We start from the raw sequence: 71,381 nt of genomic DNA, 5'->3' as shown, positions 1-71,381 counted from the left end.
ATTCACCAATTTAATGTTTGATTCACCGTTTAATTTATTAACGCCCATAAATGTTGTAATAATTTTGTTTTCATTTAAATCATTGGTGTTATAAATTTCAAAAGATAAGTAGCCAAACACTAATACTAATACATATTTACTTCAAGTAAAATTAAAAATAATTCTAATAATAATAAAATGATGCACAAGTGGATACAACAAAAGGCTAAAGTTTTGTAAGAGGTTATGAACACTGGTTCCCCATCGTCTCCATCAACACCAAATCCTATTTGCCATTTTCTTATTTGTTAACGGCGTTAATCATTAGCTTTTTGTAATATTAGTTTATACATTTTTTTTTTCATAAATTGTAAAGAAAAAGATAGGTAACTTTTTTGTAGCAAATCTTTTTTAGCAAGAAAATACTTGTTTTTATTATTAGAATTATCTCTAATTATGCTTGAAGTGAATATGTATTAGTATCAGTATTTGGCTACTTATCTTTTGAACTTTATAATGCGAACAATTTGAATGAAAACAAAATTATTACAACATTTATGGGCGTTAATAAATTAAACGGTGAATCAAACATTAAATTGGTGAATAAAACGTTAAAATTGTGAATTAAACAAAAACTGGATGCTAACATGTGGAAAAAACTTACAAAATGATGAATTAAATGGAATTTAACAAGAACTTAACGAAAATGCTACGACAATTAGTTTATGCATAAGCTGGATGCTACCATGTGGAATTTTATAAAAAAGTGCTGCCACTGACATTTCATGAAAATTGGATGCTACCACGTGGAATTTCCCATTATTATATCTAGTTTAGTTACAATTAAGGAAACATAGTAGAAAAAAAAGAGGAGGGGGATAGATCAAGAAGAGATAGGAGGAAAAAGGAAGAAATAACATTTTATTTAGAACTCGAAAAAATAATCATAATAATTAATATAAAATTTATGGACTAATTAGTAGTTACAAAATGACACATGATTACGTTATACAAGACTACTAAATCATTAGATTTTGTAGTTAACAAACTTCAAAATATTTTAATGAATTAAAAGATGTAAAGATAGTTAAATTTTTTGATGTTAAGATAATAATTTAATTAATAGTGTGAGTTGTAGATTTTTATGGTCTTATGAATTTTTTTCATAAATATTGTATGAGACTATTTTATCGAGAAATTGAACTTATATTTAAATTAAAAACCCATTTATTGTAAGCTCCTTATTTGAAGTCGTCTCATCAAAATATAATCTCTCACAAAAGTAACTCTTTTTTAACTTTAACTAATCCTATTTAATGGGCTAAGCTTTTATAAGTGGAAACTGTGCCGACAAGCAAACTTAATGGACTTTATCTAAGTATTATTTAATTAGAATTATTATCATCAAACCCTTGATTATTATGGTTAATATAAATGTCATTAAGAGCAAGTGTCTCAAAATTTAGAGTTATGGTGTTTGCATCAATGTATGTCATAGAATTGGTTTGGTTTACTTCATCAAACTTAACTACTACTCTTTAACTAGAGATCATTTTGAGGTAAACCTTGTGCCTATCAACAACAAGGATATCCCAACTTTCTATTGTTTTCTCTTTCTCATGTTTAGGCCTTATTGCTCTTTCATGCTCAACCAATTACTAGATAGCCTATTTTTGTGATTGTCACAAACTAGTTAATTCTTTCTGTCCCAACGAAATAGTTCCAAATATATAAATATTGTGAAAATTTAAAAAAATGAGTAAAAGTGGTTAAAAAAAAAACTCATACTTTCTAAAAAAGTGATAGAAATGTGTAGATGAAATATAAAAGTAAGTTAGATGTATAAATCATAATTAAAAAAAGAATGTGAATTATGCTAAAAAATAAAAATGAGACAAATTAAATAGGAAATGCTAAATAATAAAATGAGATTAATTTTTTAAGACGGAGAAGTTATTTTCCTTCTAAATAAAACTCGGGTGTTACTACATTAGTAATCTATAATTGTTTTTGTTCATACTTGAACTCTAAACAATAAATTTGACCAGAGCAAATTTCAATTTTATACTCCATCTGTCCATTTTGATTTTACCTCAAGTACTTCACTATTTTGAATAGTACTCCTATTACTTATTTTGCTTCTTCCTCCGTTCTAATTTACGTACAACGTTTATTTTTTCACGCAGTTTAATGCACTAATTCAATCTTTAATATCTTCAATTATGTATAATAAAAAATTATAAAAATTTGATTTAATAATCTTTGCAATGAAACGAATCAAACAAGATCTCATTTGACTATGTTTTAACTTATAGATTAAAAATTAGTCACAAATTAAAAGTGATGAATAAATAGTGCCAATTTACCTAATATTGCAACTAATATGAACGGAAGAAGTATTATTAAAGTTAATTTCAATCATTAAAATCTTTCCGATGAAAGTAAGCTTAAAAAATGCCGTTGTCTCCCTTAAACCCTAAACTTTTCATTTCCCGTAATTACTTCTCTTACTCATTCTAAAACCCTAGAAAATCTGGATTTTCCATGCTCTATTGTCTCCAAAAATGGAGAATCATTCGCCTTCCTCTCATCCTCTCTAAGCCCTTCACTTCCACTTCCGCCGCCTCTATCGCCGACGAATCCCCAACGATTATCGCAACCTCGAATAGTGCAGTTCAAGAGACGCTTTATGGAGTAAGAAACTTTGGTCTCCATCGATTTTTAGGTGGTAATTATTTTCGTGAAACATTAGCTCCGAGGTTGGATTACGATGATATTGTTCAAATTACTGACAAATTGAGGGTTGAAATCCCTGAATCTGCTGTTGGTTTCTATCGCTTATTGAAAAGCGATCATGGGTTTCAACATTCTGCGAAATGTGGGATTATTGTGGCTCATATTCTTGCTGAAATGCGGCGCATTACGCAGTTGCAGCAACTTATTAAGGAGACCATTGCTGAAGAAGGTAAGTGCTTCAAAATAGTGTGATTGGTGGGTGTGTCATTGGTTAATTTGATGATCAAGGAGTTAAATTTGATGAAGTTGATTAGAAATTTATAATGCTATGTTTGTATGTGGGTGCATTGGTTGAAAGCATTTTAAATTTTGCAGTTTTTAGAGCTTGAATTATGTGAACTTTAAAATTTGAGTTAATTCTTGTTCAATTATGCTTTCATTTCAAAGAAGTATTCTTTCCGGAAGATCCCTGCAATCCACAGGAACTTGAATTGTAATCTAATCTTGAGCAATCAAAGTAATCAGCTGATTGCCTTCTTGAATATCAGACTGTAATTTGAACTTCAATGTTTGTATGGAAGAGTTTCAGTTACTACTGTTTGTTTTATCATACCAAGTCTTATACTACATGCTGCAGTATCTAAGGAGCTATGGCCGAATTATGATTGCTTTCTTGAATATCAGACTGTGATTTGAATTTCAATATTTTTTCTTGATTTCCTTAAGATATGATAATATTGTAGTTTTGTTTTATTTTATTTTAGGCGATACTAATATTTTCTAATAGTCTTGTGGAAAGAGTTTCCATGCTTTATCGCACTGCATTGATCAAAGCTGCTGTCATTACAAATTCTTGGACCAACTATTAGCATTTTGACATTTTGTGAGGTCTATAATTGGCCATTATTGCTCTTAATAAATATTTATAAGCTTACATTGTTTTTGAATGCTATTATTTGCTTATTGAAGGGCCTTTGAGTGTTACACTATTTGTTTATGGGTCATTTTTGGTGTGATCAGGATCAGGTTCTGCACCCTTTTTCTGTAAAATTCTTGATGATAGCTTCCGGGACTGGAATTCAACAGGTCTTGTTTGGGATATGGTGGCCTTTTGTTATTTAAAATGTGAGATGGTATATGACGCTCTTGTTATTTTAGCAAAGATGAAAACTATAAATCTGCAACCATCAATATACACCTATAATAGCTTGTTACAAAACCTGAAGCACACTGATATTATATGGGATTTATATGATGAAATTAAAGCCAAAGATATGCCATACAGTAGCTATACAATTCCCATAATTATAGATGGACTTTGTAGGCAATCAATGCTCCATGAAGCAGTGAGGTTTTGGCTAGAGACTGAAGTGAAGGAGAGTGTAGTGTCTAGAATTTCATTCAACACCCTCATGTCAGGTTTTTGCAGAATGGGACATCTTCATGTTGCGAAGTCTTTGTTTTGCATGATGCTAAAGTACGGGATTCTCCCCGATATATACAGCTATAATATTCTTATTGGTGGGATATGCAAGGCTGGAGCTATAGAAGAAGCTTTGATGTTTATGGATATGATGGAGAAGAATGGTGTTGAACCTGATATTGTGACTTATAATTCTCTTCTGAAAGGGTTTCTTATGCTTGGTTTTGTAGGTGGGGTTGAGCAGATTGTTCATAAAATGATGATCAAGGGTTTGAAGCCTGATGTTTCGACCTATAAGGTGTTGCTGTCTGGGTATTGCCAGAGGAACTATTTGGATGAAGCACTTAAACTGCTGAATGATATGGTTCTTAACTGTATTCCACCAAGCATTATCCCCTACAGTATTGTGCTTGATAAGCTGTGCAAGATGGGGCTACTCGAGCAGGCAATAAAATTGCTTCATGAGATGGAAACCCTAGGTCTAAAACCAGATTTGGTTGTTTATTCTATTCTTATACGAGTTCTATGCAAGATAGGGGAAGTTGAGAGAGCTATACAGCTTTGTGATGAGATGCACTCAAATAGAATCTTTCCGAGTTTAGTCTCTCATGGGGCAATTGTCTCGGGCCTATGTGTTAAAGGGATGATACTAGAGGCAAGAATGTACTTTGATGCACTGGAACAGTGTGATTTATCGCTCAATGTTGTTCTGTATAATATAATGATTGATGGGTATGTGAAGTTTGGTAATCTTAGAGATGCTGTGCAGTTATACAAGCAATTGTTAGGAAAAGGGATAGAGCCAAGCATTATAACATTTAATTCTTTGATTTATGGCTTTTGTAGAAATGGGAAATTATCAGTAGCCAGAAGGTGGCTTGAGATAAGTAAAATGCATGGACTTGTGCCAAATGCTGTAACTTATACTACCCTTATGGATGGGTTCAGTAAACACAGAAATACGACTGCCATGCTTGATATACTTCACGAGATGATGGCCGAAAATGTGAATCCAACGCATGTCACATACACTGTCATAATCAAAGGTCTCTGCAATCAGAGGAGGTGGAAAGAATCTTTTCAAGTACTTGCAAATATGTACGTCAAGGGTCTAAAACCTGATCCAGTAACATACAACATCATTATTCAATGTCTTTGCAAAGATAAGAACTTTGAGAGAGCATTTTTGCTACATAATGAGATGTTAAGGGAAAATCTTCAACCTAGTCCGGCTACTTATAATATTCTCCTGAATGGCCTCTCCTTTTATGGTGATTTGATGGATGCTGACAGACTTGTATCCTATCTTCAACTTCAGCAGATTAAGTTGTCAAAAGTTGCATATACCACATTAATAAAAGCACATTGTGTCAAGGGGGATATATCTATGGCTATTTTACTTTTTCATTGCATGCTGCAGAAGGGTTATCTTGTCTCCATTAAAGATTTTTGTTCTGTCATTAATCGATTGTCCAAAAGGGGTTTTATAACGGAAGCAAAACTTTTCCTCTGCATTATGTTATCAAAAGGAATTTCACCTGATAAGGAACTCTATGAGCTAGTAGTTGAAACCTTTCTTTAATATGGTATATGAGAAGCAATATTTTGTTCATGCTGTTCTCTGTGAACTTCAACATTGAGGAGATTCTGAAAATGAGATTTCTGATCAGGTATGCGTAAAAAATTTGGACATTTGGAATCATGTTTCTATGTGTTTGTTGTGCACTGGCATGATCTGTCTGGTTGTTTTTCCAATAATACTGGACAGTGGCAGGTTCTGTGTGGTATCTTTTGCTCTTTGATTTTTGTAAGCTAAAGCATAAACACTATAGATTCTTCTTTTGTGCTGAAAATCCATAATTAAATAATGAGATTGAGTTCTCATATCTAAAAAAATAATGAGGTTGAGTCATAGCAGTAAGTACATGTGTCTCATTTTCCGTTGAGTAATTCTAGAGATGAGACATGCCATTTGCACTGTAGACGATGCAATTTTTACCCTGGAGAGGTCACTAGTGTGGTAAACCTAACCTAAGTATTGTGATGTTAATATTAGTTGTTTGATGTATAGTCATTTTATGAACTAATCTCTCTTTGGAGTCCCTATTATTAATTGTTTTAATGGGGGTGTTTGATGAGTTTATTAATAGATTGTTTGGATGAGCCATAACTTGGCAAAATTAATAGATTGTTTGATGAGTATATATATATCCCATTCTTATTGTTTTTGTTCCTTAAATATTATTGCTAAATTAACATGTGTGTTTCTTGATGTCGTTTGCTTTACTGCAATAACTAATTTTTGCATTATAAAACTGTTTCTGTTCTGTTTCTTTTCATTGTGCAGTGTACCTCTTTTTATCTGCCAGTCTCTGGAACATGGCAATGGCATCCTCATCTGCCTCATAGCGCTCCTTAAATGGCTGGATCTAATGAATTCAGGTATGAATCTGATATGTTTCTGTAGTTAGGCTTTTGGCTTCTATTCTTGCTTTAAGATCTCTGTATAGATTCGCCAAGACCTGAACCAAGACTGGATAGTAACCACACACTATTGGGTTATTCGAGTCTGCCACATAACTCCAAAGGACGATTCCTGTTTTGTTCCTGATATATCTGGGAGTTGGTGGTTGACACAACTTTTTTCCATGTAGAAAATTCTGAGCTAATTTACTGTGACTCAATGTGTAAAGTTGACTACCTAGTGTTAATTTATATATAATGGAATGATGTGGGTTACATTATGGAAGGAAAGAAGACTAAAAATGGCCAGTGTTTTGTCAATAGAAATAATTATTTGATGATGCTCTTAGCCTCTTACTATTGAGCTTGTTCATGCAACACAAGGTCCAATAAGAATCACTTGTACAGAAGCAATGATGATGCTTTTCTTGTACGTTCAACCTTAGTGTCCTCAAAATTATGTAGCATTTTTTCTTGATGTTTAAAGTATATGTTTAATGGTAAGAAATAAAAAGCTGAACAGTAGTTGAGAGTTGAGACTTGATTTCTCTTAATAGTGAGTTGAAAAAAGCTCATTGGATGAGACTTTTTTCGTAAAAATTGCACTCATCCGAGCATTTGGAGGAAATGCTCACCGGACACAAAGTTATATGTGGCAAGCCAAATGGTTGCTGGAATCAATTTTTTCCCTCTATACGGCATGTGACAACTTTCTATTGGGTTTGTAGTTTTCTTTCGCACTTATGGAGTTAAATTTTCAATAGCAATTGGTAAAAAACTACAATTTTTTTACATCCTTTAATTTTTCAAAAATTACCATGTTAACCATTGCCTGTGTTCAAAAGATTATATTGAGTTCAAAAGACTAAATAGGTCAAAAATCAAAAATCATTAAAGATTATATTGATGTCAATAATCCTTATTGTTTTAGCTACCTAAAATCTAAACGTAGGAGTAATGAAAATAGCTCTCAAACACCTGATTCAAAACAATAATAATTGGTTATTTTTTGTCAACTAATGATGATGATTTTTAACATCTAAATTTATTAGTCAGTATGTAATGTATGCTATTTTTCAGTTTTTTCAGTTTTTAAAGTTTGTGCAGAAGTACTTGAAACAACTGCTTTGAAACAGAGGGAGTGTTATCCATGTATGCTATTTTTCAGTTTTTGGTTTATTCATATTAATCATTTCAGCTTTGATAGGTGATCAAGCTCTGGACATCATCCTGTAGACGAACCTATACTTGCAACACTGATAGTGTTTGAGATATAAATGTCTTTGGCTGTTGTAAGGGCAATGATTGAAGTGAAGCTTCTTGCTGGAGTTATTTATCCAGTGGCTTCTAAATAGGTCATTTGGAGACTAAGATTCTTGGCGTAACTGTAGAATAGTTGCTGTTTATGGTAAGTTGCAGAATGTCTTTCATGGTTAACATGGTTAACAGGCTTCAGTTACAGCAAACATGATATTGTATTGCATGATGTTACGGCTTGCTGATCCCCTTGGGTGGTCGATATATACTTTTAATTGCAGAAGGGCTCTTTTGAACACAGGCATAAAGTTTCTATCATGTAACTGCCACATCTGAATTTATGACTATTCTGACTCGGAATATTTATCCTATTCAATGTCAAATTAGTATTTGAAATTTGAATCCAACTTCTAAATCTGTCTTTCTTGTTTTCTCAGGGATGAAGATACAAGTAGATCTTTAGGGCCCGATATAATATTTGCAGAACAAAACAGACGGCCACAAGACATTCCGAACCTCTTGTTACTTCCACAATTGAGCTCTTTTTGCTGCAGTCTGAATCATGATTTTCAGAATCAGTGCTTTGCACTTTGCAGGTTAGCGTGCTCTTTTAATATGTCTATGTTTTCATTGTTGTCTATGTCATGACTTAGGTTTAGTTTGGTACGTTGAAATGAATGTGTATGGAGAGAAAAAGGACAGATTTAATTGCTTGGCTCATGTGACTAGAAGATTAAATCAATTTGTTATATCAACATTTCATCGTCTTCAATTCTCATTCTCATGATGGAGACTCGACATTTCTATTATTCTATATGTATGAAGATATCAGGCTATGTGATCTTTCATGTTTTTTTAGAACATACTAGTCTTATGATTTTTGTTGTATCTCTACAATACCTGAATAATGAAGACACTATCTCGTCTAGAATATACATGAACATTAGCGAATATAGACTGTGGAAGGTATTATAAAGGCTAAATTGGTGACGATTACAATTTTTTAATGGCATACTTTATTTTGGGTCATATCCTTCACGAGCTCATAAAGCCAAACTGATGATCCTGCACAGGCTTTTGTTCCCTTTGATGCCTTCTGCCCCATTGCCATAGCCGATGATTCAAGCAGTTTATTGCATTCGGGCAGTGTGTGTTCTCCTTCACACTGCTTCACCAACTCTGCACTCGACTAAATGCTTATAATTGACAGACTGCAATGTACTCGACTGCCGCCTGATATAATGCCATCATGTTGATGTTGCAGGCAGTCTACTTTGCTTTCCAGGGCATGTGAAATTAGAAAGAGGAAAATGAAGATGTGATGAGAAGAAGCAAATCAAGAAGAGCAAAAATAAGTTAAAAGTTTTAATGTAGAAGATTGTATCAGAATGTAAATAGGATAGTTATTGTCGAAGCGTTAGAAAATAAAAATATCCACATGACAACATTTATCAACTCTGTAATACAATAAATTGTATTTCTAACAAATTACAATAAATTGTATTTCTAACAAATTACAATAAATTGTACTTCTATTTCGGTCAAATAAATGAATGCATTTATCAATTCTGTTGCAATATTCATCTAGAAATATTCATCAAGAAGATACTTGTTGTCATTCTCGTCTAACGCAAGCTAATAGCCACCCCCAGCAAATTTTAATTCACCAAAATATTAAAGTTTATAGGTTTAGGGCAAAATCTAAATTTCGAGCATTTTGGTAGTCGGAATTTGGTGATGAGAAGATGAAGAGGGTTAGATGAGAATCAAATTCAAAACCTTCTTAAAAAAAATTTCCAGCTAAGACAAGACATAATTTTCATTTCAACCATTATTATCTCTCTTTCTAGTTTTTATGATAAAAAAATTCTTTTGGATATGCTAATTAAGTGTTAGAGTACATATTATGTACCTTGACTATTAGCCTAAACTCTTAATTTAGTTAATTCTTTGACTCCGCTAAAAACTTAAACTAATAGTTAAGAACCAAAATTATATTATATACTCTAATACTAACACTTGTTTTCTCCTCATACATTACCTTTAAGGCTTTAAAGGATAAAAATATCATTTCCTATTAAATTTTCATTATAAACTCTATATACATAAACCCTTGGGTCTAAGAATACCATTTTAACTTCTTCCTATTAACCCTTCGGACTAAGAGCATCATATCCAAATAAACTTTTTTAATCTACACTCTTTTTTTAATTTAGCTTCCAAATTAGTTGTGTTTTAACAAACTATAGTTGACGTTTTTCATGTACAAAAGCGGATTCATATCAATATATTTAGTAGCCTATTTACCTAAATTAAGGACCGGTTTTTAGGCTACTTGAGGTAGTGGACTGCCTAGGGTTATTAAAAATAAGAAGCCTTATATTTAAAGTAATATAATGTTATAATATATTTTGTCTTTAATTATTTTTTTGAAGTGGAATTTTTTTATCTTTTAATATAATAAAGGGTCTTACTTTAAAAGACATCGTATAAATAATAGACCTTTAAAATCTTTGCTCCGCTCCTATACCCGACACATTAATATTATTAATTTTAATCTTTTAAAAAATGTAGAACTAAAAAAAATAACTCCCCTATTTTGGATACACAAATTTTTGTGAGAGACGCTTTTTTTGGGAGACTATCTCTAATTGGGCCGGCAAATTATATATTCTTTAGCATATAATAAGTAGACATTAAGAATGATGTAAGTATACATTTAATATATTGAAAATAGACATTAAAGATTTAATATATTGAAAATAGACATTAAAGATACGATAAGTAAACATTAAGAATAATATAAGTAAGTATTAAGAATACGGTAAATAGATTATTAATCTGGGTTAAGCTTGAGTTAGGTCACTCTCTAATGAAACCGGCTTTTTTGGGTATTCCTATGTTCATGTAGTATACTCCATTAATTGATAGGTGGATCGATATCATATGCCCATAAAGGAATCACGTGGTGATGTAATTAGTTTAAGATATATTGACCTAATTAATTAATATGATATTTGTAGAAATACATGTCAATAATGCATAGCAATAAATTAAAGAAGTGGACTTAATACGCTAATGCATGTGTTTTATAATTTTATAAATATAATTTGTGCTAAAATAAATGATCAATTAGCAAACCAAACATACATTAATTTGTAGCAACAAGCCAACGACCATTCCAATTTAATTTCATGTAGAGGAAAAATACACAATATAATTTAGGGGAAATAGTAATTAATAATATAACTTATTCACTATTCCATAAAAATGAATTTACTTATTATTTATCTTTGAATAAACACAAATATTAGGTATATTTGCTCTTAGATGACTTGAAACCTGCTATTCAGGTTACTCCACCTCAAACTCAACCCCACCCTCACCAACGACCCTATCTCGACCGTTCCTTACCCACCACCAAATAAACCTCTCCTTCTACCCTCGTCCTACCCACCTAAACCATATACATGTCCTTCACCACGATCACCCTTCCCCTGCTTTTTCCTTTGGTTCTGAGTTGAGCCAGGCTGGTGTTAGGGATGAAGTTAAGAAGGTTGGCTGGTGGTCAAATAAGGGAGTGGGAGTATAGGCTCAAGAGTGGTGGTTCGTAAGGGGTTGCACGATGGTGGTTCGTGACAACTGACGGCATGGTGATTAATTATGGATGGTTGGGGGGAGAGTAGACGGTGCTTGATAAGGGTAGTGGGTGGTGCTTGAAGGGGCAGTCGCTGGTGGGTTTGTGTACGGTGAAGGGCAGGTGGGTGGTTGTTACGAGCAAGGGACCCATTAGGTGGGTTTATTAAAAATAAACAATAAGTGGATGAATTTTCAACGAATTGTAATAAATTGTATTATTAATGAAAATTTATCTTATATTTCTTAGCCTACTTATGTTATACTCTTATTTCTTAAAATTTTGATCAGACTTGAAACAAGTAATTAGAATAAGACAAATAACAATATAAAAACTAATTAATATAAATAACATTTCTGACTTTTTATTTTAAGACTATATATAACCAGACACTTTATATTTTATATCCATAAAGACATAATTATTATTTTTCATAAAAATGCACTCTCACAAACATTTTCATGCCACATCTTTTACACCTAAACAATTTACTTCATTTAATTCATATTTATTTTGGATGCTAACATTTTCACCAATTCATTCAATTGTATGAATGAACTTCCACCCTCTTTCACAGCTTCTAAAGCCTTTTGTTTCATCACTTTGACATTCTCCTTTTGTGGTACATTCTCACTCATTGACTCTTTTATGATCCGACCCAATTCATACGGGTCGGGTACCGTATCTTCACCTTCACATACTCCTACTGCCAACTTTACATACTCTACCAACAGCTTTGCGTTTTGAAATTGATCAGCTTCCATAGGCCATGCTAAAATCATAACTCCTGCCCTAATACTTTCTAAAGTCGAGTTCCATCCACAGTGACTTAAAAACCCTCCGATTGCATTGTGGTTAAGTATATCCACTTGCGGGGTCCACCCTTTGATTATCAAACCACGATCTGAGATCCGGTCCTCAAACCCATTTGGGATCCATGGGCTATCCTGTTCTTTCACTACCCACACGAACCGGGTCATGCTTTGTTCTAACCCTAATGCTACTGCCTCAATCTGCTGTTTTGTCAGCACTTTTTGACTACCAAAACAGACGTACAGTACGCAGCCTGCATTTTAAAGTCAACCAATATAATAAATTTAGTATAAACAAATTTATATACTAAAATTTAAATTATTTTAAACGTTATTTGCTACTTTTAAATATTTTAATAAAATTTTAATTCTGAAAAGCTAGCTCACACATTAAATTTAGCTTATCATATGTAAAAACTCTCACTTTTATATGAAATCCGACTTTTACCTTTTCTTAAAAGATTTAAGTAGAATCTATAAGTTAAAACATAGTTAAGTAGAATCTTATTAAATTTGTTTTGATGGAATTTTATTAAAATTAAAATTTTATATTTTTTAATCATACACAACTTAAAATATTTATAATTAAATATACATTGATAAACATGCAAAAGTCAAATTCATTATAAGTCAAACTTCTATAATCCTTAAAATAAATTATTAAAGGTAATTTTTTAAAGACAAACAAAAGCTAAATTTTTAATAATAAATTGAATTTAAAATTAAATTCCTAATAATTAATTTGTATTTTATTTTATTTTCATTAATCAGGCTAATAATAAACGGCTCACATTCATATTAATGTATTATGACTGAGTATTAAATATTGTCTTGATTAATCGTTTCTCTAATATAAAAAATGAGAAATGTGAGAATTAAGGTGAGCACGTGTAGAAGTACCCACCTGCATCTTGCCATTTATCTAGCCACTGAAGCACACCGGACCCGGCACTGCTATCCAATGAGACCCGTTTTGATTCAGAAATGGAGCTTAACGGGCCGATACTGAATACCCGTTCATGGCCTAAATCTTTCTTCATATGATCCAAAAACTCCCCTTCTAACCCATCAAAAGAATTAAAAACATAAGCCCAACTTTTATTATTATCAGCAAAACTGTTCATAACAATTTTCCAGTCAGGATCATCTTTTTTATATTTCCTATACAAAGAAGGAAGTTGTTTTTCATGAAACAAAGGAGATCTAGGAATATTTTCAAAATGAACACAAGATGGGTTTTTAAATTTGTTAATGTTGATCAATAATTGATCAAAAAGACAAGTTACAAATGCACCAGAAGTGACAAAACAAATTCCGGGTATGTTTAGTTTTTGTGCCCAAATTTGTGTGTAACCAAGAAAAACATCAGAAATGATAGCTTGAGGAGGGTAAGGATGGGATTTGAACCATTGTATGACTTGATTTTCAAGCTTGCTAAGGGATGCAATAATGGGGGTGTTTCCTGAGTTTCCAATGTCTTTGACATTTTCAATGCCTGATGAGAGTTTGGGATGAGGGGGGAAGGGTAGGATTAGAGTTTGAATGGAAGATGGGTGGGTTAAGAGAAGTGGGTCTAAGATGGGGAGGTTTTTTGGGGTGATTAGGATGGTGATTTTGAGTCCTAAAAGGGCTAGTTTGTGAGTAAGGTTTAGGAGTGGAAGTATGTGGCCTTGTGCTGGGAATGGAAATGCAAGTATGTGAAGGGTGTTAGTGGGTGAGATCTTGGTTGAAGATGTTGAATGCATGGTTGTTGATTTGGGGAGGAATTATTCAATATGATGGAGAATGCTTAGCTCAATTTATTCATCACAACTCACAACTCACAACAAGGGTGTCTTATTCATACATGAATTATGTTTGTAAACTGATAGCATTTAACAAGTTATAATTCTAATGAAAAATTATCTATAATAATTTAACTTTTTATGATTTTTCTATATTAATCTCACCCATTAACTAATCATGATGAATTATCTTAATTTTAGGAGTATTTGCCTAGAGTAAATTTGGATAACCTTATGACCTACTATAGTAGATAATTCACCAAAAAAATAAAATAAATTGAAAATTAATGTAAAATTAAAGAAAATTTTTGAACATTTACATAAAAAAATTCTGAATAATAAAAAAATCAGAATTTTTTTCTACATTTAAAAAAAAATTTTAACATTTTATTTTAATTTATGTTTTTTAAAAAAAATAAAACTTGCTATAATAAGTCATTCGGTTATAGGGTATAGTCTAGGAAAATACCCTTCAAAGTTGAGATTATTCGTGGTTAATCAATACATGGGATTATTGTAAGAAAATTATGAAAAGGTTGGATTATATTAGATAATTTTTCCTGTTTCTAAATATTTTAATAGGTATATCTGTTAAAATATTGATGTGTGACAGCATTTATTCAGGTTCCAGTCTTATTATTAATATTTTAAAAATTAATACTTAATACATTGACATTATTTGATTTTATTTTGGATGTGTCTATTTGTTCAATAGTCTATCTTTAAAAACCTTCACATTAAAAAAAAAAAGTAAATATTAGTATAAAAATAGATGGTAGTATGAAACCATGAATGTATAATGCATGATTAATATTCCCAGTATTAAAATAGGATATCATATCATGATTTGTTTGGATGAAATCCAAAACGATTTTCTTTGCATTATTTAAGCTCTAACACTGTCTTCTAGCTAGTCGTTGAAAATCCTACAGATTTTATCGTCTAGCGCATCTCTTTTCTTATTAACATACCCTTAATAATTATAGTGATATGAATTTTATTACTTAAAATAATATATGAATTACACTCTTAAATTTAGGCATTTAACAATTATAACTTTAATTTTCTTTTATTACGAATTACGGTCATGAAAATATTACAGTCTATATCATTCAGACTAAATCATCGAATTCTGACTACTTAATTTCTTAATAACTATTAATTATCTCTAATTACCTTTAACTTTATTTCTAATTTTTTGATTTTATTTAAAAAAATCTCTGGCAACCCTTTACACCCTCCCACCACCCTGTACACCACTGACCCCTCCCCTTCCACCACCTCTCCTAAATCCCCATTTGACTTTCTAATGTCCGTTATCTCCGTCACTTATTTGACAAAGTATCACTAATATTTTAGGGAGTTACTAAATTTTGCCACCATTTTTCATTTTATTGCCACCCCCTCTCGAAATTATGAATTTGCCCTAAAGTTAAAAAATTACAAAATTACCACTGGACTTAAAACTTAAATAACAAATGTATATATATCGAATTCTCAGACGCGTTCTTGTATGAAGTACGAATTCAAACACGGTACTATCTCTCTAAAAACTATCTAAAAACGTTGTTCGATTTTAAACAAGTTGTTACTTGTAATCAATTAACTATGGCTAACGAAAGCGATTATGAATCGGATCCGGTACGTAAATTTTTCGATTTAAATCGTTGGAAATGTGTTTAAAAAAAATGAATCGCAAAAACTGGGCGACTGGACCATGGTTCAGTCGCCCAGTTTTGTGCGATTCTTTTTTTTAATTTTTTTTATTTAAATTATTATTTTTTATTTGTTATTATTATTATTAATTTTATTTGTCGTAATTTTTTTATTATTGTTATTATTATTATTATTATTATTATTATTATTATTATTATTATTATTATTATTATTAATTTTTTTTAGTATTAGTATTTTTATTAATTTTTGTTGTTATTATTATTTATATTTTCATTATTAATGTAATTAATTTATATTATTTGTATTTCAAATTTGCAGGAGTTTGAAAACTTCGGAGACAACGTAGATTACTCCGGTAGCTTTGTTACGGATAGGGAATTTATTTCTTTAGATGAGTTACATAGTTGGGCCGATGCGATAGCAATAACAATTGGTTTTTCAATTTACACGTACTTCTTATAAAAAAAAAAAGAAGGACGTTCTAGAGTTAGTGTATATTTAAAATGTCCCGCTATGGTAATATTAGGGGTGATGTACATATTTTAGATAATACTGCCCGACCTGGTTCTAAAAGTAGAAGTTGCGAGTGTAAATTTTTGATTGTAGCAAGTAGTCGTAAACCAAGAGAAAGACCTTGGATGGTAAGGGTGTGTCCTGGTGAAAAAGGAAAACTCTTAGTGTACAGAGATGGTCATGTAAGGGCGAATAGAATCAATGTAGATATTCGGGAGCACATACGACAGCTTAGTGCAACCGGAATGCAACCGGCTTTTATTATGACTTCTTTTAGAGAAAATTTTCCTAGTACTTTTACTAGCATGAATCACATATATAATATTAGGCAATCAATAAGGAGAGAAGAGATGGAGTGTAGGACTCCTCTTCAACATTGTCTTTATTTGGCCACAGAACTTAATTACGTGGTCTGGACAGACTTAGATAGCGAAGGAGAATTGAGCAAACTATTAGTTGCAAATCCTATCTCTATCCAAATGATACGTACGTGGCCGTATGTTGTGCTGATAGATACAACGTACAAAAAGAACAAACAAAAGTGGCCACTATGTGAAGTGATCGGAATGACGCCAACCAATCACAACTTCTTGGTTGCGTTCTGTTTGATGCGAGATGAGGCGGCTGTGTCGTATTCTTGGGTGTTGCAGGGTGTTGCAGGGATTGAGAGATATTTTCGGCACTGCTCAGACTCCTAGCGTCATTGTAACCGATCGAGACGAAGGTTTATCCGCAGCTATTCGTGACGTCTTCCCAGGTAAAAAGGTTTTGTTCATTAATTAATGTCGTTCTATCTATTGAATATGTCTTAATTACGTTCAATGTTGTGTTTAATGTAGATGTGTGACATTTGTTATGCATTTGGCATATTGCAAACGACGTTGAGAACATGGAGGACAAGTTGTGTGGCGGGAAAAAAATCAACAAGGGCAAATATTCAGGCATGGTAGATGGAACCCCTTGGTTGATAGTTCTACAATGGGAGAATTTGAACAGAGATGGCAAGCGATCGTGACTACGTGGTCGGTTAGGAACAAAAAGGTCATTCGGTATCTGGCTGGAACATGATCCACTTAGAGAGAAATTTGTGCGTGCGTGGACGAATGATTGTTTGAACATGGGTAACCAGACTGCCAGCAGAGTTGAAAGCCAACACTCGTCTTTTAAGTATTACCTTGGTAGCGGTAATAACTCATTCGATACCCTTTTTAAAAGGGCACACGCACAGATTACAAATCAGCAAGCTAGGATCCGACAAGCGTTACATGAATCCATGAATTCTGTAACAAGGTCGATGCGACAGCATTTCTTTAGACCTTTATATCGCCACGTATCTATCTATGCCTTGGAGCAGCCGCAGTTTTTTCTGCGACTGAACCGGGGTCTGGTCGCCCAGATCTGTACGACTCGTTTAATTTTTTTTTTATTTTCAAATAATAAGATTCGAAAGAAAAGTTACCTCGATTAATTGTTTGCGGATTGAACTTCTTAGTTTTTGCTCCAAAAATTTGCTTTTGTAAGTTAGTTTTTTAAGTGTGATAAGAAAATTTTTATTAAGATTGTGGTATATATAGGAAATTTTAGGTCCAGTGGCAAAATCGTAATTTTTTAAAAATGCAGGGGCAAATTCGTAATTTCATTTGGGATGGCGATAAAATGAAAAGGGTGGCGAAGTTTAAGGGTTGGGATATTTTATATAGCAATTAGTTGTGTAACAGATTAACAATTAAAAGTAACTTTTAAAAATTTTGAATTTTTTTCTCTATTTAATATAAAAATAAATCATTATTTTTACCTATCAGAATTACTTGACATAGCTACGTAGATGCCTAATAACTGAAATTTTACAGCTACAACTATCCATGGCTAACAACAATTCAGATACTAACCATATGTTTTTCGAATATTCATAATATTGTCCATACAATTCCATTTTTTTATCTTATTTTTTCAACAATTTAATCACCATACCCTTTATGGTCCGTTTGGTAGGTCGTAATAAACGATGGTAATAGAATTAAAAAACTAGTGTAATTTTGGTTGAAAAATCTCTTGACTACCTTGATGGCCATGCTTGTCCAACTTCAATCATCTCATTTTCCTCATAAAATTCATTCCAATGCATTATCATTGGGAGAGGTGTTATTAGATGATAATGGGAATTTGTAAACATAAAAACTTTTTTATGATCAAAGTTTCATAAGTTTCATTTTCATGGGAATTATATGAAACTTTTGATGAAATTTTATACTATAAATAATTCCTATTACCACCATTTAATACCACTTATCAAACGGGCCATTAATATTTATTAATGAAATATAATAATATGCCTTGGAAAGAAGATAATAAGATATTTCCTAAATATTAACACAAGATAACAATCTACTTAATTAAGACATATTTACACAATAAAATATGATTCTAAGAATATAATAATCTTTCACAATATTATTATATTCCATTATTTATGCTAAATTTTTTAATACTCTCTCCTATTCACTTTAAATGTATCATTTGATCTTATAAAAACTTTTCTTAATTCAATTTTTAACATCTCTAATTATGTATAATTAAATATTATAAAAAATTGATAAAATTTACTTGAGACAACTCAAACAGCATTTTATTCAATTGCGTTTTAAGTTTTAACATATAAATTATAGTATAAAATAAAAGTGATTAATGAATAATATAAATTTTTCAATGAGATAATAATACTTTCTCTTAGTCAACCTAGTAGTCTTATTAATTTTTTACATTTATCAAGACAACATTCTAATGTTTAATATCTCTAGTTATACTAAATTAAAAATATCCCGTGTAGCTTCGTCTCCTTATCTTTCTCGAGCCGGGAGACTCTTTTGGCCGCGCTCTCCTTTATGGGTATGAGTTGTCTCCGTCTTTTCCTCCCAAGACCCTGTCCATAATTTTTTCTATGAGCGAGATACATGGGTAGGATGATGATGATGATGATGATGATATTAAATTAAAAATTATGAAAAATTAATATTCATAATATTTACATTAAGACAAATTAAATAAAATTTTATTTTACTATATTTTAGTTTATAAATTAAGAATAAAATATAAATTAAAAATAATAAATAAATAGTAAAAAAAAAAAAAGTAAATGTAACTACAGAGAAAAATAGAAAGGAGTAATAAATAAGAGGGATTAGAATTCAACATCAAAGTTGACACTTTTATCTCATTGAAATTGTGCGACACGTATCATCCATCCCCTTCATCAAATTTGTGGTCGTTAAGAATACCTCCACAACATCCGACTCATCGATAAATAAAGAGCAGTGAACAGCATATAAACAGACAACTTTTATGTAAAAGTTGGGACCAACTTTTGGACGAGGAAGTGTCACGGACGGTCAATCAAATTTAAAGTGATTTTTTAGTGTTATTTTTGTAAGTTTATATCTTAATAATTTATATTATTAAGCTATTTAATCTATTTATAAAGAGTGTTTGTAATTTTTAATAATTAGTAAGTATTAAATGTTTAAAGTGTGAATTTAAATATTTAGCGTGATATTTTTACCTACAAGTTTATAACCTTAAATAGATTAATTATTGTAAAATTTTCAATATCGGTGTTAAAATGACCAGTTTAGATCGATCAATTATATATAAAGTGATCCATCAAATGATCAATTGTAATTTTTAAAAGAAATCAATAAAAATTTAATTTCAACCTAAAAGTGATCAATTTTGACATTAAAGTGAGCAGTTTGTACTTATAAATTTATAAACTTAAATGAATTAATTATTTTAAAATCTTCAATTTCGACGTTAAAGTAATTAATTATATATAAAGTGATCAATTATAATATAAAAGAAATCAATTTTAATCTTAAAGTATTAATTATAACCTAAATTGATCAATTTTTGATTGTGTATGGTAAAAAAATATAATTGAGTCAATTGGGCTATTAATCTCACTATTAGATAGTCACTTCCAAGACCTACCGTTAATCTTTGCAGGTGCTCTCTTGAGAGACCGTATTTTGTAAAGACGACTCTCAAAAGCTTAGCCCAAAATCTAATTTATGTTAATTTAAAAAAAAACTGGTGCACGCATGTGAAATGAAATGTGAGATGTCACATAATATATTTGGTGTAACACCCCGAGTTTTGAATGATGTAATTATGTAATATTTTAATAACTTTTAAAGATTTTACAATTATATTTAATTATTTTTGAATTAGTTTTGATAAATTTCTTTCATATACGAATTTAAACATTAACATACTTATATTAAAAATAAATTTGTGATTACTAAAAATAAAGAGGCTCGATTCAAAATGATTATTTTACTATAATGTGTGAGCCCACGAAGGTGAGTCTCTTAGTTGGGTCTCGCAAGAAAATGAATCTAGATAAAAATAAATAAATAAATAAATAAACATAATAATGATAATAATAATAATAATAATAATAATAATAATAATAATAATAATAATAATAATAACAACAATAATAATAGTAATAACAACAAGGATTAAAAGCCATGAAACCCTAAATGTTAAAAGCCTAGCCGTCAATCCTATCTCTTCTCTTCCCTCTCCCTCACGGCTCACAAACCACCAGCTGCCGCCTCCTCCGTGACCACCAGCACTAGCAGCAGGCCATGTTTCTCTTCCCTTGCAGCAGTCAGACACGCCTTTCCTTCTCCCTTATTCCTCACAGTAGCAACAACGCCACTTCCCCTTCCAACAGCTAGGCTGCGTCGTGCAGCCTGTGGTCAGCAGCTAGGTTGCGTTTCGACCCTTCAACCACCACAACCTTCATCCTCCTCTTCACCATTTTTTTTACTAGTTTGAACGTTGTAAGCCATTTCCTCTTCTCCCATTTGATTCTTCTTATTTTCAATTAAAAGTTTTATGAAGTTTATGAGTGTGATGTTGATTTTTGTGTTATTTTCATTGAATCTTTTTGTGCGTAAGAGTGTGATTGATAAATGGAACATATTTATGATTTAGGTTTTGAAGTAGGATTAGAAATTATGAGTTGTATGTTGGTTGTGTGTTAGTTTCTTTGAGTCTTACTATGAGTAATCATTAAAGGTGTTTTGAAATTAGAAATGGTGTGAGCTTTCATGTTACATTTTGGTGGTGTATTAGTTTTATTGATTCTCGCTATGAATAATGGTTAAAGTGTTATCTTTGAACATGAAAGGACTAGGGTTTGAATCTAGAGATGAAATCACTAATAATGTGTGTTTATGCTATATTTTGGTGGTGTGATGATTGATTAAATAACCTTAAAAGTTGTTTTAAGACTAAGTCGATTGGTTATTGTTGTGATAATTAGTAATAGTGATGATTTTAGTTGACTATGAAAGTGATTTTGGTTGTTAAATTGGGAATAATAATTGCTAATTGTGTGGCTTGATTGTTGTGAATTACAAGTGCTCATATTAGGTTGCTATTGAAGTTATAATGCATAATTTTAGTAAGGCCATGAGAATAATATCAACTTATTGTAGACTTGCGGTGATGCACGATTGTAGTCTTCCTAGCTTTGGAGAATGTAGCAAAAGATGTCGCGATCCGACCGCTTTAAGAACTGTCATCATGTCATATTAGTGTTATATTTAACATTGTGAGACTTAAGTGTAAATGGTTGTTTTATTTTAAGATAATGTGAGTAGTTATAACTCAAAGTTAATTGATGTAAGGAAACGGTTCACATAATCCTTTTATTCTGTTGTTGATAGAAAGACTTGTGTTATTGTTGAATTAACGATTATAATTGGTGTTGAATGAGTTGGGTACGTGCTAGAAATAATTGAAAACTTATCGTGAATAGATGATAGTGGTTACTTTGGTTTTTAGCTGGTATGACAAAGTAGATAAGTGGACTTATTAGTTCTACTCCTAACTTATATAGGCGCTCAATTCATTAGAGGAAGGTAGAACTTTAGTTGGGTGACTTTTGTGACTTTTGTGGCTTTTGGTCGTGCAGTGACGCTTACAGGTACATGCACGCAGTGACTAATTATCATATTCATTGTTTCAAAGTATTATCAATATTTCATGATTATATGCATCGTATTAGAATTATAGAGCGCCAGAAAGTAAACTATGCTAGCGAATAATCAAAATAGTGATATAGGCAAGTAGAATGAAAGCATTAGGAGACTATGAGAACAGATTTCTAAATAGTAGAGAACGTACCAAGGTTGCGTGTGGTATCGAAGTGATTTCCTACTTATTGAGCCTTTATTATGATTAGTTGGCGTGACTCAACTGGATTATGTCCGGTTGATTTAGTAGTCCCCTAGGTGATATCCGACGGGATCACCGTAAGGGGGGTATGAGCATAATTTTGTCATTGGGCGCCGGATGGCCGATACCGCCCCTTGACCGAGGTGTTACCATGCGGGCCTTACAAACCCCAATAGGGTGGCCTCTTCAGTGGTTTAGTACCCCAGTGTGTTAGTTTTTCTCGAAGGTAGGACCCGAGAGGGTCAGCTGGAGGGGGTATGAGCTCATACTTTGCCATGGACGTCGGTGGCCGATAACACCCTTGGTCGTGTCACTATGCCATGAAGTGGAAAAAAGATCCACAGATAGAATGTTTAATCCTCGATAGAAAGTTTATTCATTCATAGAAAGCTTACACATTGATAGAACGTTTACTCATTGATAAAAAATTTATTCAATGATAGAGTAGTTTATGCTAGTGAGAAGGGCGCCTAAGTTAAGTTACCTCAAGGGAGTTACCAGTCCTAAAGATGGATTATGATCACACTTACTCTAAGATAGACAAGTTGCAAGAGTTTATGTTTGGAGAAGAGGAGTGTGAAGACCTGTATTCCACCCCAAGAACACATGGTTCGTGTTGGAAAGAACGTAATGAGATTAAGAAGTATAAATGGACAATAAACGGTTACTATCTGTGCTTGTGTTTTATGAAATCATCTTATGTTGTTGTGTAATATAATGTTATCTAGTAATTGGCCTTATTATATTTGATGCTAGTTACTAATGTTTACATGTATGTGTTTATGTTTGATTGTAGATGACTTTCTATAATTGTCCTACTATGACACATTGGCCTTTGGTCTAATGTTGAGTAGCAAGAGGATCATAGACAGACGTAGCAGGTATTGGAGTTTCTTTTGTATTACCTTGTATTGGGAGAGAGTGATCAGGGCGAAGTATAACATGTATCATACCTTTTATCTTTTGGATTTTGTAGCTCTTGTTTATCTTTTGTAAACTTTGGTTGTATATGTTTTGTTATGAGGCCTTGTGTCCTCCCTTGTATATTTATATTTCCGCTGCGTAGTTTATATCTTTGTATGGTTTTAAGGAGTTAAGTCATTTTAAAACGCAAGGGTTGACACTGGAACCAAGATCCATGCTTGGCATGTTGATTTGAGAAGCCGGTGACGAATCATTCCGCCGTGATATAGTTTTGATATGTCATTGATGCCTTTTCTTTATTAGATTCTAAATAACTTTTGTTTTTCTACAAAGGCGCACAGTTTAGGGTAGATGTTGCCGAAATTTCCACTGACATTTTAAAAGTTTATTATTATTTTATTTATTTTATTTTAATGTAACACCCGAATTTTAATGTATATATATGTATATATATGTATACATATATATACATATATATACATATATATATATATATATATATATATATATATATATACATATATATATATATATATACATATATATATATATATATATATATATATATATATATATATATATATATATATATATATATATATATGTATATATATGTATATATATGTATATATAATATGTATATATATGTATATATATGTATTCATATATACATATATATGTATATATATGTATATATATGTATACATATATATACATATGTATACATATATATACATATATATATATATACATATATATATATATATATATATATATATATATATATATATATATATATATATACATATATATATATATATATATACATATATATATATATATATATATATATATATATATATATATATATATATATATATCACAGTTTTTATCCAAACACCAACCATTATCTATCCACTAGATAATGTTATAACCCTAAACACAAATCATTATATATCCAAATATATAATACTATAAGCCCAAACACATAATGTTATAACCACAAATATATTTTGTTATAAACTCATATATATTATATTATAATTTCAAATATATCGTTAAAACCTCTAATATATATTGTTATAACTTCAAATATATTATGTTATAATCCCAAATAAATCATGTTATAAACCCCTAAATATATGTTGGTAAACACCAAATATGTTATGTTATAACCCCAAATAAATGTTATAAACCCAAACATATTATGTGACTTTTCACATTCCACTTTATATGCGTCCGTCAGTGTTTTTTAAATTAACATAAATTATAATTTTGCTAGGCTTTTAAGAGCCGTCTTTACAAAATACGATCTCAAGTAAGAATTTGTGTAATCTTTGATGAGAGTAAGACGTGGGCTTTGGGCTTTGTTTTATTTAACTCTACATATTTAGGGGCCAACATAAATAAACGGCTTTGTTATCAATGGCCTGGCCTTTGTGGGTCTCAATAATAGTACGACATTGAATTATATTCTCTCCATTTTTATAAAAGATAGAATGTAAAGAATATATGGCGTATTTATAATCGGTATTAAATGATGAGAATAATAATTAAAATTAAGAAAAAATTATTCTAAATAATCTTACCTATTGTCGATCTATTGTGAATAATCTCTACTATTGATTATTTCTAAATAATCCTCTACTATTGATTATTTCTAAATAATCCAACTTTTGTGTATTTTTTGCTGACAACACCCCTTTTCACATTTTAACCGGCTACTATAGGTACCTGGCTACCTGCCACCAAAGAGGAGTAAGTACAATAGTCAGTTAAAATGTAGCAATGGATGATGTCAGTTAAAATGTGGTAAGTCATCAAAAGATGTACAAAGATTGAATTATTTAGAAATAATCAATAGTAGGGATTATTCACTGGCTAATGAGCGATAGGTTGGACTATGCAAAACAATTTTTCCTAAAATTTATTGTAATTTTAATAAAAATGTCTAAATGTAATACCCCAGAATTTCCGACCCCTTAACGAAACTAAAACCATAAAGGACGGAAGGAAATTCGGGTGTTACATAAAAGAAAAAGGAAGAGAATTTAGATAAACGTTAAATATTAACTTTAAAAAGGTGAGTGGAAATTTCGGCAGCATCTGCCTTAATACTGTGCGCCTTTGTAGAAAAACAAAAGTTATTTAGAAGCTAAAAGAGTAAAGGCACCAACGGCCTATCAAAACTATGTCACAGCGGAATGATTCGTCGCCGGCTTCTCAAATCAGCATGCCAAGCATGGATCGTGGTTACAGTGTCGACGTTTGCGTTTTAAAAAGACTTATTATTTATTTCAATCATCTCATTTTTCTTCAAAAAAATCATTCTAATGTATTATCATTTATAATTTGTAAATAAGGTATTATGGGTAATGAAAAATTATTAACAAAAAAATTATTTATGATGATCAAAATTTGAATACCATGAGAATGATATACTATATTTCTAAAAAATTTACGTCACAAATCATTCTGATCAACTAAATACACCCTCTGTTTTTATTGTTTTTCCCATTTTTTCAAATTTGAGGGTTCACACAACTCTTCTTATTATGAATATTTCCCTTTTTGAGACATCTTTTAATCCCATTTGAATAACATAAAGTATTTTACTAGAAGTGTATCACATAACCCTAATTCTTTCACGTTAATGATATGCTTATGACCTAGCTTTTCCCTTTCCTCTACCACGTAATTAATAAAAAATGTTCTCACTGCTCTCTTTTACTAAACTCTTTACTTATTTCTATTGTTTCAAGCAACAATACTCATTATCTATTCCAATTGATAAGTGATCTTAATAGAATTTTATCACTCATATCACTCTCCTGGGTTCCTCTCATATATATTATAATAAATAGAAAGAACCTTAACACTAAAGAATGTAAGGAGTAACTTGTAAGGTTTACTATTATTGATAGTAACTTTGGTAGAATAACATTGTTTATTAATTAAGTAGCTACTAATACAATTATTATTTTGTTGATAATAATTTTAGTTGCACTACAATTGTTTATATATTTATTATGTAGTAACGCAGTGTCGGAGTAAAAAAAATGTTAGATAATTTAAATGTTTACCCTTCACCAACGTTAAATTAGAACAATAGTCCATGTTGAGCTTATATATTATGAAAGTAATGTCTTAATTATTGTGAACGTTCTTACATTTGTTGTTGTGAATACCGAATAAATCAACACCAACTTTAAATGTTTATAAAACTTTAAGCATGACTTAAAAGCAAATCAAAATCCACTTTTGTGAATCATTAATCTCATAGAATTAACTATCAAACTTATCATATCGTATATACATCAAAAACCTTCAAACCTTTTTGGTATCTTATAAGGTTAAATTCCTTGAAATTGTAAAGTATTTTTTTATGTTTGATAGGGGTGTTATTCATAGAGTTGATAGTCACATTTAACAAAAAATTAAGAAGAATTCTTTCACACTATGGAAAGCATATTGTTTTTAGGTTAGAGGTCAATATTCGGTTTTGGTTTATTATTGATTTTTAAAAAATTCAAAACAAAAGGGTTGAGAGTGAAGCTAGGATCTTTTTTTGGGAGGACTTATACTTGTCATACTCATCTAACTTCAGTCTTTGTTATTTTATTTTATTCAAGTCATGTTATTTGTCATTTTTAATACAACATTAGACTGGCTATTGAGTTAGTAGAGTTATTATTGTGTTAAAAGATCTAGGGTTATTTTTATCTAAAAAGTTAAATGAGAAAAACTTATTGATATCTATTAATATCAATGTTTAATACTCTATCTATTCAGCTTCATAGTCTCGTTTGACTGGGCAATTTGCCAATGCAGTAATTCTATCATTACTATTTCTAATTTTGCATAATTAACAATTGTAAAAAGTTGATATTTATGGTCTTTGCATTGAAAGAACTCAAACAAAATTCCACTTGACTAAGTTATAACTTATAGATAAAAATAGGGGCGAATCAAAGATTTTAGATGCCCTATTTATTTTGCAATGTCTTAGGGCCCTTCATTATATTAAAAGATAAAAGTTTTTCCACATTAAGAAAAATACTTCAATACAAAATGCACTGTAACATTATTATTTCAAATATAAGAAATGTTTACAAACAAATCACTAAAAAAATTTTCTCAGAACCAGGCCTAAATAGTCTCATTTGATATTTGAGACCCTTTAACTTCTAGGAAGGCCCTAAACGATCGACTTCCCTGAATAGCCTAAAAACTGATCCTGATTTTAAAATAAAATTTAAGTTAGAAGTAATGATTAATGAATAATATGAGACAATTTGGGCGACTATAATGGAGTGTGTATGAAAACGCTCATGATCATGCTGGTGATTTGTCGAATAAACTTGGCAATTTGGGAAATCAAAGTAGGCTTTTTACCTCGTCGAGTGCATGGCGGCAGACAAGCGCAAAGCACCGCACCATTGCCCTTCGTTTTACGTTGTAGTTTGTACAATCTTCTTCACTCCAAACAATTAATATAATAATATCTATATTTTACTCCTAAATTCTAATACCATTGGCCTACTTTTCATGGATTGTCTTACTTCAAAGTCTCACTTCTAAGCCTCATTACAAGTCAAACATCTTTGACTACCTCATAAATTCTTAAAAATTTGTATCATTTATCTGTCCTATTAAATTTATTTTAAGTTGAAAAATTAAGAAAAAAGAGATAGAAATAATTATTGTTAGGTAGTAGAAGATATATTTGAATGAAAATGTAAATTAAATGTGTGGGTATGAAATAAAAAAAATTATGAGTCAATTGAAAATAAAAATGAAATAATTTTGATGAGACAAATTAAAAAGAATTAAAATAAATTTGGTGAAATTAAAATAGAAAGAATACTTGAGTGTAAATTAAATAGAGCCGCCACATACATAATTGTGTATTTTAACTCTGGCCCAGATTAAGATCAGGTGTTTAAAACAAATTTGATTCAATATTTATCCGACTTTGTACAATAGAACTCAAATTTAACCCGACTTTAAATATAAATTTACAATAATGTAAGAATCAATGAGCGCACAAAACTTGATATTAACTCCATTCAAAACTCAATATTTAAACACTCAGAGCATCAAAACCCAAATGAACACCTATAGATATGTTGGTAGCTTCCTCACCTTATCAATAATATATTAGTCATTAGACATACTTCTGTTGTTATGCTTAGATGCACATAGAATCCATCAAAAACTTTCTCGTTTGTTAACAAATTTGTTGCCTCGTGATTTTCTTCGATCTATAATTCTATATTGGTATTTGCAATTTAAACACATGCTCCTTCACAAAGCTTCATGCAATACGCTATTCACTATTTGTTAGCAATATTTGTGTGCACAATTTTTTAAGTGGTATGAATAGGAATGAATTTTGTCAAGACTTCTTTTAGCTGAATTACATTATATTTTGATTATGATTATTTCCATTATTTATTATCAATAACCAAACAAATTGTAAAAGCTTTAGCTTTAATATGTGTCGTGTAGCAAAATTAAGATAATATAAGAATATTAAATAGTGAATTGATTTTATTAATTCTTTGTTTTCTTTTGTAGTGTTTCTACTTTTTTATAGACCTTTAAATCATCTTTTACCTGTAAGTACGTCTCTTTATCTTTTTCGAGCCGGGGGACTCCTTTAGCCGCGCTCTCCTTTATGGGTATGAGTTGCCGCCGTCTTTCCCTCCCTAGACCATGTCCTTAGTTTTTTTATGAGCGGGATATACTGGGTAGGATGATGATGATGATGATGATGATGAACATATCTTAAGGTCTCAAATTTTTGGTTGAATTGGTTCCTTGACATGGTATCAGATTCCAGTGTGACATGAGAAACATGAGTTGCATCCACACTTCTAGCTCAAGGGGCTCTCGTAATGAGAAGACGTGTTAAAATAAATAATATATTTTGAGCTTCAACCAAAAAATAACGCTTTTAATTAAGTTGGTTTCTTGACTATAGGTATAATAATTTCAGTAAACATAGTTTTGAAGAGTTTGAGGCCCTCTATAAAAGCTGTTCTTAATATCTTTGAAAATCATTGTTCCTTTTATAAAATAGTTGATCAGAAAGAACAAACATACCCTTATTTTCCTCTGCAAACACAAATATGCATTTTCCCTCTCCCTCTTTCATTTCATTCCTTTTCATTTTCTTCGTCTTGGTGGCTTCTACCACAAAAATCTTCACAACTTCACTCTCTCACCATGGTACGTCCTCTTATTCCTCTCTCTTCTTTTCCTTTTATGACAATATTTTATTTCCAAAAAAAAAATTTACATGATTTTTAATACATGAGTTAAAATATATTCTTGTCGGATTTTAGTAGATTCTTAAGAATGTATAGAATTTAAAAGTTTTCTTTTTTTAATTTTTTATAGAACATTTTAAGTGATATTAGGGCTTAAAATATGCTTTAAAAATTGTAAAAATAGACAAACTTATTACACTTCTGTTTTTTACACTATCTAATGCACGATTTTCATCTTTAATATCTTTAATTTCATATGATAAAAAAATTCTAAAAAATTAATATTATAAAAATATGCATTAAGAAGAATCAAACAAGATTCCACTTGACTATGTTTTACATTATACATAGAAAAATACATACCAAATAAGATTAGTTAATAAATAATAATTGCTATAAGAATTGTAGCAACTATTAAAATTCACATGAAGTATATACTAAGAAAACCCGACGTGCTTAAAGCTATTAATAGACTACAATTTTTCTAATACATTTTCCCAGGGCATCTCCAATATAATTACACGTAATAAAATTAGCTTGTAAATTGTAAAAAAATTTCAAGCTATTAGTTGTAGACCACTTGTAGTTGATCATCGGAAATTTTATCTTAAGTAAAGCAGTTAGTAGCTTGAAATGACAAAAATAGAAACAATTACAAACATGTATATATAATTATATATAGGTGTTAGTTAATAAAAATATATATTAATTTTATTTTAAATAGTAAACTGAAATATATTTTTACGCTTATAAGAAGATTTATTCCTAATCAACTTTTCCCTCCAAAATCTATAACGCTATTAATAAGTAGATCTTTTTATTATACACATAATAATATTAATCCCAAATAGTTTATTTTGACTCACTTTTCTCTAATCTTTAAATGTAATTTTATCATCATAATATATTTAAATACAACCTTCAATCAAGTCATCAATAATATATTCTTCTTCCATTATATTTTGTTACATTTGACCTTTTAGCAAATTAATATGTTAATTTGATTATTTATATATTAAATTATGCATGACACATATTGTAAAAAGTTATTGTTAAAAGTATTTGAACCGTAATATATAAATTAAGTTTAAATGATGAACAATGTCAATAATCGTAATGCAATAGTATAACAGAACAGAGAAAAAATTTTTGATGTCCTTTTCATCATATTTGATTTTATATAAAGAATCGAACGATGTGATCAAATTAAAATAAAACATTCATTATTATAGAAGATATATATGAAAAATTACCGAGTATAGGACTATGGATAAAATTTTAATCCCTAACATTTTTTCATATTCAATTTTTTTTCACAAATTCTTGTGAGATACCGTTCTTTGAGAGACTATCTCTAATTGGGTTAGCCTATTATATATTTTTTAAAATATTGTAAGTAGGCATTAAGAATGATGTAAGTAGACATTTAAAACATTGAAAGTAGACATTAAAGATATGGTAAGTAAGCATTATAGATAATATAAATAAACATTAAGAATACGATAAGTACACATTAATTTTTAATGGATAAGGCTTGAGAACGGTCTCTCAAGAGACTAGCTAATTTGTTTTTATCTTGGGAAATCTTGGGTTCGGTAAGTACTCCTAGTTTGTCTAATTCCCTAACATTTTTTCCAATTTATATCGATGTCAAAAAATTTGTTCCCTTTTTTTAGTTTAACCAAATCCAATCAAATATACCCAATTTTTTTTTATTATAATTATATTTTTTTTAATTATATTTAGACATTTAACTTATATTTTTATTTCAATTCATTATCATACAATGAATATAGGTGCATCTATAAAAGAAAACAAAAGGGCTTCAAATAATGCATGGGTACGTTCTCCTTTTCTTTTATTTTATGATCACGATTCACACATAATTAAATAACTCACAAAGATAATTATGATTTATTTAAATTTATATCGAATTAATTGATAGTTGGATGTATTTTAAATGCTCAACTACAGGTATCTCTCGGGGGAGATAGTGGCTTATGGAAGATGAATGATTTGAAAATGGAAGATACTTCAAAGAACAAGGCAAATTACAAGTCATCATCAGTATCTTCATTAAGTGTAAAGAAAGTTCCAGAAACTTCTAGAAGAATCTCAGCAAGACAATCTAGTACTAGTACTGATATGGAAACCTTTGTAGCTTATGCTGATTACCGTGGGCCACAACGTCACCCTCCAAGGAACAACTAATTAATAGAATAACTACCCACATAAATTTGAATATGTAACCTTTTGCTTTGAGATAAATGTCTCAACCATCAATTTAACACGACAATTGGTTACCAATTCAAATTTAATTAATAGACGTTATATATTATTATAAAATTTTGTTTTCGTTGAACGATCTTATTATATATAGTATCCTTAAAATCAATCAATAGAATCGGTACACTTGATTCTGTAATCATCTTTTCTTTAATTTATTGTATCGTATTACTTTTTTATTTCTATTGTTTGTGTTTTGTACTCAAATTCTATATCTAATATTTTACATTAAAGTTGATTTGTTGATAAGTAATCATCTAAAAACATTTCATTGTTCTAATGTATTAACGGCCCGTTTGGTACATAGTATTAGAGGGTGGTAATGGTAATAAAATCAAGTAATAAAAAATTTGGTTGTTTGGATACCTTCAATGGTAATGGATGGTAATAAAATAAGGTAATGAAATTACCAAAAAGGGCCATTTTTATTACCATCAAACAACCTGGTATTAGGTTGTAATGGTAATGAAGTATTATTGTGGTAATAAAATAAGGTAATGTTGTTTCGAGTTGTAGAAAAATAATAATGAAGAAAAAAAAGGTAATGTATGTAATTATCCAAAAAAATATTATTATTAAAAAAAATCATTAGATAGAATGATTTAGATACAATAATGCTTTTAGATACAAATATACAATAATTAAACTAAGAGTCATTACCATTTTTTATTACTAACAACCAAATGTAATCAATGGAATATTATCTTCCATTACCATTCTTTAGTCATGCACACCAAACAAAAGAATCTTCATTACCAATTCTCATATCCATTCCTTCATTACTATTGCCATTACAACATTTCATTCCCATTACTTCATTACCATCAACCAAACGGGCCGTAAGCGGTTTGGTTTCCACTTAAGATGGAGTTGATTTGTGGAATATATGCATAATGTATCTATTGTAAAACCTTTTGGTTGATAAAGCATTGGAGTTATTCATAGTTTTTGAATTAGTGTGTCGCGAGAAAGGTTGGTTTTTTTTAAGAAAGTGATTTTAATGTGTTAATACAGAACGTTTGTTGATATTTTTTTAAGATTAATACATTCATCTTTAGACTAACGTGTACGAAGGTATGAACTTAATATTACATTTAACTTGGGTTTATAAAAGAAAATAAAATGCTCAAGATTACAAGTATATACTTTGTGCAGAATGGAGTATAATTTTATGAGTTTGAATAGCTCTTTTATAGGTCATTCCTAATAGCTTAAAAGACCATTCAAACTAAATCAAACACCTCTATTAATACCCCATAAAAGCTAAGATTAAAGTTGCCCCAAAACCTCAACTTGTGTAACCCGCAATAAGCTCACATAAGTTAGATTTATCTAAGAATAAATATTAATCAAAATTACTCAAAAAAAATATTAATTAAAACCTAATTATGAAGGTATTAGGACATAAGATAAAAATCATAATGTACACAAATACAACGGGTAACAAAGTCGCATCCGCAAAGTAAATTGCACCTTGCGACTTAGTCATATTCTACTCCCGATTTCCCATTTTCACGTTAATTTTATGATAAAATTACGTTGAAATTTATCATTAAATCGATCAACAATCGAGTATTGAGGTTTCGAGAGTTAGGACCTGCTTCGGTAGTCTTTTCTCGAGCACATGTCTTTTGGTTTTGGTTAAATTTTTTCTATATGAACTAAAATTATTTATGTTTAAGGAGGAAGAGTAGGTCAAATTATGTTGTTCTATCTATGTCTCTTGGGTAAGAACAACCAGAATAATCAATTAAGATGTAAGCCAATCTTTCTCAAATACGACACTAAACTTTATCTTATTTTATTTGTAATTGAACCAAAACACCTCTACTCAAAGACTCAAAGAGTATCTAATATCTTCTCTATTGCTTCATCAAGTCTTGAAATCTATACTTATTCCTCGGAAAAAGTTGCAGGCGGCAAACAGTACAGAATCGTCTCCATTCCAGTAAGGTAACCTCACTGTGAATCGTGATGGCTTTTTTATTTGTAATTCAACTGCCCAATTACTTCTTTTGTACCAATTTATACTATTGATTATCCTTTTTTATTTTTTTTTTTTTATTTTGCAGGTAGCTTTTACAGAAGTACTAATCTGATACATCTGCCATTGTTGATAAGGTTTCCCCTACTGTTCTTCCTTTTCATTCGCTTTCTTAATTACTTATTTTCGTATGGCCTGCATTTTCTTTACTCGTGAATTTCTTGTTTGAAACTTCAATTTCATTTTAATATTATTTGTTCCGAGTATGCTAGATGTTAGGAGTATATTCTAAGACCAATTTAGTATATACGGTATAATTTGAGATGCATTTATCTTAAATCTCTATTTTCTGCTCAAATTTTCTACTACAATAAATCTTTTTATTGATTTAATTAATAGGGTTCTTATTTTTCTTGGTTTTTGTTTCTTAATTTGGTGAATTGAATTTCCTGCTTTTAGTATGCTAAAATGTTTTTGTTTTACACCTCTACATGCGAGTGATATTGATTTGGTAATTTTGAAAATGTTTTTGTTTTTGCACTATGTTTTCAAGGAGTGTGCCCAAATGGGTTAGCAATTGTAATGGCTTAAGACAGTACTGACTTTAAAACTCCAAATGCTTTGCCCTTAATTGGTTACTCATTTGTTCTTCACTTTTTCTTTGTGTCTTGCTATTAGTGTATAATACTTCGCAAGCTAATTCGCTTTTTGAATTCGCAATTTTCTCAAATTTTGGCATGGCCCTCAACCGACCATAATTGGCTTTTCTCCTAATGATGTTTTGGTACTTGCTACAGCTTAGATTACATATCTACATATGAAGACTGTTTGGACATCAGTATATATCAAATAGGTATAATCGAGTACCCATTGTTGAAGGATCGGTGGTCATGATACGTAATTTGATTAAACCTTCTTGATTAGGTTTATGTTATAAGCCTTGCACAATTCCTTTTCTCCTATTCTACCACTATTAGAGAACTCTTAGGTATGACATTTAATATCATGAAACCATATCATGTAGCCCTTTTGAATGCATTTGTTCTGGTCCAACCCTTTGCTTGTTGACGATCTTTATACGTGTATGACGATTTTCTGTTTACAAATATTTGTTGAAGCAATCTGATAAAAATTTTGAGGTTCGTTGAAATATTTTCCGGTGCAAATTTTTTCTTCATGTGGCGCGCAGTATAAACTTGAGTGCGAGAGCAGAAAAGTACCGATGGTGGAAGTATGGTGGTCCATATTGGGAGCAGCGATTCCAGTTGTTATCACAGGACAAGGCTGGAGGATGAAGAGAAGGCGTGATGAGGAGCAGAGGATTAAGAGTGCAAGAGGCCGGGAAAAGAGCTCTGATGACATTTTTGTGTGTGAAAGGGTTTGCACTTCAAAACGCATGTTGAAAAAGTTGGGAGCATTCTCTAAGGATCCGATTCCAGATACTTGTGTCACTGTATGTGGAGTTTCAGAGCTCGATGCATGCACGGATGCTTGTGCACGAACTGTCTGTGTCAACCAGCATCACGTCCCGAACTGGAATGATGTTTGCCTTAGAAGGTGTCAGAGTGAGTGTCTTAAACTCTCTGCATCTCACTCTTCCTAGTTTTGAGTCCACGTTTTTGGGTTAGTAAGGGTCGCTGTTAATAGTCGGAAGATCCAGGCGACCACGCAGCAGGTTTACAAGCATTTAACATTGGTGTTTTGTGTACCCTTTGCTCAATGATTAGGGAAACAATTGCTTTGATTTACTGCTCAATGGCAATTACATTTTGTTGATAACTTCTCTACAGATTTGTGTTGGCATTTTCAATTGATCATGTTTTGTTGCACAGAAGTGCCTCCTATTCCCCTCCATCCTCGGCTCCTCGCAGCAGGTCCAGCGGGGGTTTACGGTGAAATGGTGTTGATAAAATAAGGAAAACTATGTTTGCGTATCTAGAATCTGAAAGGCTGGGATATGGCTGTTGATGATATGTTTAGTGCTTATATTTTAAGAATTTCCGTAGACCATACTCATCAGCCTCTTTGATTTTGCTACATTACAAAAATAAGTGAGAGCTTTTTGTGTATTGTGTAGCAAACTCAAAGGGCCGAAAGGAGTATGTCTCAAACGGAAGAAAGGGGTACATATGAAAGATGATACTTGGCAAATCTTTTTAGGAGGTGGACTTTATATTCATATTGATCTTAATTAGGAGAAACGTTTTGGATTAGTGTTTTGGTGGGGTGTAATTCCCTTTGCTTGCATTGTGCTTCTTTGATAGGTAATAAAATTTTAATTGCTATAGTCAATATGTTGGATGACATTAAACTTAGCACATTGAAATTAATGTCTTTCAAAACTGCTTAAAAACAAAACACAATACAAAGGGGAATAAGATTACTGTTTTAGAAGCAGGTCTTTGATCTTTATAAACTCGGTCTAGCTAAAAAAAGAAGGGATTATTCAAATTGAATCATTTATTAAAAACAACCTTGAATTTTAGGTGACTTTTTTATGAAATGTTTTCGATTGTGAGAAGTTAACGATTGGGGTTATGAGTTTGTGAGGGAGAGAATGAAGAGAAAAATTGATGGGTTTGAAGCCATTGTTAAAGCTTCAAGAAAGCCATTGTTTAAGCTTCAAGCTTGGAGATGGGTTAAATGAGAGAAATTGAGCAGATGGGTTAGATTAGCAATGTTGGGTTAAAGCCAAAGGTCATTTAATTTCCCGGTAATCGAAATCCAATGCGATGATTATAACTCGTAAATATCAAAATTTACGGTTCTAAAACTTCAATGTTGTTTTAAATAAATGATTCTATGATTAAAAAGTAAGCTTGTTGAGCTTACCTCTTATATCCATGAACCAATTATCAGTAATCATCATTCATTTATTTATTTTAGAGTTCATTACAAATTACAATAGTATTGATGCAGCAGGGAAGGCGTTATTTTTGTATGATATTTATGTTCCAATAGTCCAATTTTAAGAATTTGTTGCAAGATATACATACTACTACTACTATATGTCTACCCAATGAGAAAAAACTATGCAATTTGCAAAGTTTATAATACGGAGCAAAGTAAAACCCAACCAAAATAATTTTTCCTTGAAATTAATCTGTCAAAACTGCTTAACCCAAAATTTTGAATTTCATCATAAGTCCCAGCCTGCAGTAATTTTGATTTAGAAAGGAAAGAACCTACATTACAGTACAGTATCTCTAAAGTCGATCAATCCCCAAGAAACTTCCTCTTCTTTGTAGTATTCATGTACGGCCTCAATACCCATTCATTCTGCGCTTCTTTTTGTTCCACTGTTCCTAGCTTGATCTGCAATTATGGCCGAGAGAGAAAACGAAAACGATTAGCATTTGGACTTTAGAACAGAGCATCATCATACATAATCCCATGATCACGCTTTGCTATTCCAAACTAATAACTAGGGCAGGAAGGAGGAAGGAGCACTTAAAACATCCAAATAAGATAACAGTGTATTTTCTCCTAACTCGTTCCTTCAATTACCGATTCAAATAAATAAGATTCAAGCGTTTTTAGACTACATAGTAGATATGATGTAGGCACAAAGAATTCAAAGAATTTCACACCGAGTATGACAATTGACTATATATGCACAAAGAAGATAAATTATGGTTAGAGTTGACAAAATTGCCAAGCTCACCTGATATAGTCTTAGCTCAAAACGTGGACCAATCTCCTTGAGTTCAATTGATTTTGAACCTCCTTGCTTTTCATAAACATGATGTCTACAATATTTTTCAAAAATTGCAGAGTTAAGCAAGTAAAAGAAAAAAAAAAAAAAAAGCAATGCAGCAGACAAACATATTGGATAAGGAATCAGATGTTGCATAATACATTGTCATTGTGTTTCTAATAATAAATTCTGTCACTGTCCTGTTATCCAACTTCTCTAATCTGCATATAAAATATAAACAAGAATTGTGATCTAACCTGAATGAAATATAGTCAGACTGGTTAGCAAAAGTGATGATACGCTTAGAATCTGGCTTTGGCACAGGAAACAAATGCTTCAAAATGGTTGATGTCCGCTCACCTAACTAGTATGATTACACCACAACAACAAACAAACACAAGAAAATTTTAGCACTCATAAGAGAAAGTCAATCGAAGAGACAGTCCTGAAAAAATTCTTAATCATTCTTCCGACCTACAGGTAGTACCACAGGTCAAATCTAATATCTTATGCGCAAAATGGATCAAATGTCAGCACATAAAAGACCTCAATGAGAACTCAAATTGAATTTTCAAAAGCAACGTCAAATCTAATATCTTATGCACAAAATGGATCAAATGTCAGCACATAAAAGGCCTCAACCAGAACTTCAAATTGAATTTTCAAAAGCCATAATGTCTCCTGCATTTCTGTGCGAAAGACTTTGATGTAAGCACAAAACTTAGGGTCTATTCATCACATATGTACAAACTGGTGCCCGCTTTTCTTTCTTCCTCTAAGATCCACTTGCTCACCTCCAACTGGACTTCAAGCATTCAAATTGACAAGAGGGACATACAATTAATACTAGCTGATAAAAGCTGATGAATGAAGGAAACAAGCAACATTATAGAATGCTACTTATGTAGAGATCACATGAGTGCTAAACATAGGCAAAGACTGAAATGGGAGGCACATTCACAAGAGAAAAGCTGAAACAATTTTCATACTATACAAGACTCCCTATAATTGCAGCTATCAACCAACGACCATAAATAAATCAAAAACTTAGAAGTCAAAACGTCAAATGACATACCTTGGTTGTGAAATTGTTGAGAATGAGATGTGGATAAACCCCTGGCATTGTTCCGATTGAACTCTTGTCCTTAATGTCGTGTCTTGTGACCTGTAGGTAATTATAATAAGATTCTTCTTGCTTGGGCAAATAAGTTTATATGGGCCTTGAATTATTGAAGATATACTTACCACATTGTATAATCCAAAATATGCAGTTGGACCAAAAGGCAAATGACAAACAATAAGCCCATCAGGCACACCACGGTGCTCATGAACTAATACAATATCTGTAAACTCTCGAGCACGGCATGATTCAATTATCTCATTTATAATCTGCATTAAAAGGAAAGCAAAACGTTAATACACAAAAACTTTCTTTAAAAAGAAACACCGAGTATTAGTTTGGCCCATTAATATAACATGCTCACATTGGTCAAACAAGGTAAACAATTAAGGACAGGATTAACAATCAAAGACAGCATGTGCATTGTTGTTTATGATTTTTCCAACATTTTGTGTTAAGTGTGTTTTCATCTAACTTTCCATCAAACATAATGGAATGTCATACAAAAATAGTTAAAATCTAAAACTAGCTCAAGGATGGGAAAATACATAAGTGGGTCTAATGTGTAAAAAACATATGAATAACATCCTAAATTCACCAACATACTATTATTTTCATAATTTTTCCCTAACTAGGAGGAGAGGGGGTGAGGAAAAGAAATTTATCTTTTAGATTAACCATGGCACAACACCAACAATTCCACATATGCCAGGAATAATTATTAACATTCTTCCCTAAACAACTCGAGTTCAAAGTATTTCAGTCTTCTAATGACAAAATTCTCTCAATTTTGACTTGTGTCACGTACCGAACGATTTCTCTTATCGACAATTGTGTATGTGCTACGTGGGAGAGGCATAGACAACCAAAATATTTGAAGTTGACATAGTGAAAGATCACTTAAACGGTTGTGCAAACCAAAAAAAATCAAAGAGTCCAGATCACAATAGACACATGGAGTAGAAAAAATAAGAATTTAATTTGGAGAACCAACCTGACCACCTCTATTCATTCTTTCTGCATTAGGAAAGACAAACTTCAATTCCTACAAAACAGCTTTTTCGGAATTACAATAGGGATACAATAGATACTCCAAAACCAAGAACAAGGCTTACAAAAAGAAACCAAAGAAGATAAATGGTGCTTGAACCAACCTTTGCAAACTGTGTTAGGGGTTGACTAGGATCCCTAGATGTTGTTATAAGAATCTTTGGATCTCGTTCAGTTGCCTTGGCATACTCATCGTCAATAACAGATCTAGGAACTATGTAACAATAAGAACAAAATTACAGAATAGTCCAAATGCGAAATACATGAACAATATATTTGGAAACTAACATTAGATAGAAGAAAATATCACAAACCAGGTGAAAAAAACAACTCCAATAAAACAAAAATTTGCACCTTTATTTTTTTTGGAAAAAGAAATTATCATCAAACCAAACAAGAATTCAGTACAAGCACCAAAAGCAGCAGAACCTACAAACAGTAAAGCCTAAGACACTCAAGAGCCTGAACATAAAATAAAGGAAGAAAACTTGAGGGAAGCAGCCCAAAAGTTGAAGAACTTCTTCCTTAGAAAACATCTTATCCTACAGATTACATGAAACTTAATTTGAATAAACACAAAATCGAGAGAAGAAAACTTCAAGTTTCACAAGGAAGCATTCATGTTTTTCTAAAACCCAATAATTGAGGACCTAACAGTAGCAGCAAATATAATCTTTTTAGCAAAAAAATCAGTTAGATGCTCTTCTTGATAAGTCTGGAGAGGGGCATGCATGGAGGGAATATTCATAAATTTTCAGCTTTAGAATATCAATAATTCAACAACCAGATTCCCATGTTTTAACATTATACACTATTCTATCATGAATTGTATGACTCACTTATGTCCTTTGAACGTCTAAATTCTATATAAAACATATAACATAGACTCTTCATTTCATATTAATCATCGCATTCAATCTTGGATGTGGATTTTCAATTTAGACCAGAATCATGCGTAACTGTTTTTAACAAAAAGATCAGATATGACACTTCCACACATATATTATTGTGCTCGAGGTCAAGTCCATGTAACAATTGGACGATTGCATCAATCCAATGGAAAATTCAGAAAAAAACTTAGAAACTTCATTTTACAGAATAGGTACAGAGTCCTATTATTGCATTAAGAAAGTCTGTAAGTTTTCAGGATTAACCAATATTGCCTAGGGTTGAAAAGTTCTGGAGGTAAAATATAAGATGAAGAGCAGCACCCTAAATTTCTCAATAATCACCACCAAGGTTTCCTCTTAATCCAATGAAAAATATGACCTGACATTGAAAGCCGTCCTAATAAGACCTCAAATGAAAAACCCACATAGAACAAACCCTCCCCCATGTAACCCATTAAATTTAAACTCATAAAAGTATAATTGCAAAGAAAAGTGAAAAGCTAAAAATGACTGGATTTGGAACAGTCACAATAAATTAAAGTATGTTATTTGGAATAATATCAAAGGACGAAAAAGAAAAGGTACATACTGGCAGTGTAGTCATCTTCGAGGTCAATTTCTTGGCGAAGAGCTGCTGCTTCATTTCTCAATTCAGTTGGAATTGGCTTTCCTTCTGTTTAAAAACATGGACGAGAAGTTAATTTATGACTTTAGCACACAAAATAGATAAACCACAAAAGCAAAAACCTTCAAGAGCTTCTCTGATTTTGCGTTTCTTCTCATATAACAACCGCTCTTTGCCTTCCAAGCTTTTTCTGTAGAGATACTCTCTCCTCTGTCGAATGTTTCTTCTCAACATTATATAATCTTCTTCCCTAATTAAAAGTTAACTGCAATGACCAAGATTTTGATACGTTAACATTCACTCAAGTATTTCAAATATTGAATTGCAATGAAGCTCAAATTTTAAATTTATTTACTTAAACCTAAAACAACAAATAGAAAGAGAACATGTTAACGCGACAATGAAAAACCGGATGTCCAGCACCGTCTTGTTCGGGTGTCGGCACTCAGCGGCGGTGGTGGTGGGTGAGGGAGGGAAGAAGTTGGCTTTAGGGTTTCCTACTATGATGATGAAGTTTAATTTTTCCGGGTTATAGACTTATTATTATATGGATTTATTAGTTTTTTTTTTTTTTAAAATATGTATAAATTAGGGTAATAATTTTATAAAGAGTTAACAAGTTTTTATCTTATTTTAATTTTTTTAAGAATGAAAATTGAAAAACAATTAATATTTTATATAATTATTTTAATTTTTCAAGAAAAATAAATATTAAGCTAATAAAATATAATTAAATTATTAGAGTTAAAAAAATAATATTAACTTTTATAAATAAAATACACGATTTTTTTATCATTATTTTACTAATATCAATCAGCGCGTCTCATATGTGGTTGTCTCAATATTAGTACGTCCACTATAATCACATACCGCTTAAAACCGTGTAGCACTAGGAATCACTATGTTATTCGTATTAAGTTGTACGTGACTTGTTTTATTATGTATGTGATTATTTTTTAACTATTAGTTTCATACGTTCAGTTTTAAGCTGTATAAAAGTATATTTTGAAATCAATTACATAGAGCTTAGAATTCACTATATAGTGCGCTTACTAGTGACATATTTCATACTTCTATAATTAAATGAGAATAATGATCACTTACACTTTAATAATGTTCACATAAGCATTAAGAATATACACATATATGATAAAATAAAATATAATAGTGTAATCTAATCTTACATCTACAAAACCAATCGAATATAGCTTGAAATCATTGACATATATATATTAAAACTAATCATATACAATAGACGTGATCAAACACCGGGCCGGGCCAAAGTGCGGGCCTAAAAGTTCTTGCCCAAACCCGTAATATGCGGGCTTACGGGCTTTTTTGCGGGTTTGCGGGCCTATGTTATATATTATTTATACATAATTAAAAATACAAATTACAAATAATTGAAATAAATAAATACAATTGTTACATATTATACATATTTTAAAACACAAATTACAAATAATTCAAATAAACAAATACAAAATAATCAAATTATGTAACTAATTAGTGATTTGACAATCGTCATCTTCACGATCTACCTCTTCTTCCTCCTCTTCAACATTAAAAATGGGAGACTGACCTTGATGCAAAATGGAAAAAAAGTGTTAGCATATGAAATAATCAAAATATATAACTAATTGGACCAACTTAGCTTCTTTCAGGCCGGTCCGGGCCGGCCCGCGAGCCAAACACAATCCCAAACCCGTCCCAAAAAAAATCGGGCCACTTATTTTCTGCCCAAACCCGCCTATCGGGCCATATTTTGGTACCTAAACCCTCACTTTTTCGGACGGGGCCGGGCCGGGCCGTCCATGATCAGGTCTAAATATACAACAAGGACTCGTCCTATTACTAGGATGGTTTTGTGAATAAAAATAGGGCATTACTAAACATCGTCACCCTTTTCATTTTATTGTCACCCTTTTTTTAATGAAATGACGAAAATGCCCATGGACTTAAAATTTGTTTAACACACTTCAATCTCACTTAATAACACTTTTATCACTCTAAAAGCACTAAATCAAAAGGTAAAATTTGTGGAGCTAAAGCGTAGGAAATGAAATCCCGAACACTTTTATCGCCACCCTATATATATTGAATTTTTAGTATCGCCCCTGCATAATATACGAACTCAAACACAGTAACATCTTTCTAAAAACACTCTCTGAGTTAAAACAAGCTAAAAGTTGGAATCGATTTACAATGGCTAACCAAAGCGACTATAAATCCGATTCAATACGTAGTTTAATCGATTCGAATGATTCTTTGTAATAAAAAAATAGAGTCGCACAAAAACGTGCGACCCAACCGTGGCTCAATGACGTTTTGTGCGACTCTAATTATTTTTTTTTCTTCCTCTTATTTATTTAAATTAATTTATATTTTATTTATATTTTGTATATGTTGTAGTATATTATTTTATTGGATAATTTATATTATTGTTAATTATACTATTTAAATTATTTTTAATTTTTTTTTAAAATTTTTTTAGTAATTTACAATTTATGTTGTAGTAATTTATTTAATTTATAATTTATGTTGTAGTAATTTATTTTAATTATTTTATATTTTAGTATTATTTTAATTATTTTATTTTATATGTATTTTATTTACCTAATTGTTTACCTAAATATTTATTTTATAGTTTAAATACTATTTAATTATTGATTGTAAATCTATGTTACATTTGCAGGACTATGAAATTTTATGAGACAATGTAGATTACTCTGGTAGATTTGTTACTGATAGGGAATTTGATTCTTTAGATGAATTACATACTTAGGCCGATGAAATTGCAATAGGAATTGGCTTTCAATTTACACGTGCTTTATAAACAAAAAGAAGGACGTTCTAGAGTTAGTTTGTATTTAAGATGTCACCACTATAGTAATATTAGGGATGATTTGTATAACTTAGATAACGCTACCCGACCGGAAGTTCTAAAAGTATAACATATGGTGTAAATTTATGATTGTATGTGGTAGTCGTAAACCAGGGGGAGAACCTTGGACGGTGAAAGTGTGCCCTGGTGAAAAAAGAACACATAACCACCCGTTCTTAGTGTACAGAGATGGTCATGTAAGGGCAAATAGGTTGACTGTAGATGTTCGATAGCACATACGAGACCTTAGTGCAACCAGCATGCAACCTGCCTTTATCATGACCTCAATTAGACAAAATTTTCCTGGTATTTTTGCTAGTATGAATCAGATATTTAATGTTAGAGAATCAATAAGGAGAGAAGAGATGGAAGGTAGGACTCCGCTCCAACACTGTCTTTATATGGCCACAGAGCATAACTACATGGTTTGGGCAGACTTAGACATTGAAGGGCAATTGAGTAGATTGTTAATTGTAAATACCACGTCCATGCAGATGATGCGTACGTGGCCCTACGTTGTGTTGATAGATACGACGTACAAAACAAACAAACAAAAGGGGCCGCTTTGTGAAATAATCGGATAGACGCCAACCAATCACAACTTCTTGGTTGCGTTTTGTTTGATGCGAGATGAGGCGGCTGTGTCATATTCATAGGTGTTGGAGAGATTGAGAGATATTTTCAGCAGTGCTCAGACACCAAACGTAATCGTAACTAATAAAGACGAGTGTTTATCTGCAGCTATACGTGATGTCTTCCCAGGTAAAAAGGTTATATTGATTAATTATTGTCATTTTATTTGTTAAATATATGTCACTTATATTCAATCTTCTAATTAATGTAGATGTGCGACATTTATTATGTATATGGCATATTGCCAGTGACGTAGAGAACATGGTGGACAAATTGTGTGGCAGGAAAAGAAATCAACAGGGGTAGATATTCAGGTAAAGTAGATGGAACCCCTTGGTCAACAGTTCTACCGTCACAGCAATGGGTCTGCACCGTTTAGTCATTGGTTGGAGGCCCCATTGAGATTGTACTCTGCACCACATCTCCTCCCTAGTCTTGTAAGGCACATCAGCTCGACGAGGATGGGGGCAAAACGCTGGAAAGTACTCGTATATCCAAGTCTGGAGCAATGTAAGACAACCAGCAATGGTTCTGCAACCAGCCGTAGACGCCATACCCAATTGGCGATACAAATACGCCAGTGTCACTGCACCCCAAGCGATCTCATCCTAATCGGCGTTCACAGTTAGTATAGGGTGAGGTCGCATCTCAGTCTTGGTCTTATCCACAAGCAGTGTCGAACCAACGATAGCCATGTAGTAGGCCATACACTGTGTCTCTAAAGCCTGTGACCGGTGGCACATGTGCATAACTTCCCCAACGTTGATGCTCCCGTTGGTGAAGTACCCCTTCCTCCGCAGCTCGGACATGGGCTCTCCAAACAGACCGGCCAGCGCGAGCATCCAGTCACCATCAGTGGGTTCAGCCGGCAGTGAACCATTAATACCAATGCCTAAAATTCGTTGCACATCGTGCAACATAATAGTCATCTCCTCCCATGGCATGTGGAAGGTGTTAGTATACGGCTGCCACCTCTCCACGAAGGCAGAAACTAAAGCCCTATCGATGTGTTGGTGCATAACGTATGGCACACGACCGAGGGGAGTGGCAGGTAGAACTCCATACAGCTCATCAGACATATCTTGCAGTCTGATGATATCCTCTAGTGGCTTCTTCTTGGTACGACACTCCAAAATCGGAGGCGTATGCTCAGAGCCCTCAAAAATGACCTTAGCTATGTGCCCTCCATAACTGGGTATCAATCGTGCGTCAGTAGGGCCCCCGGGTTGGGGCGATGTGATCAGCCAGTCCATTCCACCGGACTGTGGGCGCCTCCCCCCTGGAGCCGCATTGTCCACCTGGTTGTCTTCTACATGATCAGAAGCGCCTGCATTACTAGAGCCTGCCTGTGCGAACTTACTGGCATGCCTGCGCACGACAGTCCAATCGACGGGTGACCAACAGATCCTTCGTAATCACTATCATCGAAACTGGAGCCCCTCAAATTACTCAGGAGGCTAGTCTGGTCATCAAAGTGAGTACGGACTTGGTGCAACGTACTCAAACGTTAGGCCTGACTATGTCTGGCCGCCTGTTCCAGCCTAGCTCGCCTAGCAGAACTCGTAACCCCCCTCTCATGAGGGTCCCCTCTTAGTAAGGTACGCATAGAATTACTTCTGCTCAACAAGTTTCTGAAAAAACCCTTTCCTTTTCCTTGGTTTCTAGCCATTTACTACAATTTTTAATAATTTGATTAACTATAAATAATAAATTAAAATAATCAAATATTACGTTAAGTTAACTACATAAATACCAAATAAAAATAATTTCACATATTAATTCATGATTAATTTAATAAACATTTAATAATAACTAATAAACATTTAAAAACAATATTAAATTAGTTATTATTACAAATAATAACAAATAAAAATTATTACAAATAATAACAAATAAAAACTATTACAAATAATAACCATTTAACAATAACTAATAATATTTATTAAATTAATAAGTTAAATCAACAATCATTTAATTAATATATTATATTATTTAATAATAATTATTATTATAATTAATTTTTAAAAAAATTATAATAAAAATAATTTTAACTAATCATTATTACAAATATAAATATAATATAAATATTAATTATTACTAATTAATAATATAAATCGAAAATATTAAAATTTTTTTTTTAAAAAATAAATTGCAAGTCGCACAAAACATGCGACTGGAACGTGGTTCTTAGTATTTTTTTTTTTTAAAATTTACATAATAAATTTGATTAAAAATCACTTCGTTTTGTTGTTCACGTTTTGTTTTTCTTAGCTTAAGCTCTACAAATTTTAAGTTTTGATTTTATGTTTTTAGAGTGATAAAAGTGTTAATGAGTGTGATTGGAATATTTTACAGAAATTATAAGTACAGGGGTATTATCGTCAATTTATTATATAGAGGTAGTTGTATATTTAAAATGTTTCCACAGATCAGCTTTTTTCTAGGTTTAAGCAGGGTTTTTGATTAACGCCGGTGTTGTCTTGTTCTTGCTTCATTTTCCTCCCGTCAACTTCTTCATTTTTCTCTCTTTATTCATCTTCTGTAACACCAAACACTCATTATTCCCCTTGGATAATTTCTGGGTATATAAATCTACAACTCCATTTTGATCTTTGGATCATCACAAAAAGATGTGGAGAAAACTCTCAAACTTTGATATTATGAGGAAGATTAAAATAACTAGAGTGTTTCAATCCTCTTCAAACATCACAAAATTGAAAGAATCATCGCAAAGTTCAACTGAAATCAGGCAATTTATAGGGCATAATGTAAATCCCAGGTTTCCATCGGTGGGTTTAGGGCAAACTGGCGAGTTCTTATCAAGATTTAATGAGATGGGTAGTCCTAATTTCATATTTTCTGCAAATCCTATAGGAATTTACGGGATTTGTGATCAACCCAAATGTTATTACGCAAGTGCTGCTGAAGCTATAACAGTATCTTCTTCTGAAGATGATGAAACTCGTGAATTAGTGGAGAAAATTAACAAAGTAGAGAGTGCAAAAGATGTAAAACGGCCCAATTTACGACGTAAGGAAGGGGATAAATTGATTGCCGGAATGCCTCCAGGGAGGTATAATGCCCTTAGAAAGAGGCAAGTGAAAATTGAGACAGAAGCTTGGAATGAAGCAGCAAAAGAATATCAGGAGTTGTTAGCTGATATGTGTGAACAAAAGCTTGCTCCTAATTTGCCTTATATGAAGTCCTTGTTTCTGGGTTGGTTTGAGCCTTTAACGGATGCAATTAAAGCTGACCAAGAGTTGGTCAGGTTAGGGAAGTATAAGGCAGTGTTTGGACCATATATGGATCAGTTACCCGCGGATATGATGGCAGTTATTACTATGCATAAGTTGATGGCTTTGTTGATGGCTGGTAGTGGGGATGGCAGCGTGACTGTGGTCCAAGCCGCGTCTCATATTGGTGAAGCTATTGAGCAGGAGGTATTGTTTAGCTTATAGTCCTCAAGTGTATGCTGTTTTTGTTACTATCTTAGTGTGTGACTTTCTTGGGATAATTGCTATAAATTCGAGTGGCCCCGAAAAATTGGGGTTCTCTATATTAAATTACGTAGTATACCGTTAATCATTTAAAGGTACAAAGTTGTTAGTGCACTGGGCCTAACACCCCCTCCCCCACCTATTGATGTTTGAGAGCAATGTTGTCTAATAATAGGTGCCATTGTTTCTACAAATTTTGAATGTTTGAGACAAATTTTGTTTTCCGCATCCCAAGTTAAAGTATTAGGATATTTTCTTGATATACAGATAAGAGCAATGCTACCTAATGATTGCGGGCAAAGTTTATTTTCAACAGGTTGCTATGTATGATGTAAACCTAAGCCACGATTGTTAGCCTAGATGTCTCTCTGGTGTGTTTGGTTCTAAAATTATGATAAAATTGGGGGGAATTAGATTGGAGTCATTCATACCGGAGGAGAGGACAGGAAAGTGAGGATTATGTAGGAAAATGAGGGGTTCCTTCTTTGCTATAGGGAACCCTTGGGATAAGTATTTTCCCTTTAACATCATTTATCATTTAGTTTGATGTTTTCACGAGTACACCAACCAAACACACCTTCGATATGATGTTTTGTCAAAGCTTATTGATCTGAAGGGTGGTTGCATCCTGATCCCTTTACCTACATAGGATGTTGCTACTTCTACAAGTAGGGTCTATTATGGTGAAGGCCTTTCATGTTATTTATATTTGAGTTGCATGCTGCCTCTTAGAGTCATCCTTGCAGAGGCCGCATAGTGACTATGAGAAGTTGCCTTCTACCATTTGACATCATTTGTTTCTACTAGTTTGCTAATATCAATCTCATGGACGCACTCACAGTAAGCTTAGTCTTAATGGCTATCATTAAAGCACTTGATGCCTTTTTCAGGCTAAACTTCAAAGGTTTTTGGAAAAATCAAAACGGAAATCTGGAAATAAAATTCCCATTGAGGATGATGCAGAAAAAGCACAGCAGAGGCTTGTGAAGAAGGTGACAGCTTTAATGAAGGAGCAAAAAGTTCAATTGCTTCGTAAAATTGTGAAGGGACAAGATGATTCAAATCCTTGGGGTCTGGATATGCAAGTAAAGGTTTGTAATCTTACTTCAGATTCTTGACAGAGGTTCAACATTGACGTTCCATGATACTTTGTAAGTGAGCTTGCTGCATGTTTGTGCATTATTATTTCAGGTTGGCTGCAGATTAATTGAAATGTTGAAGGAAACAGCTTATATACAACCTCCGGTAGATCAATCAGCTGATGGTCCACCTGACATTCGTCCTGCATTCATTCACACCCAAAAAACCTATTCCAAAGAATCACAGTAAGATTTAGATATTAATCTTTTTAACAGGCTACTATCTTCCGCAAACATGGAAAAAAGATAAATCTCTTGAGATATTTTACTGGTTTTCTGTTGAATAGAAAAGGAGTGTACAGAAGGTATGGAATTATACAATGTGATCCCTTGGTGCGCAAGGGTTTAGAAAAAACTGTGAGTACATTGTTGTTCACAAGTTGTGGCTTCACCGTTCTTCTCTTGTTGGCATATGATATACCTTATTGGTTCTATTTTGCATGTCTTATATTAATGAATAATAATATTTTTGTGACTATCAGGCAAGACACATGGTGATACCATACATGCCAATGTTGGTTCCTCCATTAAATTGGACCGGGTATAAATTCCTATTATTGTTGTCTACTCTATTTGATAGTAACAATCACTATTACTTCCTTCATTCGATCTCATAATTTGTTTTGACATTTTCTTTGATGAAATCATGCTTGATAAGCCAAATACACTTTCACTTATTGTAATATATATTTTTCATATGAAGTGTGCATGGTTCTTGTTTTCAATCCTTCCTAGTACCTAGATTACAAAATTGTTGTCCCTTTTAAGTACTAAGCTAGCTCTTATCTAGGTGGGTAAGGGGGTTTGAATGTGCACAATCATACCTTTGTAGTTTGTAATAATTGAGAGGCTCACATTTGAGTGCAAAAATCATCTTATGCTAAGCATAAATAGGCACATGATGTAGTGAGCCATTTCCGTACATCATTTTAATCCAAAATCGAGGAATGATGAATTGGGGCTCATATTGAAGTGGAATACATTTTTTTATAGTTCAATGAGTTGGCATGGAAAAATTTGACAGAAAGTTATAATATCATGGTTCAAACCAAAAAGTGAATGGCTGAACATAAACGGTTACTTAGAGAAAATTGAAAGCAGCAAAAATATACTTATGTGTGTATTTTCTATAGGATGACATGCTGTGAAAATTCCATTTAGGTCAATCCACTATGCAAAATATCACCTGTATTAACGACCCTATTTTAATGGTCTTTGAGCTTGCTGCGAGTGAAACATAGCCAAGAAAACCGCAAACCTATTCACATTGACTTTGAAAGACCTACGTGAGTGTAACCGAAATCTTAAATTTTGTTTAATTTGGTCAATCGACCTTAAGCGAATTTCTTTTTAATCTTCTTGGAATTTTTTTTGAACTCTAGTGAAATTCTTAATCTACATTTTTTCCCCGTACTTGTTAGTGCTATCTTATGGTTGAAAAGTAGACGAGGATGGGATTGGCTAATGTGGGTTATATAGGATATTGAGATAGTTTGAGCTAATGAAGAGAGAAGGGGACATGGAGGAGATAGGGCGATGAGTAAGGTAACATGAAATCATTGGGAGACATCATGGTAAAATTTAGATTCCTTTAATATCCTTATTGTTCACTTTGTTCTCTTTTCTTCGTAGTTTTCTATAATATGCTACAAGATAATACTGTCAAAATCGGGATTTTACTTTGAATTGGAAACTGTAAGATCCTCCAAATTCTTATAATTAATGTAATGAATTTTGTTTTATATTTGGGATTTTCTAAGAAATGAAACATTTGAAAATTTAAGTATTTATCTTCAAATATACATTTTAAATATGTTGTTACTTATTGGAAACATTATCCATTTGATTGAATATGAGCTATTTATTGCTGGTTACAAATGCAACATACGTATGAAAAAGTTTATTATTTCAATTTGCGTGTACCATTCCCTTACTCAAAAGACCTTGAACTTGTGACATTATCAGCTTTAGCATTGTTTTTGTTGTACTTAAGTATTTTATTTGATTAGATATGTTCATTATGGATGGAATCAATGAATCATAGTTCTCTGGTTTGAATTGTAATGGATTTTACTACAATGGCTCAAGAAATCATGTGCATTTCTTATTTATATGACGTTGCATCTTGAAAGCTATGGGGCTGTTACAGGAAACCTGTTTTAAAATCCTGAAGTATTTTAAACATGAAATTATCGAATCAGAGTCTGATACTCTGAAATCTGACCCAACTGACTTGACGAGTGACGGATCTGCTTTTGTCCCATCCCAACTTCACATTCTTCCTTTTTGTTGGCTTAGTAGTGCATTAGTGCTAAAAATAAATATCATGGAGGATGTTAATTAATTTCTTTAGATTATCAATTCTGCATCTTTTATTTGTTTTCTTGGGTCATGCATCGTAGTCTAATTTTTGGTCCTTGTGTGCTTTGTAGGTATAACAAAGGAGCACATTTGTATCTTCCATCTTATATTATGAGAACCCATGGAGCAAAACAGCAAAGAGATGCCTTTAAAAGGATTTCAAATGATAATTTAACTATGGTTTACGAGGTTTGAATATTTTGAGTTTTTTTTTTTTATCATACTATCCTCCGTATCTTTATACTTGCAATCCTGAGTTAAGGAAATCTAGGAAAAGATTATTCATGGTAAATGGATAATTCAATTAAAAAAAATCAAACCATAATAACCTATATTTTTCTCTAATTAGTGATTAAATTTATTTAGCTATTATGTCATTTTACATTCTCTGTTCTCTTCCTCAAATTGTGTGTCATAAAGGTGGGTTGCAAGTAAAAAGAAACAAAGGATAACATTTAGGAATGTTTTTCCCCATTGTTTTTCCTAGTGCTCAAATTGTAATTATAGTTTCTATAACTGTTGTTCAGGCTCTTGATACACTTGGCAACACCAAATGGAGGATCAATAAAAAGGTACTTAGTGTCATAGACAGGATATGGGCTAGTGGTGGTCGTCTTGCTGATTTAGTTGACCGTGAAGATGTAAGTTAATCTGGTAAAATTGTTTGTTTTATGGAAGGTAGTTTGCTGTTATCAGCACTAATCTATGCAACATTTTAGGTTCCGTTGCCAGAGGAACCAGATACAGATGATGCGGCAGAACTTAAGAAATGGAAGTGGAAAATTAAAGGTGTTAAGAAACAAAATGCTGAAAGGCATTCTCAACGATGTGATACAGAACTCAAACTAGCTGTGAGTCGCTTTGTTTGTAGAGTTCACACAATGACTTGATATTAACAATGGTTTGCTAGTAGGTGTTAATGCTCATTTTTTGGTGGAATTAGGTTGCGAGAAAGATGAAGGATGAGGAAGGATTCTACTATCCGCACAACGTGGATTTCCGAGGTCGTGCATACCCCATGCATCCTCATTTGAACCATCTTGGTTCAGATTTATGTCGGGGAATCTTAGAGTTTGCTGAGGGCCGTCCTCTTGGAAAGTCAGGACTTTGCTGGCTTAAAATACATCTTGCGAATTTATTTGCTGGTGGTGTTGATAAATTGTCATATGAAGGTCGGATAGCATTTATCGAGAACCATCTAGATGATATTTATGATTCTGCGGACAGGCCTTTGGAAGGAAAACGCTGGTGGTTGAATGCGGAAGATCCTTTCCAGTGCCTGGCAGCATGTGTAAATCTTACTGAAGCTTTAAGAAGCTCATCTCCAGATGACTACATTTCACATATACCAGTCCACCAGGTAAATTATTTTATATAGGATTTTTCTTTAAGGAGTTTTTACAGTTCAATACGCTATTTTTCTCTTACTGGTATTTTTAAGGTTATGAACACTTTATTGAGGACTGTTATGGTGATAGTCATAGGGAATGAAGTGAATTGTATTTTTTTATAATGAATGAAATAGCTACTTAAGAAAATTTCATCATGTCTTTCTAATTGTAGAGTGTCAAAAATTGTTAGTGCTTAACTTTGCCCATATTTTCCTTGTTTTAAGTGCTGCAACACTATGTTTGCTAATGTAAATACATGGAAGTATGGTAACGAAATTAGTGGGAGTTTGTTTGGAATGTCTCAAGTCAGCTTTAATCTTAACTTTGATCTCAACTTATGATATTTTTCGTTGAGGCACTTATTTACCAACTTTTGGCCACTAGTCTTCTAAGTGCACAATTCTCATCAATCTGTACTACGGTTCTACCATTTGTGTAGTATATGACCCGTTTGCAAAGTAACTTGTTGCACCATTGACACAATAATGTTTCATTGCACACATCTTTTGTGGGTTGTTTTTTATTTCTATTTTTTCTTTTCAGCTTGTACTGAATATTTTTTGACATTGGTTATTTGTTTTGTGATTGATTTTGCAAGGATGGTTCGTGTAACGGTTTGCAACATTATGCTGCCCTAGGAAGAGACAAGGTAATGCACCTTTTGTTAAGGTGTCTGCGTATGTGCAGTTTACATTTTAAAAATTGAATATCTAAGAACTGCATTACCGGCTGTGTTTTATGATGTTGCTGCATATTGATAATCTGTATTAATTCAGTTGGGAGCAGAGGCCGTGAATCTTGTTGCTGGGGATAAACCAGCTGATGTTTACTCAGGAATTGCTGCTCGGTAAGCCAACAACTCTTGAGAACCATCTTCATTTCATTAAATCTTGAGACAGTGCAACCTGCAGGTGCTGTGAATCGTCCGACAGACTCCCAATTCCAAAAATGAAAAATAAAGTTATTCCAAATAAAATAATACACATTACATGATGTCTAGATATCACAAATACACATCACAATGTCATTTTTGCCAAAAGGCAATGCTGAGTTGCTGCATGTACAAGAGTAAGGAGTTATTTTGGGCTGCAACACCTATCTTACTCTGAACTCCAATTTCAATCATTCTTTTATAATGATGGGTTTGCCGATCGTTTTTGCAAATTGTTTGCCTTTGGGTTTGTTTGCCATAAGATGTCAAAGGGATAATCAAGACATTTGGTCTCACCTTATAGTAATATTGATCATGCCCTTCGACATAATTCATGTGTGCGTTTTCGTATGAGATTCCTTAAAGATGCTTTTTCCCTTAACTGTCACTCTATTCTTTACATACAGAGTTCTTGAAATAATGCGTAAAGATGCTGAGAAAGATCCTTTAACCGATCCTAATGCACCCGTCGCGAAGCTTCTGTTAGATCAGGTATTCTCTTTCTCTGACCCTGAGAAGGGACAATCACTTTCTTTTAAGTGTTACCTCAGATATTTCATGTAGCTTAGGCTTAATCATGATATTTATATGCAATTTTTCCAACCACTTCGATGCATTCTGCATTTGAGCTTTTTTTCCTACTCTAGTTGATAGCCTGGAATAACCCTTTCCTGAATTTGATGCAAAAACCTAGGTGGACAGGAAGCTGGTCAAGCAGACTGTAATGACTTCAGTGTATGGTGTCACCTATATTGGTGCTCGTGAACAAATTAAGAGGAGACTGAAAGAACGTAATGCAATCGCTGATGATAACAAGCTGTTTGCGGCATCGTGTTATGCTGCTAAAGTAAGATGTGGATTTTTTTTTCATGTTGCTTGTGTATAAAGTTTAACTTTTACATCAAAGGAAGGCAAATGGTCATCTGATTGGTATTTAGGAAATAATGCATGTCTGGTTTTCTGACCACTTGGACCTCTATAGGGATGTGCTTTTGTGGGTACTAATGTGTCCCTTTAGCAATTTCTAGTAGTTTATCTACATATCTGCGTTGTTAATCATTTTGCCTTGGAACTTAGGAAAGGAAGAGGTGGAGGTGTCATTTTTTTCTGTTCAATTATTTACTTTTTGTAAGATAGCTCGAGAATCATGAATTTGAGGAAACACACTAGATCAAAACCGGGTTTAAGGAAGCAAGAAGTTCCTTGTTCAGAATTCATGAAAAACCAGAAGTTAGTATATAATTTGGTTCTAGTACTTTGGGTCCCAAAGGAAAACTTTTGTGAAAGGGAAGCTCGAAATTGAACTGAATAGTGTGTGTAAATTAGACATCAGTGACTAAAGTAGAGAAGTAGATAGACATGAAGATTGATCTTACTATGAGCACCTTTATGGTTTAACACTTATTCTGTTCTTTACTGTGTTGAATGTTTTCTGCTACCAGTTTTCATGGTTGTCAAAGTTAAAAGTTTTCCCAGCTGAAATATGTTTTCTTGGTGTTGCTTTGTGTTTTTTGCATGAGCAGACCACTATGACTGCACTGGAAGAAATGTTTGAAGCAGCACGAGGCATAATGGACTGGCTTGGTGATTGTGCCAAGGTTTGTGTTCTTTGACCTACTTATTTGTTACCAACTTCCAATACGATATGCAAACTAAGATGTTTTTGAAAAGCAAGTTTTGATTCCTTAAAGTGGAAATTTATTGTTATTTTCCTGCCTATTAAGGAATTTTTCTTCTCAATATTATGGGTGTATACTGTCAAATGATATATTTTAGAAACCTTTTTTTTAATGTTGTTTGATGTGTGCATCTGGTAGTTTTAAATACCCTGACATAATGTTTTATTCAATTTATCCTGTAAATAGATTATAGCATCTGAAAACAAACCTGTGCAATGGACGACACCACTTGGACTCCCTGTTGTTCAACCTTATAGAATTCTTGGAAGACGCCTGGTAAAATCCCAAGTTCGAAGTATTTTGTCTTGTACTTGTCTATGAGGTTTCCCTTCTTATCCCTTAAACACGTATTTACAATGGTTGCAGATCAAGACTTCTATCCAAGTTTTAACACTTTGCCACGATTCCGATAAGGTAAACCTCACCTGTTTAATAGTGTACCCAACTCATAGTCCATGCAGGCCTTATGTCATATCAGTTTGTCTTTTTTTTGACCTTGTAGCTGTTTTAGTGAGTACTTATTCTTGGCAAAAGGTTTTTATATGTTGTAATTGTTTAAGGTCATGGTTAAGCGCCAGAGAACAGCATTCCCTCCGAATTTTGTTCACTCTCTTGATGGATCCCATATGATGATGACTGCAATTGCCTGCCAACAGGCTGGCTTGTATTTTGCAGGTCTGTCTATTATGCTCAACATCTCAACATTTTAGCATAAGGAAATTTTTGCTTACTAAATTTTATTTTTTGGTTTACTCGTCTATTAGGAGTTCATGATTCGTATTGGACACATGCATGTGATGTTGAAAAGATGAACCAGATATTAAGGGAGAAGTTTGTTGAGCTCTATGAACAACCTATACTTGAGAATGTGAGTATTTTAATCTGGATGAGAATTTGTACGGATATATATTTTAATCATCGTATGATGATGAGTGCCGTGGTTTCCAGTGTTTGGTATCTATTGAATGTTTGGTTCTATTTACTTATTTGACAAACTGATTTCGTTAAAAGTTACTAAATTGGCTTCTTTTGGTTTTGGAGAACGGAACCAAAATAGACCTGCTTTAATCCTCTATTTAACAAATACTCAAGAATGGTTGACTGTCAAATTCTCCAAATGCTCTAATAAGCTACTTTTGCCTATTTACCCTATAGGGATTGTTGGTGAGAACTCGGGAGGAATCTTTTTTTTCTATTGAGTTTTTCTTTTTTGACCTAATACTAAAATAAACCTTGGGGTAGACGGTAGTAAACCATTTTGGATGTGGGTCTTCCATGTCTTCACTACTTAAAAATTATTTTAGAAGCTATATTAAATTGACATCTAATTATTTAAGCATGTGTACATGACCCCTAATTAAGTTGTTTTATTTTTCTTTTATTTTTTTATTATGTTCTTTGGTTTCATATGATAACGTACTATATTAAAATGACTCATTTAGTATGTGCACTTTTTATTTGTGTGAAGTTGCCGATGTGTTTGCTACCAAGGGTCAATCGGAAATAACCTCTTTGTTATTGCAAACATGGGAAAAGTTGGGTACATCCGAACTCCTGAACCCCGCTTAGGCGGGAGCCTTTTATGAATGATTACACACGGCAAAATTAGAGCAAAGGGAAACATTATATTATGCAATAAACTTCAAGAAGAGAATAATTTATACTTCTGTTATTTTTCAATTAACTAGTTTGTTATTCTCATAGTTTGTTTAGGGGGAATCTTTTTGTTCATGCCTTAGTAGTATATAAGCAAGGAAAAGGGGACGGTTAATCATGATGAGGTTTGTAAAGTGAGTTTACAATGGGAGCTGGAGTATGCTTGAATTACTCGTATCATTTCACGTAATACAATCTTTCCCTGCGTTCTGCTATACATTTGTGTTTCTCTATTACAAATTCAATTTTCTGTGCATTGTTCTTTCGACAAACCCATCCCCAACCTCCTCAAACACCTAGACATGACCCTTCCTCCACCATGGAATCCAAAACCCAATCCTAATACTTGAAACATCAATATTGATCTTGTAGTAGAGGCAGTTGTTCGTACTTATTCCTCTGACTCAAATGTCAAGTTATTGGCTTCGTTAGCATATCTTTTAAGAATTACATAATGTTTTGTGTGCAGTTGTTGAATAGCTTTCAAGACTCCTTCCCGGGATTAGAATTTCCTCCTCTCCCTGAACGAGGAGATTTTGACTTACGAGAGGTTCTGCAGTCTCCTTATTTCTTCAATTAGATCTTCACAAAGAATTCCATGGTTGATCTATCAGTATAGCCTTCATGAGTTCATATAAATATATACACAGTGATGGGCTTTTAAGATTCATTGATTACTAATGGCTCATTTAGGGGAGGCAACGATTTGCCTCACGCCACATCATTGATGCAAAACAGCGAACAACTCATTTAAGACAAAAATGGAGATGGCATAGAGGGAACTACTCACTGTGGACCATCTGCCTGCTCATTGTTGCTGAAAAAATAAGTCTTTTGGATCAGAGTTGTTCCCTTAAAAACTAATGGCTGGGAGATCTTATTTTGATTGATTATAGAAATAAACGACAAAAAATCGTCAATAGAGCTTCTTTATGGTTATGGGAAAGAATCTTTGATGGCAGCTATTCAATTTTTGATGACGAAAAACTGCGAAAATCCGTTGATAACGAGAAGCAGCAGATTTATATACGCCTTAACTTGCGTAGTGTGTGACTGTGAGTATATCAATGTATGTTCTTTTCCTGTTTTGATTAATTATAGGAGTTTTTTGTGTTGTATTTTTGCAATGTTGGACATCTATGTTCTTGCTTGTATACTTGTATAGTGTTAAGTGTATCATTTAAGAATCAATTCGAATAAAAGACGTGAATGAATTGATGATCATCTTCTTCTTAAGTTCCCGAATGGGTTTGGCATATCTCACACTTAATCATTAATGTTGAGGCAACATTTTTATCTTTGTACCCACTTTTTCTTCAGCTACTCCGTTAAAATATTGTGAGATGACTTCAAAATATAAGGTTTATATTCTTATAATTTATGTTAATTCGACTATGTTATCTACTTCCTCTGGTTTTTATTAGTTGCTACAGATAGTGACATTTTGTGAAGAGAAATGTCACTATCTAGCAATTATTAAAAACCAGAGGAAGTATATGTATGAAGCGTATCTTATGGTGAGATCGTCTTATATAATAATTTTGTAATTTTTCTATATAATTGAACTATGAATATCACTAGAAGTGTTCATTAGGCCGGGTCACTATAATCTCTTTAATAAGTTGGGCTGAGCTAGTACAAAACAGAAACCTTTTAAGGGTAGATGGCATTAGGACATTGGTTACATAAAAGAGAAATAAAAAAATACTTTATACTTCTATCTAATTTTAAAATTTAATGGATTTAACTATTTAAAAATAGGCTGTGTCATAGAGCTTTTAACAAGGCCTTGCCCCATTTCACACTTTTAGGTGTCACTAAGCTTTTTGAGTTTAATTTCTTTGGCTATTAGTTGAAGATGTCCCTTTTACACTTTTGATAAATGTTTAATTCTTATAGCTATCCGGAAGATTGGTTATAGGAGATTATTCTTACCCCATGATAAAAAAAGCCCTTTTGTTTGAGTTGTAAGAGCAATTACAAAACCTCAATCATGTAAAGTATTTCAATGTTTAATTTGGATTATTACGTTTGGATCTTCAATGTTAGTTAAATATAGCAAATCCAAAAAAGCCAAAAAAAAATACACATAATACGAGTAATGCTCTAAGAGCAAGCATGAAATTCAATCAATTGAGTTCAAGTATCCCAGTTCAAAGTTTAGGAAACATGGAAATGAAGCAGCATAACACAGAGCCAATACCATTAGATACAGATTTCTACTGCAACAGCATCAGCATCAGCATCAGCATCAGTATGGACGTTTCCACGGCTATAGGAATCCCTTAGAACTTTAAGTACATGGGTTAAGAGTTATCAATAACAATGAGAATCGGCTCTTATCTTAGTTGAAGTAAATACTGCCTTTTCCATACAAGATCCTAAGATCGAATCTCATCTAACCCTCTTCTTTTCCAGCCAACCCTATTGTCCCTATAATTAAATAAAAAAAAAGTTATCAGTAACAAGATCAATAGTACTACCATAATGGTTTAAAATCAGAATATAAGACAAAGTATAGAATAAAAACAATACACCAAGGTTTCAAGCACCTTCAATCTCACACACTTGCACTTTGTTTGACTTGATGGGATGAAGAAATTTGAATGTGTTATATTTTATATTCCGAGTACTATTTTCAGTTTAACAAGAGTGTTACAGAAAAAAGCACACATGAAGTTCCAAACAAGGTTGAAGGCTCACCAGCCAATCCCCTTCCTAAGCGCCTTTTTAGGATTGTGTGTTGTATCAGAATTCAAGTAAGCATTATGAGCAACACCGTCACTCAGAGCAAAAATCTCATAGTCGAAGAATCGAATCACCATGAGTGATACAGATTCAGCTGGGACCAAGCATTCCTCTTTTGTCTTGTCATGAGAAAAATGTTAAGTGCTTACTTAACTTATCCCTCTTCTCAATATGGCCCCATAGATGCAAAAATTTTGCAATCATGATGTAATCATAGTGCAAAAACAAGGTCGATCCTAACGAATTGACACTACCCATTTTGTAGAGGTGTGCGAAACCGAGTTTTGGACCATTTAAGGGATATCGCATGATTTCGGCCGGCAATACAACCACCAAATCACCTATTACCCGTCACCGTGACCATTACTACAATCACGAACAAAACCACATTTTTTCACTATGGGTGTAAGGAACAAAGAGGAGTACTTAACTCAAAGTCCACACTGTCATGAAGTACTGATAACTCAAAACAGCATTCCCCAAAAGAACAAATCACCAAAAATCTCCGCATGAGCAAGTTCCATTTTTGAATAAATGAAACCGAACAGAATCTCTAACAAGTATTTCTCTCTGAGTAATTTTAGATATGAATTTAGTTGCAGTATGGCAATCACCACAGACCCTAAGATTCTTAACCACTCGTATGGGACGACCAGGTGGCACAAATATCAAACCGAAAAATATTGCAAGTCTTTCGCTGTGATGCTTCAGTATTCGTATCTTTTCAGAATCCTCTACATCATGAAGAACAGAGCTCAGATCAGGTTTATAACCTTCCTCAACCATTTTCAGGTCTAACTTTTCCATCTCAGCATATATCTGGTTCATATATGGACTGGACTGATCATCAGCAGAGAAAACATGCACTTTATTCTTGAATTTAATCCAGCTATAACCAGGCTCCTTTTTTATGCCTTTGTCTCTCATTCCCTTCCTCAGTTGAGCCACATGTTGCCATTTTCCTTCGGCAGCATAAATACTTGAAAGCAAGACATAGCCTGCAGAGTGTTGCGGCTCCAGTTCAAATAATTTTTCCGCGGCCCATTTTCCAATTTCAATGTTACTAAAAAATCTGCAAGAACTCAGCAGTGTACCCCAAGAAACTGCGTCAGGGTTATAAGGCATTTCAGAGATAAAACTCTTTGCTTCCTCCAACCGCCCTGCACGACTAAAAAGATCGATCATACAAGCATAGTGCTCAGGAGTTGCTACAATACCATGTAAATTTACCATCAATTCGAAATACTGCTTTCCTTCCTCTACCAAACCTGCTCTGCTGCATGCCGAAAGAATGCTTACAAATGTTGTCTCATCAGGTTTAAGCCCTTCAGAAACCATTTCTTCGTATAAATGCAGTGTTTCGCGGGCTTTTCCAAACTGTGCGTAACTAGAAATTAATGCAGTCCAGGAAATTTCATCCCTGATATTCATTTCTCCAAACAACCTTAATGAATCTTCAATGATTCCACATCTTCCATACAAGGTAATAAGTGCATTAGAAACAGAAACAAACGATTGTAAACCGGATACTAAAGCTTGTTTATGAAATTGGACACCCTCTTCTAGACTAGCGGAATTAGCACATGAGCTAATAACACTACCTAATGTAATGTAATCTGGTTCAATTCTATTCTTTTGCATCTCGAGGTAAGTTTTAATGGCTTCCTCTGATAATCCACTCTGAGAATAACCCACTAGCATTGCACTCCATGAGATAGTATTCTTGCAAGTCATGTTCTTGAATACTGTTTTTGCATATCTTATACAATTACACTTGCTATACATGTCAACGAGCGCGCTACCAACAAAAATGTTCCCTTGATACCCTGTTCTTATAATATAAGCATGAAGTTCTTTTCCCTCTTTCAAGACTCCCATTCTCCCACAAGCAGCTAAGACACTTCCGAAAGTGAAATGGTCCATGGGAAAACCTTCCCTTTGCATCCTTCTCATCAAAACAACAGCTTCCTTGTCAAGCCCATTTTGAGTTAGTCCTGTAATCATAGTAGTCCATGTAATTGAATCTTTATATGGCATACGGTGCAACAAACACCACGATTCTTTGAACATACCAAGACGTGAATACCCTGCAAGCATAGTATTATACATCACCAAGTTGCTTTCTGGTGCTTCCTCAAAGACTTGCCGCGCTTCATATACATAATTTAACTTGGAATACATATCAATCAATGGATTAGCCACAAACACATAGTAAAGGAATCCAAACTTTATAATTTGTCCATGAAGTTGCCTACCCAAATCAATACAACCCATGTCGGATGATAACATGAGCATCGTCGAAAATGTTATCCTATTTAAGCTCATAGTTCCCTCCAATAACATAGTTTTATAAGCTCTCACAGCATCACCATATCTCCTACAGTTAACATAACCAGAAATAAACACATTCCATGAAATACCATCTTTAATGGGTATACAGTTAAATATTTCCAGCATTTCAACAAGACGACCAGACTTGGAATAAGCCGAGAGTAAAATATTCCAAGAGAAAGGATTTGGTTGGGGCATATGATCGAACACATGGCGGGCATACTTTACATTTCCGAAATGATTATAAGTAGTTATAAGAGTATTTGATAGGAAAGTATGTTGGTGTTCCTGGGCTTTGATGATAAAGCCATGAATCTTCTTTGCTTGTTTGAAGTTTTGGGAATGACAACATTTTTTGAGTAGTAAACTGTAGTAATTGGAAGTACAAGACATAATTTTTGACCATTAAAAGTTGCGGTATCTCATACTTGAACGTGGATTTAGATTTTGTGATTTTTTTAGCCAAATGTTCAATTTTGAATATAAACGATGAGATGATGCGTTTGCATGGCTAACGACTAGACCCATCAGTGTTGGGATCGGATCAGTTGAATTTTTTAGGAGGCTGAGTTAACTTCGAGTTAATGGAGATGATTTTTTTTAGAAATGCCTTTATTTAGCCCGACTCAATATGTTAATTAGAAAAAAAATCAGATTTTAAAACAAATACATACTTTTAAGTTGTTTAAACTTATTAAAGTTGATGTTTAAAGTTGTTATTTTAATATATTTAAGTATGTGTTTTAACCTATTAAAATTGGTATTTTACTATTTTAAATTATTTGGAAGTTATGTTTTAACCTGTTAAGTTGTTAATCTATTAAAATTGATATTTTAACCTGTTGAAGGAAGTATTTTAATTTGTTTAAGTTGGCATACTATGCCGATTAAGTAAGTATTACTCCAACTTATTTAAGTAGTTATTTTAACATATTTGAGTTGATCTGTTAATTTATTAAAGTCGGTGTTTTGAATGCTAGTAGTAATCTATTGAAATCTTAATTACTTAGCAACATATTTTTAAGGTCAAACTATAAAGTATTTAGTAAAACTATATGCTAGTATGCAGAATCTTAGACTATTTCTTCCATACTAAAAAAAGTGTTTGCTATGCTTCAAAAAGCCAATATACTAGTAGTCTAGTACCCATTATTCAGTAATAACTACAACCAAAGAATTACACAAATTTTACACTGCATTCCATAAACATGATGTGATCAAAGAATCAAAGATCAATGAACAGTAGTAGTTATGGCTCATGTCTACATAACTAAAGATAAATAATTTCTCACAACTAGCATTTAGCATATCCCTGAGGCTGTACATCATATCATGCTAAGAATGGCTTATCCGACATCTTCGCAAAGTCGTGCTCGAATTCTATAAAGCATCAGAAGTCCAGAGATGAATTATGTTCTCTGAAAAACATTAGTTGTTAGGAATATACAGCTCGAATTCTAGGTCACTTGTCGATGCTTCACTATATCATAGATTCTCTTTACCGTCTGGCATTCAATGTGCATGAGGAGTGAAAATGTGCTAGAAATGTATGAGCAGCATGTTACTAAGTAGAGAAATCAACATTCGGCTTTCATTTGCTCCTGCGGTTCAGAACCTGCATATTTCGAGGCTAATGAGGATGAGAACAATTGATTCTGAGCAAGAACATAAGGCGAGGCTGCGAGGCAAAGAGTTCTAACAGTTTGTTTCATGGTCAAGCGGAGGATTGCCGTTGAAGCCCATTCGCACAATGTTGTGAAGCTCACCATCCCACATGTTAGGCAGCTGTTCAAACATATTCGTATTTAAAAAAAGGTCGTGAAATACGGAAACTAGAGCAGAAAAAGATTTCCGAAGGATCAAAAATCACCTGCAGAATGGGGTCTTTGTACCCTCCTTCCATATTTGGCAACTGCGAATTAATCACCCTCTTCAGAGTTTCAGAAGGGTTTCCGGTGCCGGGAAGACCAGGTGGCAACATGGGTGCTTGAGTCGGGTGAAGGGAGGGATAAGGCATTGGAATATCTGGGGAAAATACAAGACCAGATGAAGGACCAGCTCGTGCAGAAAACATCCGCTGTGAAACATTGAGCACCAGAGATGAGGTTAGCCAAAATTCGATTTGCAAACCTCATTACACAGTTCAGCAACAAAACCCGTTCAAGGCTACTCACATCTTTGGCAAGAAGACGTTCACTGCTAAAGTCCAATCGAGGGTTAACTGTTGCTAATTTCATCGACAAAAACTGTAAAAACAGAACCAAAAAACGAAGCGTAACCCATGAGGAATATGTGTGAAGCAAACAAGAGCAACGATATATAGCCACAGACAGCTGGTACATAAGGCATAAAATTCCTGATACAAATTTTTGTAGTCACGACGATGAAAGTTGCATATCTCAAAAGTTCATCGGAAACAAACATTCAATGGATATAGGAATTGAACTAAACATTAAGTGGAAGCAGAAGGATGAGTCGGTGACTGATATCATGAATTCACGATCAAGTAAGAAAAAGAAGAAATGGAAACTCTAATTTGCATACCTCAACTTGCCGCTGTAACGACTGTACATAGTTTATAATTTCATCCAGCATTACTGCTTTGCCAGTGACCTGCAAAAGCGAGCTTAAGTTGAAAAACCCGAAAGATAGAAGTATAGAACGGACCCAAAGGACTAAAGGAGATTAGGTTCAGAAATCACCTTGCTACAACCGGGTACTAGATCTTGAAGAAATTTCATCCTCTCACTGATTTTTTCTCTCCTAACCTATTAAATTGAATGATCATCAATAAAAGGCAAAAGATCGAACCATAGTCTAAAGTAAACTCACTAAGTCAAGGGAAATTTATACCCTTTCTGCTAGACTATGACTGTTAGTAGCCTGCCCTCTGCGTGCTCGCACATGAATGTATTCTTCCTTCGGTGAATCAGAAAGCTGGGAATTCTGTTTAAGATGTTTTTCATTAGGTTCATTATTCGTCGGTGTCGAGTTATGTTCCCCCTTCTGCTGATCTACATTGTGTTGCTCGGCCGCAATATCCTAACATTTGAATACAATACAGAATGTGAGAATATTGGAGAATAACTAGAAACAATTCCGGGATACATTAGTTTCAGTTACCTGCTTACTCCGTTTTCTTTTCTTTGCACCTTTAGAAGCTAACGAGACCCCCTCATCGTGGGCCATGTCATTTCCACCACTAAACTCGGGTTCATCAGAGTCATTTCCAGACACAGAAGCACCTTGTTTAACTTCATCACGAGACTTCTCAACCGTCATCTCATTTTTCGGTGAATTACCTTCCACAAGTCGCAATGAAACATCCTTGGATGTATCAGCTAAGCTCACCTCAGCTTTTTGCGGATGCCTACCAGTACCAGCCAACGCTTTAAAGTTCTTTCCTGACGATACATCTTGTGAACCATGCATCATAATCCCGTCTCGAATATAAGGATTACAGGATTGATGGATACCCAAAGGATTCAACATATCCCCAAAATGCTCCCCACTAAAGCTAGAAAACCGAGCAGCACGCTCAATGAAAGCAGAATCAGCCAGAAATTGGGATAAGCTATGAGGCAACATCCCTGACATGCCGGGTAAAACTAAGCTACCTTTGAGCATTGATAGTGGATCAGAGACACCCGAACCACTATGAACATTCATTTCACTAAAGTTTAAGGGTTGTGAGTTAACAGGATGTTCCCAAACTGTTGGAGGATATGAATCCACCATAGAACTAGACGAACATGAAGGTCCAACAGCATCTCCACAAACATCCATAGAATTCCCACTTGAAACTAAACCCATTGATGAATTAGTGAAATTGGGAATATCATATCTCCATTCCGACGATATACCAAGGGGATGATAGCTCAATGATTCATCATTCCCCTTTTCTAGCTCCAATCTATCCTTATCATTCACATCCATAACAACAATTGACTCACTCTATCCTCTTCACTCCTATTTTTCAAAATTTCAAATGGTTTAAAGTTTACACAAGTAGGAGAAAGAACCAAAAAACCCTCACAAGAATCCCAATTCCCTAATTGAATTAAGATCAGAAACCTAAAAAGCCAACAAAAAGCCAGAAAATTGAACAGGGTTTATAAATCACAATCAAATGAAATAATGCATATTGAATATTAAAAAACAGAAAAAATGTCCAAATATATTAAGAGGAAATGACAGAGATTCCCCCTTCCCCACCACAAATAACTAAAGAAGCTCAATTAACCCACAGAAGAACTATTGACTGCTATAGACTGATGAGGGCTAGTTATGGCTAGTTCACATAAAGAGGGTAATAGAAAAGTCAAGTACCCACTTCAATCAATGAGCTGAAAATGACATAGCATCCAAATTTATGCACCCATTTCCATGTACTTAGATTACAACCAGCGTTATCAGCCTACAACAGCTTCTTGAAGAGAAATTGACTGAACTTGTAAAGAAACTAAAATTGGTACCAGAGAGAGAGAGAGATCTTTACTACTCTATAAGGGAAGAGAGAGATACCAATAAGAATCTAATCAACACTAGGAAATTGCTGACAGAAAATACTACAATTAGTGCATTAAATTTGAGCCAAATAATTGATTTCAGCATAAAAAATAACACCCAGTACTGAAATTAAACATAAAACCTAGTCGGAACATTTGAGTAATGACCCCTCTTTACTGAATCATTGAGGGGACTGAGGAAAGGGAAAAATCAACTAAAACTGGAGAGATAAAAGATACCCATTTCAGATTTTGAGCAACTTTTAGTAGTCTGACCTCCATTAAAGCTTTTTACTGAAGAAAACTGTATAGAATTTTGGGTTTTTGTTGGTTTTGTTCACTTCCTTTTAATCCCCTGTTTGTGTGATTTTTGTATAGCCCACAAACTAAGATTTTGTCTTTCAAATGTCTGAGTTCAAAAGAAATACTCCTGGATTCTACAAGTTTGAAGGAGGAGCAGAAACTAAGAGTTGCAAGAAAAATTAAGCAAATAAATTTGTGAGAGAAAGAGGGAAGATAGAAAGTAAAAAGGAAAGAGTAAAGGCAAAGGTCCTGGTTTTATACCCACGCCTGCATAAAAACGAGAGCTCTTGATGATTAACCACCGCCACTGCTACTGTCAATAATACTCCATACGTGCCTCAAACTTTACACAAATTAAAAAAATCGATGAAATTAAGGGAAAAATGAATTGGATCGGAGAATATGATAAATATAATTAAAAGATAAAAATAAATGGTGAGTTAAGAAAATATGGATGTGATTGAAAGAAGGAGAATGTGACTATTATTATAAAACGAAAGAAATTAGTTAGACAAATTAAAATGAAAAATAATACAAATTAAAAAAGATAAGAGAATGTTATATTGGAATAATATAGAAGTACTAACAAATAATTTAAGTCATCGGTTCTATTTTATTCTTTTTATATTTCCCATTTGAAGATTTTCATAAATTTTTAATCAATTACTATGATTTGTAAATCACCACAAAATGAAAAAATAAGTACTAATAAGATAAACAAAACAAAAAAAAAAAAAATTAAAATCCTAAAAGCCTCATTTAATCAATTTCTTCCACATTAGGATAATTTGTCAATATTACTAATCATTGTTATTTACTTAGACTATCTCAAAAAATTTACAATGTTTTTCTTATTTAATTTGGAATCATTTTATTTGGTGTAGAATTCAAAAACATTCTTCTACTTACACTCTAATTTGCAGAAATTAAATTACTTATTATATCTCAATGTCGTTTACTTTTATTTTATCTAATACACTTTATATACACCCAATGAAATTTAAGAAAATTATTACACTTATATTTTAATTTATAATTTTTTTTACATTATTTTAATCATCTCATATATTTTTTATTTGGCTCACTTCTATTTTTTTTTACCATCTACAAATCTAACTTATATTTTCATCTTATCCATACATTTATCCCACTTATCTATAATAAATACTTTTTCACCACTTTTCATTTATCTTGATTTTACCTCATTTGTACTAAGGTTTATTTTTTGGAAATAGAGTGAGTACCGGTAAATTAAGAATCGGGCAAAAATTTGTTAGATTACTATTTCAGAGATCTTTGGTAAAAAATATATTAGTTTTTGGTTTTTTGCAAAAAAAAAACAATAAACCTAAATCAAAAAGCCAGTGAAAAAAATAGTTATAAGTAACTTTTAATTTAAACCAGTTTTCAGCCAACTTAAATATTTTATAATATTTTTTTTAAATGAAATATTTTTTATACTTAATAGTGTAATTTATTATTGTTTAACAAAAAAATAAAAAAATAAAAAATGCCAAACACTAACTAATTAAATGTGTTCAGCCGAGTATGTGTAAATAAGTGAGAAGGTCTTAGTAAATAACAGTTATTTGTGAAGTTCACAAATCACTCTTATGTGGTAGGATTTTGTTTTTTTTTTTTTTATTATTATTTTTTTTTGTAAGAGTACTAATAAATGATTGTTTACCGAAAAAAGTGGTACTTGGTGTAATAATGCAAAATGCATAGGTCTAGCCTACCAACTGACATTGCCAACTTTTAAGATTTGTAGATTTTTTTATCAATTTTATGGCATTTTTGGTCAACATACAATGTCTTGACTACCTTTTCCATTACTTTTATTTATTTTATTTTTTCCTTTTTCTATTTACTCATTCTGTTTCTTCCTTTTAAGGTTTTCTTTCTTCCCTTCTTATAGGACTTTTACAACATTTTTTATGGCCTTTTTCCAATCAAGTTACTTAGAACACAAACCATATGTTGCTACAACTAAGAAAAAGGTTAATATTCTAATCTCATGAATTAGACTAACCTAAATGCTCCTCCAACTATTATTACCGTCTATTTCAGTCATTTAACCCCATTTACTTTTAACACAAAGACAAAAAATTAAATATAATAGATAAAAATAATAAATAATGTAAAAATAATAGACAAAACATAGAAAATAAAAAAAGTGGTATCAAATCCCAATATAGAAATGAGCCTAATTTTTTGGGACACATTAACATAGCAAATGTGGTAAATTAAATATGATAGAGATATATATGCCTATTTTTGTTTGGTGAACTAACATCATATACTTTGAGAGTTTATCATATTATGAATTTTTTTAATTTTATCTCTATAAATCTGTAATATCCGAGATATTATTAAAAAAATAATAAATAAAATAAAAACAAGAAAATAAATTATTAATAATGTAAAATTTAGAAAATTTAAACAAAATAATAAATTTATTTAGAAAATTATACGTTTAAAACTAAAAAAGATTAGGTTTAAATAAAATAAATAAATAAATAAAATAAAATAAAAATAAGAAAAAAAAAACAAAGATTTAGGAGTAGTTTTAATATAAAAAAAATAATTCAATTTGAAAAACTCATTAAAATTCAAAATTAAACTTCCTTCCCCCCTACCTAAAATAACTCATCATTTAATTCCATTATTCTTTCCACTCTTCCCTCTAATTCTATCCAACATTATTCCTCTATTAAGAATTACACAATTTTTACTCTTTAAATTATTTCACTGTATTAATTTTTTTTTTCTTTTTTATTTTTTTTTCCTCATCGTCCATTTGTGTTTTTTCACATTTATTATTATCAATTTATTTTTCACCTTGATAGTATTTTTACATATTCTATCTACAAATTACAAACAACGATTATATTTCGAACGTTAAGTTCGTAAAGAAAGTTTGATAGGAACGTACATTTATATTCTAGGCTCGTTTCACAAAGTAATGCTCAATGTCCATCCAGTTGGGACTATCCCGTTAGTATTATGTGCTAAGTGATAATTAATGTGTTTAAATGAGACGCATGATTTTATATGTTATTATTTCGTATGATATTATGTTTTATATATTCTCAAATTATATTTACTATTATTTTTGTCAAACTTTCAATTTATAATTATTATTTTGATAAGATTTATATTATTATTTTGATAACGAAATTAGATATGATTTAATTTGAAAGAAAAATATTTATGATATTAATTTTTGTCGCCACCAATTGATGTTAATATGGTGATTTGGAAAATGAGATTTCAGTTGGGTATTCTTGAGATATTTTTTTTATTGGGAAAATTTATGATCCTAAAATAAAATAAATAATGTATGTTTGTGTGCTCGCGACTAATTATTAAAATCTATTGAATCACGTAAATTAAAACACGAGGAAAATGAAACTCTTATATTTGTTGTGATCCAAGTATAAGGATGATGAACAGGTTGCTCTATTTGGTTAGTATAGCTGTCGACAGGGTATTATTTCTGCTACTCTGCTGGCCTTGATGAATTATTTGGGGTGACGCGACTTCTTGATGAAGTAGGTATAGGGGTAAAGCCTCAACCTACTAGCATTATCGTTCCCTCAAGTTAATAATTGGATATGTGTTGCCATTATTAAATATCAAATAAATTGGTTTATGTGATATATAATGTTTTCATAAATTGATTTTTTTTTAACTCCGCTTTATATTTTTTCCAAAATTATTTTCAACTCAATTATATTTTGTTTTCTTAAATTATTTTCAAACTAAACTGTTTTTACGGGATGGAGTTGCAATCACTCAATTTTTTGACTTTGGGAGATTTTCCTTTATTTTTCTTGCATTCTTATTTTGCAGGTTATTGATCGCGTGGGGATCGTAGAATGAGGTTCAACTAGAAAATTAGTTTCTATTAGAGTCATGCCCTGTCTAAACATCACTTTC

The 71,381-nt window shown here is 32.4% G+C and overlaps 7 protein-coding genes across 19 annotated transcripts; 3 read left to right on the top strand and 4 right to left on the bottom strand.

The window, feature by feature from the left end:
- The first annotated feature begins 1,074 nt into the window (after positions 1-1,074).
- On the top strand, positions 1,075-9,526 carry LOC130807498 (putative pentatricopeptide repeat-containing protein At1g13630). 4 transcript variants are annotated; one of them, XM_057672724.1, is made up of 6 exons: positions 1,075-2,944; positions 3,736-5,808; positions 6,486-6,580; positions 7,809-8,177; positions 8,296-8,454; positions 8,932-9,525. In XM_057672724.1, exons 1-2 carry the CDS (start codon positions 2,524-2,526, stop codon positions 5,718-5,720), a joined length of 2,406 nt encoding a protein of 801 aa, XP_057528707.1. In that variant the 5' UTR covers positions 1,075-2,523; the 3' UTR covers positions 5,721-5,808; positions 6,486-6,580; positions 7,809-8,177; positions 8,296-8,454; positions 8,932-9,525. The 4 variants fall into 4 exon arrangements, with proteins under 4 accessions (XP_057528707.1, XP_057528705.1, XP_057528708.1 ...); XM_057672722.1 differs by having other exon boundaries at positions 7,809-8,009; positions 8,932-9,521; XM_057672725.1 differs by having other exon boundaries at positions 7,800-8,454; positions 8,932-9,526.
- A 2,310-nt stretch (positions 9,527-11,836) lies between these two features.
- Positions 11,837-14,162, bottom strand: LOC130807497 (UDP-glycosyltransferase 89A2-like). Its single transcript, XM_057672721.1, has 2 exons — positions 13,212-14,162; positions 11,837-12,561 (listed from the first exon to the last, which is right to left on the bottom strand). Exons 1-2 carry the CDS (start codon positions 14,050-14,052, stop codon positions 11,993-11,995), a joined length of 1,410 nt encoding a protein of 469 aa, XP_057528704.1. The 5' UTR covers positions 14,053-14,162; the 3' UTR covers positions 11,837-11,992.
- Positions 14,163-33,706: 19,544 nt separating this feature from the next.
- On the top strand, positions 33,707-36,243 carry LOC130807496 (uncharacterized protein At5g64816-like). The gene is made up of 3 exons (XM_057672720.1): positions 33,707-33,965; positions 34,085-34,133; positions 35,186-36,243. Exon 3 carries the CDS (start codon positions 35,219-35,221, stop codon positions 35,597-35,599), a length of 381 nt encoding a protein of 126 aa, XP_057528703.1. The 5' UTR covers positions 33,707-33,965; positions 34,085-34,133; positions 35,186-35,218; the 3' UTR covers positions 35,600-36,243.
- An 819-nt stretch (positions 36,244-37,062) lies between these two features.
- Positions 37,063-41,913, bottom strand: LOC130807495 (uncharacterized). 4 transcript variants are annotated; one of them, XM_057672717.1, is made up of 10 exons: positions 41,740-41,913; positions 41,501-41,643; positions 41,343-41,426; positions 39,968-40,077; positions 39,808-39,858; positions 38,939-39,082; positions 38,769-38,858; positions 37,951-38,057; positions 37,661-37,745; positions 37,063-37,311 (listed from the first exon to the last, which is right to left on the bottom strand). In XM_057672717.1, the coding sequence occupies exons 2-10, from the start codon at positions 41,610-41,612 to the stop codon at positions 37,213-37,215; spliced, it is 882 nt and encodes a 293-aa protein (XP_057528700.1). In that variant the 5' UTR covers positions 41,613-41,643; positions 41,740-41,913; the 3' UTR covers positions 37,063-37,212. The 4 variants fall into 4 exon arrangements, with proteins under 4 accessions (XP_057528700.1, XP_057528701.1, XP_057528699.1 ...); XM_057672718.1 differs by having other exon boundaries at positions 41,765-41,913; XM_057672716.1 differs by having other exon boundaries at positions 41,734-41,898.
- A 5,352-nt stretch (positions 41,914-47,265) lies between these two features.
- On the top strand, positions 47,266-58,850 carry LOC130807493 (DNA-directed RNA polymerase 1B, mitochondrial-like). Its single transcript, XM_057672712.1, has 19 exons — positions 47,266-48,335; positions 49,283-49,483; positions 49,584-49,717; positions 49,819-49,888; positions 50,014-50,072; positions 51,964-52,081; positions 52,420-52,533; positions 52,612-52,743; positions 52,836-53,252; positions 53,882-53,932; positions 54,060-54,130; positions 54,622-54,706; positions 54,909-55,061; positions 55,738-55,812; positions 56,080-56,169; positions 56,260-56,307; positions 56,454-56,568; positions 56,658-56,761; positions 58,019-58,850. The coding sequence occupies exons 1-19, from the start codon at positions 47,526-47,528 to the stop codon at positions 58,127-58,129; spliced, it is 2,958 nt and encodes a 985-aa protein (XP_057528695.1). The 5' UTR covers positions 47,266-47,525; the 3' UTR covers positions 58,130-58,850.
- Positions 58,851-59,641: 791 nt separating this feature from the next.
- Positions 59,642-63,222, bottom strand: LOC130807494 (putative pentatricopeptide repeat-containing protein At1g68930). 3 transcript variants are annotated; one of them, XM_057672713.1, is made up of 2 exons: positions 60,102-63,222; positions 59,642-59,982 (listed from the first exon to the last, which is right to left on the bottom strand). In XM_057672713.1, exon 1 carries the CDS (start codon positions 63,019-63,021, stop codon positions 60,790-60,792), a length of 2,232 nt encoding a protein of 743 aa, XP_057528696.1. In that variant the 5' UTR covers positions 63,022-63,222; the 3' UTR covers positions 59,642-59,982; positions 60,102-60,789. The 3 variants fall into 3 exon arrangements, with proteins under 3 accessions (XP_057528696.1, XP_057528697.1, XP_057528698.1); XM_057672714.1 differs by having other exon boundaries at positions 60,253-63,222; XM_057672715.1 differs by having other exon boundaries at positions 60,729-63,222.
- Positions 63,223-63,690: 468 nt separating this feature from the next.
- Positions 63,691-67,885, bottom strand: LOC130807492 (transcription factor bHLH49-like). Of its 5 annotated transcripts, none has more exons than XM_057672707.1 (9): positions 67,377-67,823; positions 65,752-66,702; positions 65,482-65,670; positions 65,331-65,396; positions 65,173-65,241; positions 64,803-64,874; positions 64,499-64,705; positions 64,329-64,413; positions 63,691-64,243 (listed from the first exon to the last, which is right to left on the bottom strand). In XM_057672707.1, exons 2-9 carry the CDS (start codon positions 66,562-66,564, stop codon positions 64,206-64,208), a joined length of 1,539 nt encoding a protein of 512 aa, XP_057528690.1. In that variant the 5' UTR covers positions 66,565-66,702; positions 67,377-67,823; the 3' UTR covers positions 63,691-64,205. The 5 variants fall into 5 exon arrangements, with proteins under 5 accessions (XP_057528690.1, XP_057528691.1, XP_057528693.1 ...); XM_057672708.1 differs by having other exon boundaries at positions 65,752-66,597; XM_057672710.1 differs by having other exon boundaries at positions 67,413-67,823.
- Positions 67,886-71,381: the final 3,496 nt, after the last annotated feature.

The sequence above is a fragment of the Amaranthus tricolor genome, chromosome 3 (assembly GCF_026212465.1).
Source record: "Amaranthus tricolor cultivar Red isolate AtriRed21 chromosome 3, ASM2621246v1, whole genome shotgun sequence".
Taxonomy (NCBI): domain Eukaryota; kingdom Viridiplantae; phylum Streptophyta; class Magnoliopsida; order Caryophyllales; family Amaranthaceae; genus Amaranthus; species Amaranthus tricolor.
This window is presented reverse-complemented; position numbering and strand designations above follow the sequence as displayed.

Excerpts from the sequence above, each read along its gene's own strand:
- LOC130807495 (XM_057672717.1), bottom strand. The coding sequence starts at position 41,612 with ATGTTGAGAAGAAACATTCGACAGAGGAGAGAGTATCTCTACAGAAAA. Across the intron at positions 41,427-41,500 it reads AATCAGAGAAGCTCTTGAAG|AAGGAAAGCCAATTCCAACT; the intron begins GTTTTTGCTTTT and ends GTTTTTAAACAG. Across the intron at positions 39,083-39,807 it reads GAATGAATAGAGGTGGTCAG|ATTATAAATGAGATAATTGA; the intron begins GTTGGTTCTCCA and ends CTTTTAATGCAG.
- LOC130807496 (XM_057672720.1), top strand. The coding sequence starts at position 35,219 with ATGGTGGAAGTATGGTGGTCCATATTGGGAGCAGCGATTCCAGTTGTT.
- LOC130807494 (XM_057672713.1), bottom strand. The coding sequence starts at position 63,021 with ATGTCTTGTACTTCCAATTACTACAGTTTACTACTCAAAAAATGTTGT.
- LOC130807497 (XM_057672721.1), bottom strand. The coding sequence starts at position 14,052 with ATGCATTCAACATCTTCAACCAAGATCTCACCCACTAACACCCTTCAC. Across the intron at positions 12,562-13,211 it reads AGATAAATGGCAAGATGCAG|GCTGCGTACTGTACGTCTGT; the intron begins GTGGGTACTTCT and ends TTTAAAATGCAG.
- LOC130807493 (XM_057672712.1), top strand. The coding sequence starts at position 47,526 with ATGTGGAGAAAACTCTCAAACTTTGATATTATGAGGAAGATTAAAATA. Across the intron at positions 49,889-50,013 it reads GCAAGGGTTTAGAAAAAACT|GCAAGACACATGGTGATACC; the intron begins GTGAGTACATTG and ends TGTGACTATCAG. Across the intron at positions 56,569-56,657 it reads GGCTGGCTTGTATTTTGCAG|GAGTTCATGATTCGTATTGG; the intron begins GTCTGTCTATTA and ends CTCGTCTATTAG.
- LOC130807498 (XM_057672725.1), top strand. The coding sequence starts at position 2,524 with ATGCTCTATTGTCTCCAAAAATGGAGAATCATTCGCCTTCCTCTCATC. Across the intron at positions 2,945-3,735 it reads GGAGACCATTGCTGAAGAAG|GATCAGGTTCTGCACCCTTT; the intron begins GTAAGTGCTTCA and ends TGGTGTGATCAG.
- LOC130807492 (XM_057672709.1), bottom strand. The coding sequence starts at position 66,564 with ATGGATGTGAATGATAAGGATAGATTGGAGCTAGAAAAGGGGAATGAT. Across the intron at positions 64,414-64,498 it reads ACAAAGACCCCATTCTGCAG|CTGCCTAACATGTGGGATGG; the intron begins GTGATTTTTGAT and ends ATGTTTGAACAG. Across the intron at positions 64,244-64,328 it reads GCTTGACCATGAAACAAACT|GTTCTGAACCGCAGGAGCAA; the intron begins GTTAGAACTCTT and ends CGAAATATGCAG.